This window comes from Lathyrus oleraceus, chromosome 5 (genome assembly GCF_024323335.1).
Source record: "Lathyrus oleraceus cultivar Zhongwan6 chromosome 5, CAAS_Psat_ZW6_1.0, whole genome shotgun sequence".
Taxonomy (NCBI): Eukaryota; Viridiplantae; Streptophyta; class Magnoliopsida; order Fabales; family Fabaceae; genus Lathyrus; species Lathyrus oleraceus.
The window spans coordinates 98,506,358-98,578,446 of record NC_066583.1 but is presented as its reverse complement, the minus strand read 5'-3'; the positions used below and the strand labels follow the sequence as shown (position 1 = coordinate 98,578,446).

At 35.7% G+C, this 72,089-nt stretch overlaps 1 protein-coding gene and 1 long non-coding RNA gene across 3 annotated transcripts; one reads left to right on the top strand and one right to left on the bottom strand.

The window, feature by feature from the left end:
• The first annotated feature begins 39,861 nt into the window (after positions 1–39,861).
• LOC127087908 (uncharacterized) lies at positions 39,862–47,647 on the top strand. 2 transcript variants are annotated; one of them, XM_051028825.1, is made up of 12 exons: positions 39,863–40,101; positions 41,592–41,766; positions 41,929–42,012; positions 42,257–42,498; positions 42,623–42,866; positions 43,583–43,662; positions 43,922–44,006; positions 44,240–44,371; positions 44,760–44,873; positions 45,611–45,658; positions 46,832–46,919; positions 47,161–47,647. In XM_051028825.1, exons 1-12 carry the CDS (start codon positions 39,959–39,961, stop codon positions 47,250–47,252), a joined length of 1,527 nt encoding a protein of 508 aa, XP_050884782.1. In that variant the 5' UTR covers positions 39,863–39,958; the 3' UTR covers positions 47,253–47,647. The 2 variants fall into 2 exon arrangements, with proteins under 2 accessions (XP_050884783.1, XP_050884782.1); XM_051028826.1 differs by lacking the exon at positions 44,760–44,873 and having other exon boundaries at positions 39,862–40,101.
• A 20,588-nt stretch (positions 47,648–68,235) lies between these two features.
• LOC127087907 (uncharacterized) lies at positions 68,236–69,520 on the bottom strand. Its single transcript, XR_007790076.1, has 2 exons — positions 69,020–69,520; positions 68,236–68,494 (listed from the first exon to the last, which is right to left on the bottom strand). It is a non-coding gene; the product is annotated as an uncharacterized LOC127087907 (long non-coding RNA).
• Between the last annotated feature and the right edge of the window lie 2,569 nt (positions 69,521–72,089).

The window sequence follows — 72,089 nt, the reverse complement described above, 5'->3', positions numbered from 1 at the left end:
TAGCACCTGAGCAAGGGAGTAGCCGTATACCAGACTACCATTCAGGAATGTACCTGTCCGAAGGTAGCACCTGAGCAAGGGAGTAGCCGTATACCAGACTACCATTCAGGAATGTACCTGTCCGAAGGTAGCACCTGAGCAAGGGAGTAGCCGTATACCAGACTACCATTCAGGAATGTACCTGTCCGAAGGTAGCACCTGAGCAAGGGAGTAGCCGTATACCAGACTACCATTCAGGAATGTACCTGTCCGAAGGTAGCACCTGAGCAAGGGAGTAGCCGTATACCAGACTACCATTCAGGAATGTACCTGTCCGAAGGTAGCACCTGAGCAAGGGAGTAGCCGTATACCAGACTACCATTCAGGAATGTACCTGTCCGAAGGTAGCACCTGAGCAAGGGAGTAGCCGTATACCAGACTACCATTCAGGAATGTACCTGCCCGAAGGTAGCACCTGAGCAAGGGAGTAGCCGTATACCAGACTACCATTCAGGAATGTACCTGTCCGAAGGTAGCACCTGAGCAAGGGAGTAGCCGTATACCAGACTACCATTCAGGAATGTACCTGTCCGAAGGTAGCACCTGAGCAAGGGAGTAGCCGTATACCAGACTACCATTCAGGAATGTACCTGTCCGAAGGTAGCACCTGAGCAAGGGAGTAGCCGTATACCAGACTACCATTCAGGAATGTACCTGTCCGAAGGTAGCACCTGAGCAAGGGAGTAGTCGTATACCAGACTACCATTCAGGAATGTACCTGTCCGAAGGTAGCACCTGAGCAAGGGAGTAGCCGTATACCAGACTACCATTCAGGAATGTACCTGTCCGAAGGTAGCACCTGAGCAAGGGAGTAGCCGTATACCAGACTACCATTCAGGAATGTACCTGTCCGAAGGTAGCACCTGAGCAAGGGAGTAGCCGTATACCAGACTACCATTCAGGAATGTACCTGTCCGAAGGTAGCACCTGAGCAAGGGAGTAGTCGTATACTAGACTACCATTCAGAAATGTACCTGTCCGAAGGTAGCATCTGAGGAAATGAAGGTCTAACTTGGTCGTACATTAGACTGTATCTGAGGAGAATGAGGACTTAACGGTCTAACTTGGTCGTACATTAGACTGTCACTGAGCAGAATCTGGTCTAACTTGGTCGTACATTAGACTGTATTTGAGCCGCATCTGGTCTAACTTGGTCGTACATTAGACTGTATCTGAGCAGCATCTGGTCTAACTTGGTCGTACATTAGACTGTATTTGAGCCGCATCTGGTCTAACTTGGTCGTACATTAGACTGTATTTGAGTGGTTGAAGGTCAGAATGGATCGTACGCTAGATCGTATCTGAGTTGTTGAAGGTCAGACTGGATCGTACGTTAGATCGTATCTGAGTTGAAAGAGTCATATGTTGAGCTGAATCTTGTCTATGATTGATAAAGGCGTCTGCCTGGATGAGCCTTTTTACTTTGACTATATCAGGAGGATAATTAACCTGCAAAGAAAGGTTAGCTTTATGCCATGTCATGATGCATGAGATGTTTTATGCTTTCGAAAATAAATGCGAATGTTGTATGCATGCGTATGTTGTGAAACGATGTAATGAATGAGTTATGCGTATGAGAAGTTCTGCTTGGGGACTCTACTGGGGAAAATAAATCCCCATCTACTGATTGGAGATATTCGTGTTGAGGACCCTCTCTCGGCTGGGGGTTCTGATTTCTGTCTGATGGTAGAGATATTCAACAGAGCCTGGCTAGGGATGGATGAGATGATCAATCTGTCTGATGATGCCGACCTCTGTTGGGGAATAGCTGACTGTGCCGGGGAATACTGCCAACTTCTTCTGGGGAAAAACAGGCTTGCTGGGGGAAGAGAATTGGTAGTGGATTCATTGGAAGCATGATTAGACCTTATCCTCGATCCCGAAGTCTTGTAGTAATTGCTATTGCTATTCTATGCATGTATTTTGGTAAACATTGGTCATATTCAAATGCATATATTAATTCAAATTAAATCAATGGGCGTTTACGCAAACAAAACAGAAAAAGTAAAAACAAAAGTATCTTTTTTTTTTTTGAAAGAAGGTTGTATTGATTTTGAAAGGAGGCCTATAAACAGGCAAATTGTGTACAAGGAGACAAAAATCCTAGTAAGAGGAAATTGTCAAAAACAAAGAGACAGCTATGCAGAAAAAGTCCTATTGATTTTAAGTCTACTACTGCCATTATGTCTTCAAGCATCTCATCCCCTGCTGTCGGATAGAAGTGATTGGCTTGGTCAGTCCCTTGAACTTGGATGAAAGTTGACTGAGAACGGGACATAGTCATACGCTTTAATCCCTAACTTTTGCATGGACCGCCTTTTCAGGTTTTCAGTCCACCAGGATACCCTTTTTTGCCCAAGCCACCTTTTCAGGTTTTCGACTTGCCGGGTGTACATTTTTTTTTTTATGTATGTCCCTAATTTTTGCCCGAACCTTTTGGTTCGCCGGGATGCCCTTACTTTTGCCTAGGTACGTCGACCTAGCGGGTCTCTTTTATGCGTAGTATTTTTTTACTATGTCCGCGTTCACGGGATGCGGGAAGTCTTCGCCATCCATTGTAGCAAGTATCATGGCCCCACCAGAGAATACCTTCTTAACTACAAATGGCCCTTCGTATGTGGGAGTCCATTTGCCTCTGGGATCACCTTGGGGTAGAGTGATACGCTTGATCACCAAGTCGCCTATCTGATACACCTGTCTCTTGACTCTTTTGTTAAATGCTTGGGTCATGCGCTTCTGATATATCTGCCCGTGACAAACAGCCGCGAGTCTCTTCTCATCAATCAAATTTATCTGATCGAGTCGAGTCTGAATCCATTCATCTTCATCTAAGCCCGCCTCTTTCATGATTCTTAGAGAGGGAATCTGGACTTCCACTGGTAAAACAGCTTCCGTTCCATAGACTAAAGAGAAAGGAGTTGCCCCTGTCGAAGTGCGTACTGAAGTGCGATAACCGTGAAGGGCAAACGGTAACATCTCATGCCAGTCTTTGTACGTTAGTGTCATCTTTTGTATGATCGTCTTGATGTTCTTATTAGCAGCCTCTACGGCGCCATTCATCTTTGGTCGGTATGGAGAAGAGTTGTGATGCTTAATTTTGAACTGCGTGCAGAGTTCAGTAATCATCTTGTTGTTCAAATTAGTACCATTGTCGGTGATAACTCTTTCAGGAGACAGCAGGTTTCTCAAATAGATATTTGATAGAATCCATCTTAGAAGTCAATAAAGTGGTATGATTCAACATAGACTGTCTTAGTCGGCGAGCAGCCCAAGCCAAAGCGCAGCAAGCTTTCTCGAGCTGTGAGTATCTTGTTTCACAGTCGGTACCTTTTGCTAAGGCAGTGTATGACATGCTCTTTTCGACCAGACTCGTCATGTTGCCCCAGCACACCCTATTGAATTTTCTAACACGGTCAAATACATAGTTAGAGGTCTTCCCTCAACTGGTGGTATCAGAATTAGAGGTTCTTGGAGATACTTCTTGATTTTGTCGTTCATCATTCCGTACCATCTCTTGATTTTTTTCTCAGTAATTTGAAGATGGGTTTGCAAGTTGCAGTCAAATGCGGGATGAATCGAGCAATGTAATCCGAGTGCCCCAAGAAACCTCTGACTTCTTTCTTGTCTATTTCAGTACCCATTGCAATTTCAATTGATTCCTCCTGCGGCTGTATGGTCTTTTCTTCTTGTAGTAATAGTCTGACAAGTTCACCAGGGACTTCACAATCTTCCTCGCTTCCATCCTCGGCTTGGTAGATCGGATTTTCAAAGTCATAATGAACAGTAGCAGAACTATTATCAACAGGATCCAGAGTGGATATGGATCGGAAAACTGTTACGTGCGTGTGTGCAAGAAAACATAGCTTGTTTTGAAAAAAATGACAGGAAAGATAAAGAGCGCAATATTTGAATGCGAAAAGGTCCATTGATTTATTGAATATGAATATGCTTATGAAAATGACAAACCCTTAAAATTAGCTATTATGCCCCGGGTATAGACATAATGCTTTGAAGCACTAAAATAGCAATAACAATTACTCTTGACTAAAGGAAATCGGGATAGTGTCTTCAGCCTTCCAATTATTGGGTCCGTCACCAATTGTTGGGAAAATCCAGCTATCCAAGTCATAATCGTTGTCAGTATCTTCCACAGCATTGACAGTCTCGTCATGATTAGGCAGAGGGGCAGTGATGCCATTAGGAGTCTCCGGAGGCTCGAACTCAATTTCCCCCGCGTCGATCATGTCTTGAATTTTATTCTTTAACAACCAACAATCGTTTGTATCATGTCCGGGGCTATCAGAGTGATATGCACACCTGGCATTGGGATTATAACGAGGCGAAGCAGTGTTGACATTTGCAGGAGGACCTCTGAGAGTGATTAAATTTACCTTCAGCATGCTTTGCAGTGCTTGTGCTAAAGCCATATTGAGCTTGGTAAACTGCCTTCTTGGTCTGTCTTGTCTTTGCTGGAAGTTTTGAGCTGGCGGGGCTGCGATCGTTACTGCTCCAACGGCGTGGTCACCATTTTTCTTATTATGATTCTTCTGACCATACACAGCATTCGATTCATTCTTCCCATGATAGGACTTCTTACTGCTTGTAGAAGTAGCTGCCTGTAACTTTCCACTTCGAATGCCGCTCTCTACCCGTTCACCTGTCAGTATAAGTTCAGTGAAGCCTGATGAAGAACTCCCCAGTAGGTGGCTGTAGAATGGGCCAGTCAGGGTACCCATGAACAGGTCTACTAATTCTCGGTCAGTCATAGGGGGTTTGACTCTGCCAGCCAAATCTCTCCATTTCTGAGCATACTCCTTGAAGCTTTCTTTAGATCCCATGGCCATATTCTGCAACTGTAGCCGGGTAGGTGCTAATTCAGAATTGTACTGGTACTGCTTATAGAAAGCCGTTGCTAAATCAGTCCAGGTGCGGATGTCAGAGCTCTCGAGCTGATAATACCATTCCAACTGGGTGCCAGACAGACTTTCTTGGAAGAAATGGATCCACAGTTTCTTATCAGTGGTATGCGGCTGAATCTTTCTCACATAAGCCCTTAGATGCATCTGAGGACAAGACGCACCATCGTACTTAGTGAAAGTGGGGATTTTGAATTTGCGGGGAATGGTCACATCGGAGACCAGACCCAAGCTTTCGAAATCCAGACCAGGTGTCTTCTGACCCTCCATGGCTAGCATGCGTTCCTCCAGCAATTTATACTTATCATCTTTCGGAGAGTACTGTTCATTTTCATACTCTTCATCGTCATCCTCAGGGTTAGAGAAATCAGCATTCTCCTCCTCTGAATCATTCTCCGCCCCCTCTTCTGGACCATTCGGGATTCCAAATTTGATTCCCGTAGCCTGTCCTTTACGCCTTCTTCCCGGGTTAATGAAACTCACAGCTTTCTTGTCCTTCTTCTTTTCGGCCAAAAGAGCCTTCAGTTCCTCCTGCCCCTTGGATAAGCTTAGCATCATCTCCTTGAATTGAGCATTCTGAGTCTGGAGATCTTTGACAGTTTGTTCGAGATCCATTTTTCTGTTTAAGAGGCAGACCGTGAGAATATGGTCCTTTGGAATACCTGTTATGCAATGTTATGTTATGCGATGCAATGCATGAAATGTTTTCAAGGACTTTTGGGAATTTAACTTTGCGTAAGTTGCCAACAAGAGAGAAATGTTTATTGCTAACTTTTTTAATCAATGTTCATTACAAAAGGAATAATAGTAAAATATAATGAGAGCTCAAGTCTCCCAGGGGCGACTTCTTTTTGGGCGAAGATATGCATTGAGTCTTCGTTCCTCATTAAGCTGACTGGTGAGCTCTAATACTTTCTTCCTTTCTGCATTGAACTGAACTTCGAAAGTATCTCTCTCCTCTCTCAACTGGGTCCAGGATCTTTTCAATTCCTCAGCATCAGTAGGCATATCTGGGTAAGAAATGATCTGGGAAGTACCTCCTTCGACCTCTGATTCAACAATCAATGGTCCGACTGCAAGATATGGCATGACAAGTTCGCGAGCTCTGGTGCGTACCCATCTGAGATAAGGCTCCATAGGAATAGAATTTTCTTGCTTAAATTGCTTCTTTTCACCATGCCCCAAGCTCGTACAAACCTTTGGCGGAGACCTTGAGAGTCATCGTCATAGTCAAACACTATACCTTGAATAATCATTTCATGTGGACCATCTCTTCGAGCATGCCCAAACTGACGTAGGGCTAAGGCAGGATTATAAGTAATACCTCCTCTTATCCCCATGAGGGGTACATTAGGGAATTCTCCACAACGGTCGATGATGATAACATTTTCTCTGAGGTTGGAACACCAACGGATGTCTGAATGGGAGAGTGCCATTATCCTTTGAGACCACTTCAGACTTTGATCATTCTTTAAAACTGATTGAGGAAGGTGCGAAATAAACCACCTAGACAATAAAGGTACGCAGCACATGAGAGTCCCTTGCCTCTTCATAGTACGAGTGTGAAGGGAATGCAAGACATCTCCAAGCAAGGTAGGCACAGGGTTATGAGTGAGGAATATCTTAATAGCATTCACATCTATGAATTGGTCCGGATTAGAGAATAGCACCAAACCATAGATTATCAATGCTAAAACGTCTTCAAAAGCATGGACATTCATAACTTTTAGGAATTCTCGGGCCTTACTTATCAGAAATTTGGCAAGTAAACCTTTAATTCCACTTCTTGTTACCCAATTAGTTTCAATGTCGGACTTTGTCATGTGTAAAGCTGCGGCAACTTCTTCGGCCTTTGGCATCTTTTCTAAACCACTGAAAGGTATTTGATCAAGGATAGGTATCCCAAGCAGCTGGGAGAATTCTTCTAATGTGGGTACCAACTGATAATCTGGAAAAGTGAAGCAATGATGCTTAGGATCGAAGAACTGGAATAGGACTCTCATCATATCTTCTTTGAAACCAGTGGTAACTAAGTTGAGAAGATGACCATGTTTCTTGTTGAACTGAGCATGATCTGGGAGTTCTGACACCAAATCCTTGAATTGAGGAGAGATCGTTACAAGATTGATCCGGATAGTCTTCCTGGAAGCCATAATCTGTTCAAAGAGCAAAGCTAAATTCCTAAGTCCTTGAAATGGTTAGTATGATGATGCTATGATGTTATGATGTTATGATGTTATGATGTTATGCAAGCACAAGCAAGTCACACAACAATCATCCCTAGGTTTTAAGGCTTGCATGAGTTCCATAGGTAAGTACCCTCCCCACTGAAGTTTGGTTGGTTCAACCTGTCCTAGAATAGTAACCGGGTTCTAGAAGGATCTCAGATCATCGACCTTTCTTTAGGTCCACTTCAGTGCAACACCAAGTGGTTGACCGAAGCTTTCCTAAAGTCCAATCTCAAAGAGTGTAGTATCGAGTATCAACCAACCTCAGTCGGAACCGAAGTCAGTTATCTCACTACTTTCTAATGGCTAGGATGAGTCAATTAGGGTTCTAAAGGTCTGGTTAATGCTTTGATGGCACCACGCGGAAGCCAAATTTTTCCTCAAGTAACATGAGGACCATCAGGACAACCAAAGTGTCACATTAACCGTAGCCATCATTTTAACCATTCCAGTATACGCCGGATAGTCGCGATGATCTATTGCTACTTACCTAAGGTACACTAGATCCGGGTGTAGGATCTTTCACTCAGACCATCCCTTAAAACGAAAGAACAAATTAAAACATAAATGATTTTTTTTTTTTTAAGATGGACCTCTCTTATTGTCCCCAGCAGAGTCGCCAGTTCTGTCATACGGTGAACTGACTTTATTGGATTTGTAATCGCAATGTCGCGGTTAGCAAGAGTCGCCACCGACTTTTCTTTTATCCCTTAAGGAAAGGTGGAAAAGAACAGGAAAGACCTTAATGTTAAATTCTTAGGTTCGGGAGGTACTTTATACAAAGGGAAGGTATTAGCACCCTTTGTATCCATGGTTATCCATGGGCTCTTAATTGCTCAATCATTTATGTTTTCTAGTTTGAAAAAGGTGGTTGAGAACTGTGTGAAAAATGTTTGAAAAATGAGAATTTAACTTTGTAATGATTCTTGCATGAATGTATACAAAGTGGTTATCTCGTTTGGTTTCTCGAAAGTAGTTTAGAAAAATATAACTCGGCAATGATCCTAGTATGGATGTATGCTAAGTGGTGATTTTCCAAAAGATATTTGAAAGGTGTGGGGTGTGAAAAGCATTTTTCTATTATGAATGAGCAATTAAGGTTATACCTGTCCGAGGTCTTTCTGGGCATTTCCCATCCTTATGAGGGTAAAACTGTCCTTACTATTGAGAAGTAAGTAGTTTTATCCTGGGGATGTAGAAGGGTCATCGTAGGGTCATCGATAGGTCATTGAAGGCAACAGTTATGAGGATACCTTAGCATTCGAAGGGACTGTCATCATTTAACCGTAGGCTACACCGAAGGGTCATCGAGGGACAAAATCATATTTTAGAAGGCAACATCCGAGGGACTATGATGATTTAACCGGAGGGTCATTGCCAAGTGTATCCCCACATTCGCGGGACATGACCATAATATTGTAATTGTGGGGTAATGAAGAGAGGTCCAATATCATTTATTTAAAGTCCCTATTTTAAGTTCATTAGGTAATTATGGTGAATTTCCACATTAAAACCAACACATTAAGATCAATCAATACATTAAAAATCGACACATTAAAATTAATTAGTAATCAATATGAATCTTCACATTAAAGTGAAGTAATTTGGAATCCATCTCCACGAAAGTCTCTCACACGTAAGGGTACCTAGCCGGCCACTTCATTGGGGATATGGAAGCTTTTACATCATTCAACGCACGGGTTAGAGCATAAGGATAAAATATGATTTGATTAATACCATAAAATGCCATAAAATGCATATAACAGTTACGAGTTCAGGCCAAATGATGCAACAATAATGAAAGACACATAAAATGGAACAGCAAAGGGACAAAGCAGCCACTGTCCCGTTCGCTTCTGCCTCGCCTAGCGCAGGCTCAGCGAAGGCTCGCTGCAGGCTCGCCTAGCGATGAGCTAGCGAGCGACCACGGGTTTGGAATTTCAGAACAGTATGACTCCAGCATGTTACATATCTTATCACATTCAATTACAGAAATAACATGGCCCAATATTTATGATGTTCAGGCACATTCAAGCTCGCATGCAAAGTATGATCCCATATCCAAAAATTCAATATATCATGATGTATTATGCATTTAGAGATTATGAAATGGAAACATCAAACGGTAATGATACACAAACCTGTTTGCAACCTAGTGATAATGCTGAATTGACGGATCCCGGTTGGTGTCGGATTGATTTGGGCGGCGGTAACTCCGGTGCGGATACGTGGCCGTCAAGGTTCCCGTGCTAGGGCTTCCGTCCGTATTCCTCTGCTTTTTCGTGTTGTTTCTCCGTTTTCCTCTGTCTGTCCTTTTCGTTACTGAAGAGCTGGTACTTATAGTAGTAGTGGTGGTGACCTAATGGGCTTAAAATGAGGTCCAAAAATCTCAAACTTCGTAAGCTTCGCTAGGCGAAGGAATTGCTCGCCTAGCGAGCAAACTAGGTCTGGGCCTTTTTCTGGATCTGACGCTTCGCTGGGCGAGTGTCATGACGAAGCATTCGCTAGGCGAAGGGATTGCTCGCCTAGCGAGCAAGCTATTTTGGGCCCCTTTTGGGTTGGGCCTGTTGTGAGCTGGGCTTTTGTTCACTTGATGTCGGTGCCTTGCAGAATAAGTCGAAGGGTCTTGAGAAATGCTTTGTAATACCAACGGGCAAATTTTGGGGTATGACAGATTCCTTCAATCTCAGTGCTAGTTGTTACGAATAAAGGCTTTGAATGAGAGAGAGAGAGAGAGATGAAATTACAACTGCACAAATGCTTCTTCACAAAGGTTCCATTTATAGAACCTCTTGTGTGGGCTGCAAGCTAAAAAGCCCATTTAAGTGTATGTGGCTCATATCTTATGATATGCCAAAATCACTTAAGCGCGTGGTACCTTACCATATTTCGTATTCTACTTAAGTACACTGTACCTTACGATATTAGGCCCGTAGACATCTATCCTGTTACGCGGGATAGGAAAATTCCATCTAGGTCACTCATGTCCCTTAACATGCTTCGTGGAGTACCCATCAACTGTCTTTATGGTCATCCAGTTACAGATAATGTTTGATCAGCAATAAAACACTTAACTCTACATCTAGGGTACATAGTGGTTTCATGTCAAAGGGTGGTATAAACCATTATCACCATGAGAATAACTTATGACACTTAGCATAACATTCTATATAGTATTATCATAGCGGGTCAATCCAGTATAAATATTACTCTCAATATTCATACTTATGTTTAAGACTTGATAACTCCTTATCCATGATCCATGAGATGTGATCATTAGTCTATATACATAATAGTCTTAATGTTTTAATGTTATCCCACTTCACAACAAAGCTCGACTACGGATACTTTAAGAATAATGTCCTTATGTTTAATGGGATCTCATGATTAAGTCACACTTGATACATTAAACAGACTAACTATTCTAGGGACTTTATTAAACAAAAAACATAAAGAATAAGGCTTTTATTATTAATAAATAATTTGATACAAGTACCAGAAGTATTGGACTCTAAGGCTTACACCAACATACACTTCTTTAGAAATGTAACCATTCAGAAACACACTTTTGACGTCCATTTGATATAATTTAATAGAATAATTAACAGCAAAGGATACAAGGAGATGAATAGATTCTAACCTCGCGACTGGAGAAAAGGTTTCATTTTAGTCAATTCCTTCTTGTTGACTATAACCTTGTGCCTCCAGCCGTTCTTTGTTTTCGATAACTTCACCTTTTTCATTTAGCTTGTTTCTGTAAACCCATTTAGTTCCAATCACATGGGTTCCCTTGGGTCTTGTTACAAGATCCCAAATATCATTTCTATAAAATTGATTAAGTTCTTCTTTCATTAGCATAATCCATTCTTTATCTTGAAGAGCTTCTTCACAGGATGTTGGCTCTATCAGAGATACTAGTCCCATAAGTGTTTCTTCAGAAACTTTTAATTTAGATCTTGTTCTAACAGGTTCATCCTTGTTTCCCATAATTAGTTCTTCAGAAACATTCTGCCTATTTCTCTGTCTTTTTTTATTGAATGTGTGTTCAGGTGCTTCTGAAGTTCCTCTTTCTTCTTCTTCAGAACCATTTGTCTTCTCGTCAGAGCCTGTAAGTGTGATCTCCAGATCTGCAAATTTCTCAACTAACTTTGACCTTTTAAAGTCAAGCTTGTCATCAGATCTGATATGAATTGATTCCTCCATAATTTGTGTTTTTGTATTATATACTCGATATCCTTTAGAACGTTCTAAGTATCCCAACATAATACACTTTTGTGCCTTATAGTAAAACTTGTTCAATTGTCTTTAGTGTTTAAAATAAAACATGAGCATCCAAAAGGATGAAAATAAGCAATGTTGGGTTTTCTTCCCTTGCACAGTTCATAATGAGTCTTCTCCATAATAGGTCTGATAGAGATTCTATTTTGAATGTAACATGTTGTATTCACAGCTTCTGCCCAAAAGTACTTAGCCATATTAGTCTCATTGATCATGGTTCTGGCCATTTCTTGGAGAGTCATATTCTTCCTTTCTACAACTCCATTTTGTTGTGGATTCCTAGGACATGAGAAATCATAGGATATTCCATTAGAGTCAAAAAGTTTGTTTTCAAATTCGCCACCATGATCACTTCTGACTATGATAATCTTAGAGTCATATTCATTTTTCACTTTTGAATAGAAACTGGTGAACACAAAATGTGACTCATTCTTGTGCCTTAATAATTTCACCCATATCCAACGATTGTAGTCATTAACAATGACAAGTCCATACTTTTTACCATTTACTGACATTGTCTTAACAAGTCCAAAAAGATCAATGTGTATAAGTTCTAGAGGTCTGAAGGTGGAAACAACATTTTTGGTTTTGAAAGTGGTTTTAGAAAATTTCCCTTTATGACATGCTTCACAAAAAGCATCTGAAGAAAACTTTAGCTTAGGTATGCCTCTGACTAACTCATGTTTATTTAGCTGATAAATACTCCTCAAGATAATGTGACCCAAGTGTCTATGCCACACCCATTTCTCTTCATTTACAAACATTAAGCATTTCACGTTTGGTTTTTCAAATCTGAAAGTTTTATTTTATAAATGTTGTTTTTCCTCTTTCTAGTGAAAATGATTGTACCATTTTTCTGATTGACAGTCTTGCACGTTTTTTGATTAAAAATAATATCATAATCGTTATCACTTAATTAACTTATGGATAATAAATCATGCATTAGTCCCTCAACATAAAGAACATCAGAAATAGAGGGAAGAGATTCGTTACCAACTATTCTAGATCCTCTGATTCTTCCTTTCTGATTTCCTCCAAAGCCTATGAAACCAGCATCTTTAAGTTCCAGGTCTTGGAACATATGCTTTCTTCCCGTTATGTGTTACAAGCATCCAGAGTCCAGGTACCATGACTGGTGTTTTAATTTTGCTGCATAGGATATCTGCAACGTACATTATTTCATGTTTTGGTACCCATAATCTTTTGGGTCCTTTAGGATTAGTTTTCCCAGAGTTTCTGAGAACTTTGGACTTTCTGGCGTTACTGATGTTTTGTGTCTATGTCGGTGTATAATGGTAAGAAAAAGGAGATTTTGGTTTGTTTTCTATAAAAGGTTTCTGATCATCTTCATTAGGGTCATAACCAATTCCTCTTTTTCTATTATGATTTACATCATAGATCATAGAAGCCACTTTTCTTCTATCTAGGTTGTTGTTCAAATTTTTTTGAAAGGCTTTATCATATTTGTATATGATAGTGTCAGAAGTAAGTGAAGCTTTAGAAATAGTTTCCTCAAGTTTTGAACATTTCTTAGATGAAAAATCTTTTTCTCTTTCAAGAATAAAATTATTTTCTTTGAGTTCTGAAACTTCTTTCTCAAGCTTATCACACTCTTCAACAGTCTCTTCATGAACCTTTTTCAGGTTCTTGAATTTCTGTCAAAGCTTCTGATACAAGCTCAGAGATTTTGACAAACATAATTCAAGATCAGAACGAGAAAAGTAAGAGAATACCTCTTCAGATTTAGACTTTGTTTCAGATGAACTTCCAGAGGTAGTGGCCATGAATGCTACGTTTGCTTGCTCCTCTTCAGAATCAGATTCTGGAGCTTCAGATTCAGAGTTGTCCCATGTTGCCATAAGTCCTTTCTTATTTGTTTTGAATGAGTTCTTCTTAAATCTTTCTTTTCTGGAGATATCATTCTTTAGCTTTGGACAGTCATTTCTTTAATGTCCAGGCTCTTTGCATTCATAACACGTTACTTCCTTGTTGGGTCTGCCTCTGAAGGTTGAATCTGGATGGTCTCCCTTCTATCTGGGCCTTTTGAAGTTATTTTGTCTCTTTCTCCATAGCTATTTTATTCTTCTATAAAGAAGAGATAATTCTTCTTTATCATCATAATCTTCATTCTCAGAGTCATCAATTTCTTCCTCTTCAGCTTGAAAGACTTTGTTCCTTTATGGCTTTCTTCTTTCTGGTCTTGACTTTAGAGCAACAAATTTGCTTTTCTTCTGAGGTTCATCTTCCTCTAGCTCTATTTCAAGACTTCTTAGATATCTAATAAGTTCTTTAATACTTATGTTGTTCAGATCCTTGGACAACTTCAGAGCGGTAACCATGGGTCTCCACTTCTTGGGAAGACTTATGATTATCTTCTTGACATGATCTGTTGTAGTATATCCTTTGTCCAGAACCTTGAGTCTTGTAACCAAGGTTTGGAACCTTGAGAACATCACTTCAATAGCTTCATCATCTTCCATTCTGAAAGCGTCATACTTACAGATTAAGGCCAGAGCCTTAGTCTCTTTAACTTGGTTGTTGCCTTCGTGCTCATTTTCAAGGAGTCAAAAATATCTTTGGTTGTTTCCATGTTAGTTATCTTCTCGTACTCATTGTAGGAAATAACGTTTAACATAATTTTTCTAGCTTTGTGGTGATTCTTGAAATCATGCTTCTGATTGTCACTCATTCTGCTTCTTGGAATAAGAATACCAATTGCAGAGATGGGAAGCTCATAACCATTTGTAACCATATCCCAGAGATCATCATCGTAGCCTAGGAAGAAACTCTCAAATCTGTCATTCCAATAATCAAATTTTTCTCCATCAAGAACTGGAGATTTTGCATTGTAGCTATATCTTTCATTTCTATTAGCCATGAAGTTTTTCTCACATTGGGTCTCTCTACACGGTTAAGTGTTTGATTCAAAAATCAATAAAAAAGACTAAGGCTCTGATACCAATTGAAGGTAGAGAAAAATAAGAAAGGGGGTTTGAATTGTTTTAATAGGAATTAAAATATTTTTGCAACAACACACACAGAATAAATAATAACAACACAAACGATTTATCCTGGTTCACTTGAAATTCAAAGTTACTCCAGTCCACCTAGCCAAGGTGATTTCGCCTTCAAAAGGACTTAATCCATTAATCTCAACAGATTATAAAGTTTGTCTAAGAGTTCAACAACCTCTTAGCTCTCTCAAGTCTATAGACCTAAACAAGTCACTTGAGGAATCACAAAAAATTACAAGAATTATAAAGTGTTTAGCTAGATGTTTCTAGATAAGCAGTAAAGACACAATTTAAGAATAGTGAAATATAACCATACAATATTGAGAAGCAACTCTTGTATGGAAATTACTTCTTATAATAATAGTGGTGAATGAATAATTAGAGTATAATAATGTTGTTGTATCAAGGTTATGTATTTCAGTAAGTTGTGAATAGGCCCTTATATAGCACTTGAGATGATATAGTTGGGGGAAATCAGTAAAGATTTTGTGCCACTTGTGGGAGTTAAATGTAGCAAATTCCTTATCCTTTCCATAACAGACTAGGAGCATAATCAAATGTTTCCTCAAAAGGATTATACTACAATTTGAATTGCTTCCAACTTAAGTTTCTGACCTGGCGACATCTAATGGCGTGTTTTTGAGCATGTGTCAGAGTGAGGAGAACATGATCTGAGTCTTCAGCGTTAGAGTCTTCAGATATCTCTTTGCAGAGTCTTCAGATAGAGTTCTCATAATCAGATCATCAGAGCTTGAACTTCAGAGTCATATTCTTTAGGTGATTGCTCCTCGGATGCATTATATTCAGAGTCAGATGTGATTTCTCTTTGTGTTAGGTTAACATCTTTGGACTAAATCAGATGTCAGATATTCGTTTCTTAATAATCAGAAGGTGACTTATCATAGTCATTTTAACCTCGAATCATGCACACTTAAGAAAACTGTCAGGGTACCAAATTGTTTCATTCTTTGTTATCATTAAAACTTAGAGATATATTGAAGAATCAAAATCTTGTTCTAACATATACAACTCAACTAACTTCTACAAAGTATAATTGATCCTGATTGGTATGTAATGAGCTGATTTAGTCAATATCAACAATCACCCAAATAGAATCACATCCATTCGTTGTCTTCGAAAAACTTATTACGAAATCCATGGAAATGCTATCCCACTTCCACTCAGGAATACTCAACGGTTGCATCAGATCCAACGACTTCTAATGTTCAATCTTCGACTTCTGACAAGTCAAACAAGCATAGACAAACTCAACTACTTCCTTTTTCATTCCTAGCTACCAAAGCAACTTATTTAAGTTTTGATACATCTTAGTGGTACCAGGATGACTACTCAACCTACTTTTGTGACCCTCTTCAAGTATACTCTTCTTAATCTCGGGTACATCCGGTACGTAAACCTTGTCTCCGAACCTCATCATGCCATTCTCATAAATTCAGAAGTCACCACCCTTATTTTGATTGATTAACTTAAGCCAATCAACCAATCCCACATCGGTCTTCTAACTCTCTCTGATCTCTTCAAGAATACCACTTGTCAATTTTAACATATCCAACTTCACACTACTAAGAGTCTCTTCATATACCAAACTCATGTCTCTGAATTGCTCGATCAACTCTAACTCTCGAACTATCAATATTGACATATGCAAATATTTCATGCTCAATGCATCAGCTACAACATTAGCCTTACCTGGATGGCAACTCAAGCCAATATCATAATCTCTTAGAAACTCTAGCCATCTCCTCTGCCTCATATGCAATTCCTTATGATTAAATAACAATTTCAAACTCTTGTGATCACTCAACACCTCATAGTTGGAGCTAAATAGGTAGTGCCTCAGAATCTTCAACATGAATACCACTGTTTCTAAGTCAAGATCATGCGTAGGATAATTCGTCTCATGAACTCCCAACTGTCTAGAAGTGTAACCTACCACCTGACCATTTTGCATCAACACACCTTCCAGACCCATCTTCTAAGCATCACAATATACAATAAAGGACTCACTTGGATTCAGAAAAATCAAAACTGGAGCAAAAGTCAACTTCTTCTTGAGTTCTTGGAAACTCTCTTCACAATGCACATCCCAAACATATGCTTGAACCTTTTGAGTCAACTGATTCAAACACAATGCTTACTCTGATAAATCTTAAATGAACTTCCTATAGTAACCAACCAATCCAAGAAAACTCCTAATCTCAGTGACAGACTTCGAAGTCTCCCATTGTAACACAACATCTATCTTCGATGGATCCACATGTATATCACCATTGGAAATCATATGACCAAGGAAATTCACTTCTATTGATCAGAACTTGCACTTGGACAAATTTGCATACAACTGGTTCTCTTTCAATGTTTGCAATATAATTCTCAGATGTTCGACTTTGCTCTTCATCAAATTTGAGTATATCGGGATGTCATCTATAAACACAACCACAAATTGCCTAAATACGTATGAAAGATTTTATTCATGTATTCTATGAACACTACAAGCGCATTAGACACACTAAACAACATTACCGAATACTCGTAATGACCACACCTCATTCTAAAATCAGTCTTCGGAATATCTTCAGGCTTCACACGAATATGATGATAACCCGAATGCAAGCCTATATTGCTAAACACACAAGTACCTGCCAACTGATCCATCAAATCATCAATCCTCGGAAATGGATACTTGTTCTTGATAGTCACCTTATTCAGTTGTCGGTAGTCAACACATAGCCTCATACTACCATCATTCTTCTTTACTAATAACACTAGCGCACCCCGCGGTGAAACACTCGGATGAACGAACTTCTTTTCAAGTAGATCTTCCAGTTGCTTCTTGAATTCACACAACTCTGAAGCAAACATCCTATAAGGAGCCATCGATACAGGACTAGTACCAGGTACTAAGTCTATAGCAAACTCAACTTTGCTTTTCGGTGGCAAATCACTGATATTGTTTGAAAATACTTCTGGAAAATTAGACACCACAGGTAACTCGCTAATCACAGCTTTGCTTTCTGCCTTCATAGAAGCTAATATCATAAACATTGTAGCATCATCCTTCACAAACTCATCCACTTGCTCGCCATACACTAACAACTCATCACTTGCATCAAACTCTAGAATCGATACCATCTTGTCGTAATCGTTGATATGAACTTTGAATCTTCCTCTTCAACAAACTCAAGAAACAACACAGACTTATCCAACAATTTGCATTTTTGCAAACATCGACACGAAGAACCAAATCTTCACACTTGAAACATCTCAGAGAAGTAGAAGCTTCTCCCCCACTTGTTTCAACCATGCTCCTGCCAACAAGGGGTTAAAACAACAAACAAGCACTAACAGTGTTTCACACACATGTCGTGTAATAGGGAACAAATAATATTACAAAAACCTGGCCGGACGGACCTACCTGCTCTGATACTACTACGTAACACCCTGAACCCCGAAACTTATATATTAAGCATTACTCGATAATCTAAGGTGTCACCAACGACCATCTTTTAATAAATAAAATAATTGACAAACATGCAGCGGAAAAATCAACGTCATACAACACCTATCATTGCACACTCACCATCACTTAGGGTATCATTACACGGTATCGGTTTATTTCAAATTATAAAACATTGCAACTTAGACTTTTAGTTTCAATATTTAAATCATAATAAGTTCTTTTCAAAATAGTGAGTTATCATATTCTACTTTTGAACAACTTCAGCATAAATCGAATAAACAATTAAACTCTAGCAAAAAAAGTAAGCAGACAAACATTCTCATCCCCGATGTTACATGATCAGAGAAAGACTTCTAAAACAACAATAAAACTAAACGAAGTAACTCTAGGAGCTAACTTCCACATACAACAACAAACTCTACTCTTCAGTTTCTGTAAGATATCCATGGTAGACAACATGAAAGCAAAGGGGGAGAGAAACAACAAACCAATATAAATAGTGTAAAGAATGCTAAGGTATAAAATACAAATCAAACACACATTCATCACACATCCATCAACAACATGTTCTTAGACCCAAATCATGACAAAATTTACATATTCACATCCAATCAATAACATGTTCTCACACCCAAATCATGACAACATTTGCATATTCATATCCAATAAGAAACATCATGAACAATCAACTACATATACAATCATGTATGCAAGTTTACTACTGACTCATTATGCATGCGGTACCATTCATGAACACTCAGGTTCATCTCGCTCCTGATCCCCATCATAGAGCCAGAGTACACTAAATCATTACTATCATCAAAGGTAACGCTTCATCGACTCCCACTTGAAACCGGTTACTCACTATTGATCCCCACCATAGGACTAGAGCACACTAAAGTTCGTTACCATCACCATAAGTAACGCTTCACCGATTCCCACCTGAAACTAGTTACTCACTCCTGATCCATACCACTGGGCCAGAGCACACCAAAACTGGACCGAATCCCATACACTATGATGCATGACTCTCAACAACATGCATTTTCATCAAAAGGTTCACCAAAAGAATCATCATACACATCTCACCATTTATGCACAACACCATTCATCATACACATCTCACCATTTATGCACAACATCATTCATCATACACAACAATCAATGTTACAACATCAATAAATAACAACATCAACTAAACAAATATAACTTTATAAGCATTCGTTCATGTTACTTCACTAAAACAACAACATATCATCGTATAAACATAACGATTCGCTAATCGATCATACAACTCATCACAAATATACCTACAGTAGGTAAATGACTACAACTCAAACATTTCACCAAGCATGACCATGAGGTAGCTTTGCACGTTAGCTCTAACGCTTCAAACTCTATCTAAAATGGACCTACGGAATGAAAGATACGACCAAAATTATTGGACAATGCAACAAAAACAAAAGCATAATTTTTCACCATTTGGCCTATGATAATCGATTTTCATCTGGTGCAATCGATTTTCAGCAAAACCTGTTTTTCTACTGACTTCGAAAAAATCACTTTTCTGGGATATGTGATCCGCTGTCGTGCACGGGTCAAAACGAGTAATTAGAAAACTATAGTTTAGCGGAAGCGACAACTCGAGTATCGTATCGTAAGGATTATTATTTTATTGTTAACCTAATGAAATCGATTTAAGGGGGGGGGAGGTTATGTTTTAGTGATCGATTTAGAAAACAAAGCAAAAAAATGATTAAAATAAGCGATTATAAAATAAGACAATCTACTATTTCCGGTTTCCGGCTAATCACTGGTTTTTACCTACCAATTTCCTAAGCGGCTTTGATCTCTATTCGATTCAATTTCGATTAAAAAGCGCAATAGATATATGACAGATTTATATTCCTATATTCCTAATTAAGCAAACGAATTAATACAATCGTGAATTAAGCAAACACGATTTACAAACGCAATTTAACGACAAAGCGGCGAAAATGGAGATTAACAGTTAGGAATGCAATCATACGAATTTAATCAAAACCATTCCATAAAATACAGATTAAGCAAATGAAATTTCATAGAATAGAATTGAAAGAGAATGAAATTAAATTGATAGGATAGAAACCTCAAAGCCTTGGAAATTCGGTTACAGCAGATTGACTCTATAAGATTAGTTATTCTTCATGATTACACAAAGTAAAAAGTTATCATGAATAATGTGTGTTTGCTACAGTACCGTGGCTGCCCTTTTAAACAGAATAAGGGTTTCACTTATAATTCAAACTGGGCCGGAAAACCTAAATTCGGCCCAACAAATGGCCCAAAATAAATTATTTCCTAAAATATGAAACTTCAACGAATCATTTGAGAATTATGAACTCCGAATCAGCTTTAGGCTTCAACACAAAAGTTGTAGCTCTTTCTCTTATCTTTCCAACTCATGTCAGAACGCGCAAAACAGCATTCCGTAGCTCAAGTTATGATCCAAACAGTGGATAGGTATCAATTAACCGCTAAAACTGAAAATAGCAAACGAAAATAGATTAAAGGAAAACATGAACTTGAATTTAAAAATATAATAAAATAGTAAAATGATCAAAATAAAGTAGATAAATGTCTAAGTACAATTATAGGAGAATGTGCATCAAAATATACTGATCAAATTTTTCCACACTTGAACTTTTGTTCTCCGAGCAAAATTACAATTTCAAAACAAAAGGAAAGAAAACAGAAAAACAAGAACAAACAAAACATGCAATTCCAAAGGTTATCAAGATACAAGGTGCAAGCAAAGTTCTAAGTCTAAGCTTCAAGAATATGGTCTTAGTAAGCAACTCTTTGTGACATTCAAAGCAGATAGAAAAACAGGTTATCAAAGAGTACATCAACAGTAGTAAGATCCTCCCAGGATATTATTTTCACTCAACTCTCAAGTGTTTAGATTATACGTTTACACTCAAAGCATAATATGAAAGTTAGTACTACCATAAGTTTGAAAATACTCTAACATCCACAATTAAGATACATGCACACAAAGATCAAAAGGACTTTTATTTGGTTGTAACGTGGCCAAGGTAAGGGTGAGATAAATCCTAAGGGACTATGCTAAAATTCAAAGAGATAAAAGAGACTTGAAAGAAATTGCGGGAGTTGAATTTATAAAATATTTCATTCACTTGAACAACTCTATAGCAATTGTTTTCTCTTCTTCTTTCTCTTTTTATTCATTTTTTTAGAAGGAGTGTGTATTGACATGTATTGACATCCTTCTATTTTTTTCATTCATTTTTTTCTTTTTTATTTTCTTTTTCTATTTTCTTTTTCTATTTTTCTTTTCTTTTTCTGCCAACTTCTGAAATATTAAAAACATGATTATTCAACCCCACACAACTCCAAACAAGACTCTTTCAACCCTTTGAATATGGTGATAACATTGTTTTTCACTTCTCAGCTTGTAATGAGTTTTAAACAAAAAAAGGATAATAGGCTCAAGGGGGTTTCAAACAAGGGATGAAATTATCAGGGTTGGCTTTTTGGCTAACTGGCTAAAAAAATAAAAAAATAAATTGTCTTTATCATATCAGTGTGCATAACTAAACAACATCATCAACAAGAGTCAATTCAAGTTCTAGAGACTAACAGAAATGAGCGAATCATACAAGAAAGAAAGAGATGGACTTTTGTATGTTATCCATATAAGATTCAAAGCTCACAGGGTTAATGATCTACTGCTAAAGATATATAATTTAGAGTTTAGTTCTACCTATCATACTAAAAATGCACATCAAATTTTCCACATCACACCACAAGACTTTAGTCAAGAGAACTAAGAAAAATACTCATAATTGTAACTCAAAAACCAAAGGAAAAAGCATGCAATTTTTTATTTATTTTAAATTTTAACCAAAAACAGAGAAAAACTGAAAACAAAACAAAGAAAACAAAACAAATAAATGGTTCCCTCCCCCACACTTAAAATATGCATTATCCTTAATGAAAGAGCATAAATATAAAATAAGAGTGAGAGAAAGGAAAGAACATATCTGAGGAGTCAAGGCAGATAAATGATTGCATAAGTAGCCTTTTCTAGAGAGAGCTCTTCTACAGTCTCTTCTTCCAAAGTCGGGTTCTCATGGAGTAGCTTTGGGTAGTGTCCATTGACCTTGAAATTTTGATTAGTGCATTTTCCTTGTATTCCAGGATCAAAGAAGAATCTTCGATAACTAAAAGTGTTGAATAGGCACGTGAAAGTGATCTCCTTTTTCAAAATATAAAGAATCAAAGGATTACGGGGCTTCCTCACTACTTTTGTTTCATCTTTAAGTGAAATCCTATGCATACATATGGATGAGCTAATATCACGAGTGTCAACTAAGGTCCATCTAATTCCCTTCTTATGTTTCTGCTTAAGTTGAAGCTTTGATGAATAATATGAATCCTCAGGAAGTGGTTTATGCTCTAAAGAATGTGGTTGTTCAATGAATGGTATGTTTGGGGAAGCCGAAATGGCAAGAGCTTCAACTACATAAACAACTTCATTTACACTGTCACCCTGCAAGACAACATCAATCTCAGCACAAACAACACAAAGATTAGTGTTAGTATAATCATCACATGAGTAAATATCATCAAAACCAGATAAAGTTGGAAAATGAGTTGAAAATAAATCAGAATAAACTTCATCAACAACTTCAAAAAGCAACTCTATTTGAAAAACAGAATGCTCTTCCTCGTCAATCTTCTTATTTTTCAATACTCTTTGTGGGAAAGGGATTGGTGATACATACTTTTTTTAACCTCAACAATAATAGAAGGTTCAGGTTTATTTTCAGGTGTTACACTAACAATTTTTATTTTTATTTTGGGGCTGGTTTTGTAACTTTTTTGGATCTCAAGGAAATTGCACTCACATTAGAGCCTTTTGGATTAACTATTGTTTGGGCATGTAGTTGGTTTGATTCTTGAGCTTGTTGCATGACATTTATTGAAGTGGAAAGTTGTCCAATTTGTGTTTGCAAAGTCTGAATACTATAATCTATTCGCTGCTGAAATTGGAGACTGTTTACAATCATTTGCTTGACAAGTTCCTCTAGTGAAGGTTCAGAAGGTGAATAGGTGGTTACTTGTGGAGGGTTATATGGTGGTGGTGGTGGAAGGGGTAACATCAATTGTTTCACTAAAGAGGTAAGTTCATCAATTCTAGTTTCTAGAGCCTTGTTTGAAGAAGAAACTTGAATCTCATTCACACCTCTTGCTTGAACCATAAAATTATCCCTTGTTGTGAACAGTTGAAAGTTAAGTGACATGTTCCTAATCAAGGGTTTGGCAGCAACATGATATTCAATATACAAAGCATTATAATCAACACCAGGGGCAACAAGTTCTCTTAGATTTCTTTGGTCAGCCATGTTAAACTCAATAGAAAAGAAAAATAAAATAAAAAAACAATGAGAAAACACATAATTAATTCAGCAATGCAGCAACAAATAGAAAAACACCGACAATGTCCCTATTAAGTAAAAACAAGTGTAATATGGAAAAAACGATTAAGATAAAACAAAAAAAATACAAAAATACGAAAATTAATCTAATAAAGTCAATTAAGAATTTTGGGAATTTTTTCAGAATTTTATGAAACTACCAAAATAGAAAATAAATCATAAAAAATAGAAAAATAAGGAATTTCGGTTTTTATGATCCTTGATTTTTTTTCTAATGAATCGACAAAGAATCAGAATAATCTGAGACGATTTTTTAAAAAACAGATTTTTTAATCCTAAAACGCGAAAAGTTCAGACGCAAGAAAGTTAGGGCAAAAAATGCTAAAACACAACAGCTATGACTATAATAATGGTTAGACTATAATAATGGTTAGAATCTACAAGAGTCCCCGGCAACGACGTCAATTTGATTCGCTGTCGCGCACGGGTCAAAACGAGTAATTAGAAAACTGTAGTTTAGCGGAAGCGAGAACTCGAGTATCGTATCGCAAGGATTCTTGTATTATTGTTAACCTAATGAAATCGATTTAAGGGGGGGTTATGTTTTAGTGATCGATTTAAAAAACAAAGCAAAAAAAAATGATTAAAATAAGCGATTATAAAATAAGTCAATCTACTATTTTCGGTTTCCGGCTAATCACTTGTTTTTACCTACCAATTTCCTAAGCGGCTTCGATCTCTATTCAATTCAATTTTATTCAATTCAATTTCAATTGACAAGCGCAATAGATATATGACATATTTATATTCCTATATTCCTAATTAAGCAAACAGATGAATACAATCGTGAATTAAGCAAACACGATTTACAAACGCAATTTAATGACAAAGCGACAAAAACGGTGATTAACAGTTAGAAATGCGATCATACAAATTTAATCAAAACCATTTCATAAAATACAGATTAAGCAAATGAAATTTCATAGAATAGAATTGAAAGAGAACGAAATTAAATTGATAGGATAAAAACCTCAAAGCCTTAGAAATTCGGTTACAACAGATTGACTCTAAAAGATTAGTTCCTTTTCATGATCGCACAAATCAAAAAGTTATCGTGAATAATGTGTGTTTCCTACAGTACCGCGGCTGCCCTTTTAAACAGAATAAGGGTTTCACTTATAATTCAAATTGGACTGGAAAACATAAATTTGGCCTAACGAATGGCCCAAAATAAATTATTTCCTAAAGTACGAAACTTCAACGAATTATTTGAGACTTATGAACTCCCAATCAGCTTTCGGCTTCAACACAAAAGTTGTAGCTCTTTCTCTTATCTTTTCAACGCATATCATAACGCGCAAAACACCATCCCGTAGCTCAAGTTATGATCCAAACAGTGAACAAATATCAATTAACCGCTAAAACTGAAAATAACAAACGAAAATAGATTAAAGGCAAACATGAACTTGAATATAAAAACATAATAAAATAGTAAAATAAGCAAAACTAAGTAGATAAATGACTAAGTACAATTATAGAAAAATGTGCATCAAAATGCACTGATCAATATGCAATCAATTGTCATTTGGTGCAATCGATTAAACTGTTATTTCTTTTCAAAATTTCAACTAGTGCAATTGATTGTCATCTGGTGCAATCGATTGTCAGTGTAGTTTTTTTTCCAAACATTCCAGTTTTCATCATACAATCTCCACCCATCTTACCTCTAAACTTTCATACATGTCTCAAACTAATTTTTCCCAAAATCCATTAATTCAAAAACGAATTTGACAGTGATTCATGTTAGCATAATCATTAACATAAACAATACTTATTTCACTACAATCTATATCAATTTCATCAATAATGGTAACATAAAATTCATCATCAATCAAGAATAAAACTCAAGCTTTCACCTCCTCATCAATGATATAACCCCGTACATACATATTCATAATCATACAAACATGGATTCAATCATAATAACACATATAAACACAAGATTAACCAATCAAATTTCAGAATTTCATCATATAGCACATCATCAAAAGAAAACCTAGAATACTAATGAGATTAAGAACTTATTATCTATACTCCATCATGCAATACACCTAGATTGGTAGCCCTTTCTCCCCCCTTACCTTGATTTTCCAGCAAAAATTCCTTAAAGCTCTTCAATGGAGTTCTTCTTAAGCCCTAGCCTTTACCTCCTTCTATTCTCACAAAATTCTGATTTCACGTAAAAACTCTCCAACCCCCTTACTAACTTTTTTTATCATTAATCTAATCTTCCTCAATTAGAGACTTCCACCATTGCCCCCACTTATCCTCTTATTTACCACCATGCCCATATTGATTATAGTTTTATTTTAATAAAAATAATACTAATAATATTCTCATTTTCTCCTTACTATTTCTACTCTTCTATTTTAATCCAACCAATTAAATAAAATAACTATAGCCTAATTATTAAAATTCTCATTATTCTGATTAAATAAATAAAATAACTAAATTCCATTATTTAATTAAAATGCCCATATTCTAATTATTTTCTGATCATCCTACAAAGCATTTATTTCTCATAACACCCTATCAATACCATCACACCTCCAACAATATATAATCATATAATTTATTTTAATTCAGACTAACATCAATATAATAAAATAAAATAAATCTAAATAATTTAATCAAATTTGGTGTGTTACATTACTCGCCCCTAGGGCTGAAAATGAACCAAACCAACTCGAAAATAGTTTGAGACTCGATTCGATAATTAATTCGTTGGACTTGGTTCATGAACCAAATGAGTCGAACTTGAGCTCAAAACTAAGTTCGTAAAATAAATGAGCTGAACTTGAGCTATGTATAGTTCGACTCGTTAGGTTCATGAGTCGACTCGATTATATATATATATATATATATATATATATATATATATATATATATATATATATATAATATTTTTAAATCATATATCTCAATAGTATCATTTAAAAAAATAATGTATAGATTTTAACCTTTTAACTTATCAAATTAAATATTTTAAAAAATACTTGTGATCTTGTACTATTTTATTATATTTGTAATAGTTTTTGAGACAAACTTAAACTCAAAAAGAATAGTTTTTGAATTAGACTTTTAAATTTATCTCTTGAAAGCTTTATTTTGTTTTAATATTTTCCTTTTAAAAAGAATAATTTAAAATGTCAAATATAATTAAAAAAATTAAACTTTAAAAAATGACTTTTTAGTCTGTGAAGTAAACAAACTGAACCTAACGAACTGAACCTAACGAGTTGAACCGATTTGTTCAAGAACTTAAAACGAGTCGAGTTCGAGCTTAAAGAAAAGTTCGTGTCGAACTCGAGTCGAGTTTCGAGCTAAACCAATTCTTATCGAGTCGAGTCGAGCTGACGACGAGTTCGACTCGACTCGACTCATTTCCAGCCCTACTCGCCCCCACCAACGAGAACAACTTCACATTCCCCTACGCAGCAAAGTAAGTTTATCTCACTATTTCCACTTGCTTACTTTATACAACTAACTATAAATAATTTATTTTCACTCTTTTGGGTTTAAGTGGTCTAATATAGGGATGAACTACAACAAATGTCTCAAACACACTATAACGATCTATCGAAATCTTATAGATCACCTCGGACCAAACGATGTATTACAACTAAACAACTCACCATCTCGTTAATTTAGTTTTAATATTACCAATTTACAAATCTTCTAATAATGTATTTTTCTCTACAGTTTATCTGGAGACCGTATATGGGTATCGACCATGAGATTAAACCTAAGGATGCTGCAGTTTGGACTATAAAAACAATCATCAGGTTCACTACAATGAAGATGCACCAGAGGGACCGTGCTAAACTGCAGTTCGACATGTAACAACAAATCGCAGACCCCCGACGTGTTTGAGATAATGACATTAATAAAGAGCCGATGGCCAATGGAATTATTTTGATTGGAGAGAGTTCGTTAGGGATGCGAGTTATCAATGGAAGCACCGACATCAATGAATCATAAATGAACCTATCATGCACGGTGCTAGACCAACTCGAAATTATATGAATTGGTATATGTCGATTACAACGACATAGTTTGTGTCTGACCCGAGGTATTTGATCGACCTACGCCAATAAACTTCGTCATCATACGCCCAACAATCAACCCCCCCCCCCCCCCCAACAACCAACCCCATAGCAATACTAAACCCAAAAACATCATCAACCCACCCAAATTGAACAACCAAACCCATAATATCACCATACTAGATAGACCCAACAACCAATCGAACATGATTACAAACCCACATACACCCAATCCCACAACTAATTCATGTCACACGCCTAAACATAAAACCAAGAGCATGACCCATACCACCAACAATCATATGTCGCCACCATATCTTACAATAGACCCGATGAGGCATATGATTCCACCCCATCCTACCATAACACCCAACCAATATACACCCAAACATCACACCACTATCCCAAGCGTCACATCGCCAAAACACCCAACCAACGCATACCTTTCAAACACCCCAAGAACCATTGCTTCGTTTCTAAAATGATTCAATGCCCTAATTCAATCCCCCCCCCCATGTAACCCAACCAACACGATCCAACTATGATAACATGGGCACCAAAGTCAATTACGACAGTGCCGACTACTGGGGAGATATGATCGAAGATTTGTTAGATAACACTAATATCCCAAGAACCTCGCACCGACCACCTTTGACTCACGTGAATACTAGGAGACCTCAAATACCTTAGAGAAGACTTGGGAGACCTTGGAGGCAAACAAATGCATCGGGATGTGAAACATGTGGAAATTACGATCGAACGAGTCATTAAACTTCTCTTTAGTCATTGTGTAATTATATTTGATGGAATAATATTGTAATTTATTTTTTATTAAACATTTTATTTATAATTATTTTATTGTTAAAATAATTTAAAAAAACAAAACAAAACAACACAATAACCATTGATAATGGCGCATGCTCCTAAAGGATGCATGCATGCGCCACAAATAGTGACACATGTCATGATACCTCATGCCAAAAAATGAGTGCATGTGCCACAAACAGTAACAGATCCTTTTGGACCATTTTTTTTTAGCATTTGATTATTTTTTTGAAAAAAAATAATTATTTAGGGATTATTTTTGAAAAACATGATTACTTTTAAAAATAAATTCTCAATTTTGTACAATTAAAGAAATGTGATTGATTTTGTTTGAAAAATATATAAAATAATTTATATAAATATTCTTTATTAATGAAGTTTGAAAAGATAAATTAAAAAGTAAATAAATAAATAAATAATAAAGAGCAAAATAAACATTGAATTTAATTGGATTTGTCAAATAATTTATAATTTTTAGTTTGCAATTATAATTAATGAATACTTCCTCTAATTTTGTTATAAGAAATATTTAGGTAAAAAATGATGTATTTAGTTTAAAATATAGATAAAATACATCCATTTTTTTAACCTATATTTATCTTATAAAAAATCAAATAAAGTATATTTTAATAAATAAATCTGATTCCATTAAATTTTTTTGTTTTATTTTATTATTAAAATAAAATAAATTTAATTGTTTTCTAATAATATTTTTTTTTTTCAATTAAATAATGAATAAAATGAATAATTTACTTAACTAATAGGTTTTTAAAAATATTTAAACTTTTTTATTAAAAAAAACTGGTGTTTCTTAAATCTGTGTATGGAAGACCGTAGATATCTATTACGTAATATGATATATTCTCACCTCTTATCGTGAGACCTCATTTAAAATTAAAATGAATGAAAATATTTCACATTTCGAAATATTTATGTGTCTTATTATTTTTTATTTTATTAATTATTTTTTATCGATAATATATTTTATTCATTACTATCTTCATTTTAAATTATATAATATTATGTCAATTTCATACAATTTAAAAAAGATGTAATTAATTATTTTTAAAGAATTATGAAATAACTTATATTTTCTATTAATGAAGTTTGAAAAAATAAATTAAAATAAAATAAAATAAATAATAAAGAGCAAGATGAAAAAATAAACATTAAATTTTATTGGATTCTTATACGGATTTTTTTTTTAAAATTCAAAAATAACATATATTTTAAAAAAATCAAAATAACCACTTTTAGAAGAAGATGCGTCATATGAACTGTCGCATCCCCTAAGCTAGCAAAGAAGGCGTCCAAGGCATTAACGTATGCATTGGGCTCCTCATGAGGAGGCGCCAATAGCATTGGCGCATGCATTGACCCTCATGAGGAGGCGCCAATGCCCCTGACGCTTGAGTGGTGGATGTGGTGTATGCCTCAATTCATCTGGCGCATACACCCATTGTATTATTATTATTATTATTATTTTTTAATTTTTAATTTTGTTTATTTATTAAATGAAAAAGAATAATGTAAAAAAAATTATTCATGTGGTAATAATTGGTTACATTGGACTGACAATAAATTAATGACCGATCCGATCAAAGCGTCCTCATGTTCCACATTCAGGTGCGTTAGTTTGTCTCTGAGGTCTCCCACGATTTTCTTGAGGTGTTTGAAGTCTTTGTGTGATGACCTGATCGAACGATGACTGATGGAAAGGTCCGGCGGAAGTTCTAGTGGTATTTGACAGATGTGTCATCATTTGTTCCCAATATCCGGAGGGGCTCTGGCCAACGATGCTTTCGTAATGGAGTTCGGTATCCATGCCATCGTAGTTAGGTCGTTGGGGTTGGGTGGATTGGGGACGATATAGTTGCCCAAATTGGGCCATTGAATCGTCTTGGAAACGAAGCAATGGTTCCTGGGGTGTACTATAGTTAAACAATGGGTGTGTGTTTTGGTGATGAGATGTTTGAGTGGTCATTGGTGGGGGGCTACGATGAAGTGACCCATATGAATCATCTGGACTATAAACGGTTGTGGTTGCAGTGTTTGATTCTTGGTTTTGTGGTTGGGTGGGTGGTATGAATGGATTGCGACGTTGGATGGTTGGTTGTTGGGTGGATGACATGAACGAGTTGCGAGGTTGGGTGTTTGGTTGTTGTGCGCATGTGGTAGGTTGATGTTGTGAGGTTGGTTGTTGGGTTTGGGTGGTTTGACATTGGTGTTGGGTGGGGAATTATTGTGGGGCGTACGATGACGAAGCTAGTTGGCGTGGATCCATCAAATATCGCGGCTCATATACAAATTGTTGAGTTGTTACCGACCTAAACCATGCCATATATTGTTGAGTTGGTCTTGCACCATGGATGACTTGTTCATTTAAGATGTGTTATCGTCAATTCCTCCATTGACGACACATATCTTTTGCAAAGTCTCATCAGTCAAAATAATCCCATTGTGCATCAACCCTTTTTTGATGCCAATTCTCCAAACACGTGGGAGGTTCTGGAATCTGTTGTTGATTGCCGAACTACAGTTTGACCCGGTCACTATGGTGCATTTCCACCGTAGTGAATCGGATAATCGGTGTCTTCGCTGTCCAAACTGCAGCATCGTCATGGTTCACATCATGATCAATACCCAGATATGGCCTCAAGATAAACTGTAAAACAATATGAAACGATTAGATGAAAAATACTTTGATAAGTATTTTTAAATTAAAATATAGTTGTGTAGGAGTATTACATCGTCATGTTCAATGTGGTACAATAGATTACGATAGACTATAATAGCGTGTTTCAGACACTTATTGTAGTTCATCCCCCTTACTGACCACCTTAGATAAAAAAAACAGAAAAATATTATTTACTATTAATTGTAATATAAAATATAATTAACTAAATGGTAAAGTATTAGACTTACTTAGTTGCAAACGAGAACATGAATGGGTTCTCGTTTATCGGGGCGAAGGACGACATTCTTGACTAACCCCAAGCTTGTAGCAAATACACACATGAAAAAAAGTACAAATATTATTTTTTGCAGTTTTACACATTGCACTATAAAGATGGATCAACACAGCTGAACCCCAACTATATGTGCTTACCTTATTAATGTTGCGTAACAAAGGTAAATACATATTATTTACTGAATTACATGTACTTTCTGGAAATAAAAAACTACCAAATAAAATCATAATATAACGCATTGAATGTGTAAAAGCCATTAAGAAATTACACATGCAACTATCAGCTGACTTCGGAGTTGACAGAACTAACACATTGAGGTATAAAATTTATTGTTCGAATGAGTATTGCCTTTTTAGGTTGTCAGCTTCGTACCAAAAGAGGAGCGAGTCTTGGGAGATTGGATCAATGGGTCCAGATCACACATGCATGCTGACAAACCCAATGCAGGATCATCAGAAATTAAGCTCTCAGCTAATATGCGATGAAATATTGTCTGTCATTGGCGACAATCCGTCGTTAAAGGTGAGTACAATAATCTCGCATATTAAGGCAGGGTATGAGTACACTCCATCATATAGAAATGAGTGGATAGCTAGGACAAAGATTGTTGAAAAATGTTTGGCAATTAGGAGGAGTCTTACAAACAACTTCCAAAATACCTGTTAGCTCTAAAATAATATGCTCTAGAGACTATTGTCAAGTTGGAAACGTTGCCCGCGTATACACCAGACGGGACGTGTGCTGTTGGAAATGAAATATTCGACCGTCTCTTCTGGGCGTATCAACCATGCATCATAGGTTTTTCTTTCTGTAAACCAATTATACAAATTGATGGTACATGGTAGTACGAGAAATACAAAGGAACATTACTGATGGTAGTGGCACAAGATGGTAACAACAGCATTTTTCCAATCGTCTTTGCCCTAGTTGAAGGGGAGACTGCTAAGGGATGGAGTTTTTTCCTAAGAAATCTCTGATTGCACGTTGCACCTCAGCCTAACTTATGTTTGATCTTCGACAGACACCCTTCAATCATCAATGCATATAATAACATTGATAATGGTTGGCAAAATCCTCCTTCGACGCATGTCTTATGTATTAGACATATTGCTCAGAATTTCATGTGGGAAATCAAAGATAAGACGTTGCGGAAGAAGATTGTCAATGCAGGTTATGCATTATCAGAACCTTCTTTCAAACACTACCGAGAAGAAATAAGATTGTCAGACGAAGATGCAACACGGTGGATCGATAGTATTTCATTGGAGAAGTCGATTACGGCATACGACAACAATCAACGTTGGGGCCACATGTCGCGTCACGCGAAAAACCGGCGGGAAACGAAGAACAACAGAGCCGCCACCGTGCGTTATTTATCCCAAAAGAGGGAAAGGAAACGCTCAGAGTAAACCTGGAAAAGACGTGGTCTCGCGACCAGAGAGGATGGGTTCGGGAGTCGGTTATGCGAAGGGAAGGTATTAGCACCCCTACGCATCCGTCGTACTCGACGGGATCCACGCACAATAGGAAGGAAAATGGTTGCTAAAACACTGCTCACACACACACACTGGCCGAAAGAGACACAAGAAAACAAACAAGACTGAAACTGACTCGGCAGGATACTGCATCCTGGGCCTACTTAGTCTATCAGGCATAGACATCAGAGTCGAAGTAGTTCGGACTGGGGAAACGACACATGCTCGCTAGGATACCGCATCCTATGCATACGTATCTTCTCGGACGAGAGAAGAATCAGAGCATTCGTAGCTCGGCTGACACACACACAAACAAACACAGGCAAAGGCAAACGTGGAGCCTGAATGCCAATCACTGGACTTACATCAGCATCCGAACCAACAAACCCACAAGAAGGCAAACATAGAGCCCAAATGCCAATCACTGGACTTACATCAGCATCCGAACCAAACACACGCACACTGGAACCTAACTGCCACTCGATGGACTTACATCAGCTTCCAAGCACACAACAACACAAAACAAAGACACAGGCGCCCGGAGAGATCTGCTCATCTCCTGCCTACGTACCTCATCTGGTATGAGGATCAGGGCGACGTAGTTCCCCTACGGAGGGATAAAGGACTAGCCTAACCAGATAACAGAGGGAGACACAACTAGGGAGACTACGACTCGAGCCTAGATGTTATCATGCAAAATCAACCCTAAGTTAAGGTTTCTAGCTAACTGGCACAGGGAGCCAGCCTATCCTAACCATGACTTGCACAGGAAGCAAGCCACACACACACTTAACTTGCACAGGAAGCAAGCCAAGCAAAACCTAACTTGCACAGGAAGCAAGTCTAAACTAACCCTAACTTGCACAGGAAGCAAGTCAAACAAACATACAAGCACAGATAGCACACACTATACACAAGCAAGTGGCTCAAACAAGGGTTGGGTTTTAGTCGAGGGGTCATATCAACCTCAACAAACAAACCTCTGGAACTGGGTGAATGTGCTCTTAACCTTGCCATTGAGGGGCTAAGGTGAAGCAGATGAAAGGTGAGTGAAGATAAGACTTCACAGCTCTTATCCCTGGCCTGGGAGAGCTTAAGACAAGAATGTGTGGGTTCAGAAAGTGGGAACCCTTCTACACATTTGATACTGACTCAACTGTGCAATTGCACAAGATCTTGGGTTTTTATCTGTAATGCATCAACACAGTGGTGTGAGCAAAACAGAAGACACACTGAATGGCAGGGGATAGGTTGCTTATCCCTTGGGTTCTGCCAATTGCCTCTTCACTTAGGAGGTCTTTGACTCTATGCAAGGACAAAAGTAAACAGTCACAAACATTGCCTCTTAAGGAGGACTTCAGACAGTTGCCTGGCCAAGTAACAGGCCAGGTCTTCCAGACTACATGAAGATTAGAAGTATACCTCAATGCAAATTGCTTATTCAAGCAAAGCAAAAGTTCACAAGGAACTAAGCAACTAAAAGCACCTGAAATAGTCAAGCAGATGTTAGTATGCAACTCAAATCAAAGCAAAAGGAAACAGAAGTCAACAGTCAGTCAGAAGCAAATGGATGTGCAAGGCACAAGGCTTAAGGCATGTGAGCCAAGCCACCTACAAAACAAACAAGTTAGTCAATGATATTTAAGCAAGCTCAATCAAAAAGAATTGGCCTCATTGGTCATTTGTTGGCCAACCTGAAAACATGAACTCAAAGGTGAGTAACAGGACCACTAGGGCAAGCCTAGGGTCAAAAGAGAATGAAAAAGTCAAAATAGCAAAGGGCAAGTATCCAAAATCATGCTCAAACAATCAAGAAACAAAACCAATTGGGTTCACATTCATATCAATCACTATCATCGTTTCATGAACAATTTAGGTCAAAGTGTATGCAAACAGAAGCTCATAGAAGTCAACAGCAAGACTTAACTCAAAAGCAATCTTAAACATTTCCAAAAATCACCAAATAAATCATGACCAATCACAACCCAAAGCAAGGTAAGCATGTCAAATTTCATCTCATTTGGACAAGAGGAAGGCAGTCAATGAAAATCAGAAAGTCAAAGCAATTTTGAACATGCTCAAAGAAGTCAACCAAACATGTATCAACTTAGAAAAATCATAAATCAGGAATGGTGTATGATAAATGAATGGGACTAAAACCATGGCAAAGATGAGGATGTCTAGTTATCTCATGTAAAATTTCATGTCCATCTAATAAAGTATGAGAATTTCACCAATGAAATGGGAACATGTGTCACAAAAGGTCAACATTTGACTAAGCAGGGGAGAAAATCTCAAACAATTAGGAAATGCCACAAATAATTCCAAGAAAATTCACATGTAAACTAGACATACAATAGTAGGTTCATGCAAAAAATCAGATCAATTGGAGGTCAAGAAGCATGGTAAAGAAAATCATCAAGTTGGACATCAATGGTGTGACACAAATTGTCACACCCTAATTCAAAAAATCATATCTCACAAACCAGCAATGATAAATTCACAAACTCTACACCAAAATCACCATGAGTGTGTCTAGTTTAAGCACAAAAAATTTGGGAGCCATTGGATAAAGTATCACCATTTCACAAATGTTTTGGCAAAGTGTACAAAATTTGCATACATGTCACAAACCCTAATACCAGTTAAAATCCACTCATCAAAAAAATCTGGAAAAAATATGATAAAAAACTAGAGATTGTGATGAACATGATGCAAAAAATCCCATGAAATTTGGAATTAAAATGAACAAGTTATGATTTTTGCAAGTTGGATGATCAAATGAAATTAAAATGGAAAAGAAATAACTTAATTCAATGTGTCACATGCCACGAATGGCATTTTTGTAAATAAGCCATCCACTAATCCAAACGACCGCGTTTTGGCAAAGAAAATGAAATAACGTGATTGGTCGGTTTCAAATGGAAAAGAGGCGCGGCCCAGGCGAAACCCTAACACATGAAATCCGCAGGAAAATCCGCGGCTGGCTATGAAGGTCGCAGGAAAATCCGCAGGAAAAACGCAGCAACCAAAAACAGCAAGGTGTTCTTCATCACCTTCAACATGATTTTTCCAGAAAACCCAAAAGGTCCTAAAAATACCAATTGAACACACACAAATGATCATCAAGCAACACCCATCAACATTCCAAACTCCATTTTCATCAAATCAAGTTAAACAAGAAGAAATAAGCAAAAACAAGTTTGGATGTGAAACTTCAACTCAACATAACTTGCAAAATACCAAACCATTTTCAACCATTCAAAGCTCAGTGTGATCAGGATAAAGAGATCTACGCATTACATACCATGATTTTGGAAAAAAGAGAATTCGAAATCTTACTTATTTTTGAATCCAATGGAGAAACAGTGTTGTTTTGGTGTTGTAAGCACGAAACAGCTCCCCTATGGACCTCCAAATGATGGTTGGTGAAGGTTCTTTGGCTTGCAATAGCTTGGAATGGCTTCAAACAACTTCTGCCATGGATGATGTGTGAAGAAAACAGTCGTGCAAGAACTCCTTCCAGTTGGAGAAAGATGGTTGCAATGTCTTCACAATGTGGCTTGGATGTTGTTTTAGGCAAGGCAAGGCTTAATCTCTTTGGAGTTTTTGACAGATTTTGAGAAATGGCCAGGAATGAATTTTTTAGGGAGTGAATGATTTTTTTGTTATGGCTGCTGCTCCTAGGGTTTGTTTTACAGAAAATATGTTATATCTCTGCTGTTTGATGAGTACAAATCAAAGCTTCATGAAAATGTGGGATAGAGTGGTTGAAAGATGTACTTTTTTTCCAATTTTCAAGCAACTAGGTGATGGCTATGTGTACTGCATAAGAATGGGCTTCCAACAAGTCTCAAATGCATTTTCAGATCATATTTGAATGGTAGAATTGATTAGAAATGATTATTTTGAAAAGTCAAAATTCCACTCACTTGAAATTAATTAAGGCAAGTTCAAAAATGCCATTTTGCATGGTGATGTTTTGGTACATGAAAGTTACATTTTTGGAAAGAGGGGATCAAATGTGACTTGTAGGAAAAAACCCCACCCAATTTGGCCAAATGGTTTGAGAGATATGGCCTTTTGAAGTTCAAGAATTTTTGAAAATGAATTGATCATAACTTGCCAACCACACATGGGAATTGAGTGTTCTTGGACTTTTTGGAAATGGGAGAACAAGATCTTCAACTTTCATGTTGGGCAAAAATTCATTTGAAGCTTGTATCATGATGTAAGTTTGAGGATCAAGACTTTCCATTTTTGGTAAGTTTCAGTTACAGGTCCAGTTTCCATTTTTGGAAATTTCTGATCTGGCTTCAAATTCTTCCATGATGGTGTTTGACATGATATATGAGGACTATATGGACATGAATGAGACCTCTCAAACCAATTTCCATCATCAAATCACTGATTAAATGGACAGTTGACCAACAGTTGACTTTTAGGGTTTCTGACTGACTGTGCATTGACTGATGACTTCTGAACATCCAATCCTTGACCAAAACACTTCAAATGGATCCTCAAGTCATGTGAACATGATTGACAAACCCTAAGGCCTTGGCTCCTTGAGAAACACACTTGCTTGCTTGGTTGACTGATCTCCTGATCAGTTTGACCTAATTTCTTGATTGGCTTGCACTTGGGGCAAAGGACAATGCAATGCTATGCAGTGGACCATGATATGCTATGTCCTAATATGAAAATGTATGTACAATGATGGGTGCAAATTTGAGGTGCTACACCACATGACAACAAATCTTGTGGAATCAATGAACTTTGTCTTCAAAGGCATCAATAACCTACCTATAACCGCTTTGATGCAGACAACATATTTCAGGCTAGGGGCGCTATTTGGGAGTCGACGTTCCAAATGGAGTTCAGTGTTGCAATCTGGGCAGTTGTTCAGTGATGCTTCAATGAAATTCATTAGACATGAATCGGCCAAAGCAAACACACATGTAGTCACGGTGTTTGACCGCACTAAAGGTTGATATAATATTGTTGAGTCCATGGATCACAATGAGGGCATGCAGACAGGACAATACAGAGTTGAACTAGATAGAGGTTGGTGCGACTGCGGAAAGTTCCGAGCCTTTTGTACGCCCTGCTCCCATGTCATTGCAGCATGCTCAAAGGTTCGAAGGGATCCATCCTACTTGCTATCTGAAGTTTACAAAGTCACCATCATATCAAATGTTTATAAAATTAGTTTTTCCGTAGTGACAAAAGAGGATTACTGGCCATAATATCAAGGGGACATCGTCTGGCACAACGAAGTTATGCGAAGGAAGAAAAAGGGTCACCTAAACAGTACCCGGATTCGAACCGAAATGGATACGGCGAACAAAATGGTTAAATTATGTAGTTCATGCCGTCAGTCAGGTCACAATCGTAATAACTATCCTAGTGTTGGAACGAGCACAACTAGATAAATTCACATGTACCTCTATTGCAATATATGAAAAACTAAATTTATTTCATATTAGATGCCTGTGACGAAAGTACCATTACATAAACAATAACACAAAAAATTAAAACAACTAGAATACAAGAACTATGCGATTACAACCATCAAAACAATTTTACGAGCGTCTTGGTCGGTCTTAATATCCACTAATTCGCGCACTTCTCCATTTTGGTTGAACGTGGACACAAGTCATTATATTCTTCTAATCCTTTCACCCTCTCCAATTTCTCCCTCTAACCAACCGTACAACGTCCGATTAAGATGTTCAAACGTATCTGTGTTCCAGAGCCGAATCTGTACCGGAGCCGCAACGACGAAAAATATTACATCGGCACTTCGCTTCTGAATGTATGTAGACATGGTTAAAAGACAGAAACTTGAAGGTAAGTGGGGTTGAATTAAAGAAAATATGGTAATAGGGGATGATTTTGTGTGAAAAATATTGCATCCAAGATGTGATATTTATAAAGAGTGGACATAAAATGCATGCGCCAAGAGGGTTGACGCCCAAGATGACACAACATGTAGGCGCCTGCACTTAAGACACCACTCAGGCGTCGTGGCATTGACGCCTCTTCTTGAGGGTCAATGCATGCGTCAATACTATTGGTGTCTCCTCATGAGAGCCCAATGCATGCGTCAATGCCTTGGGCGCCTCCTTTGCTAGTTTAGGGGATGCGCCAGTTCATCTAGCGCATCCTTTTCTAAAAATGGTTATTTTGGTATTTTTTTTAAAAATATTTATTATTTTCGATTTTTTTTTAAAAATAATTATTTTTAAAAAAATTCTCTTATACATGAGAGATATTTGGATAAAAAATTAATGTATTTAATTTAAAATATAGAAAAAATCCATCCGTTTTTTTCTCTTTATTTCTTTTATAAAAAAGACTAGATAAAGTAAATTTCTATAAATAAATATTAGTCTATTAAAAAACAATAAAAAATCCTTATTTTATCATTAAAATAAAATAAATTTACTGTTTCCTAACAATAATATCTTTTCCTCAATTAAAAATGAATAATAATAGTGGGACAGCTCAGATCCAGAGATAAAAAAACATGTATACGGCGATTAACGTACTAAACCCAAACACAAAGCATTGGAGCTGAATACAACGCCAACGGACTCGGAGACAACCAATTAATGTACAGTGCATTTGATACCCTCAACAAAGCGCGTGACCATCACGCACCAATAAAATCCATAAAACTGTGGGCCATCCCTCGTTGTTTTCATATACTTCTAAAAATGCGTAAATATTCATTAATGAATCTGACAGCGATGCTTTCTCCTACCACAACGCAATGTGTTTCTCACTCGCATTTCAAGCGCGTTACCCTAAACCCCGCAATTACAATTACCAATGAAAACGTTCTCCTACACCACCCACCGCGCTATACTTCCGTGTTCCGCAGCACCGGATTCCTTAACTCAAAGATTGTGCCACGTGGCTTTCGATTATGGATGATGGAATGTGATCCTGGTTGTTGCAATAAATAAAGTGCTCCAGGGTGTTTTTTAGAGAGAGAAAGTTAGAGAGAGAAAAAGCATGAGAAGAATCAGACAGGTTAGATTTATAAAGATATTTATTTATATATAGATATATATATAGATACACAGTACACTCTGAGTTGGAGTTACTCATTATTCTCTCTCTTTATCTCTCTCTATCAGTCACTCACACTCAACAACAACACTCACAGAGAGAGATGGAGGATCTCGAGGAGGGAGAGAATGGAGAAGAAGAGGTGCTTGGTTCAAGCTTGACTATGGAGAAAGTAGCAGCTGCTAAGAAGTTCATCGAGGATCATTATAAGGCACAGATGAAGAATATCCAAGATCGGAAAGAAAGGTATTGATTATTTTTTTTTGATTTGTTTTATTTTCCCTTTTCATCTTTTATTTGCTTAGGAGTTTTTGAATTCTCATTTTATTGAGCATAATGCGAACTCAGAAGTAGATCTCGCTGTTTAATTGCAGTAAAATCTTGCTAAATCGTTGTAATTGGGGTTTTATAGTGATAACTGACACGATTTCTGGATTTAACTAAACCTAGATTGAATCTGTAATTTTAATTAATGATTTTCACTTTCTCTATTTGGAAGATTTGATTATGTAGTTGAAGTAAATATATGAGGTATTCAATTGTAGTTGTACTTGATTGACTTGGTCTTTACAGTACAGAGCTTGTAATTTGTAGTTTAGCAGTAAATGCCATCCAGAACTTAATTACTTCAATTTTGTCTTAAAAAGTTGCAGAATGTATATATAACATGCTTCATATTAGTACACCTGATAAATTTTTTGTGGAACCGTAAATCTGTAAGTAAATTTATTATCTTGATAGGTGCATTTGGGGGTGGGGTTGCTATGTACAAAAATTATGGACCAGGATAGATTACGTTAGTTAAAAGGATAAACTATAATTAATGCATATACTTTTACAACCTGTTTATTTTGGTTTCCATACTTCATCTCTAGTGCATATACTTAAAGTCTTAATGAGTTTTTATTGTTATTTAGGAATGTCATGAATTATGAACAACTTCTATCACGTTTTAGAATTTGTATGTAGAATACATTATATAAACTGTAAAAAAATTTAGAATAGCAGTCATCTCAACTATGCGCTAACCCACTATTCTGTTTTTTGGGGATGGCTGCTTCGTCCGCTTCTCTATCCGAGTTTGGTTTCGTAACACTATTCATTTCTATCATGAGTGTCTTTCCATCATGTCATTGGCAAATATAACAAACAGCTGCACAAGCACCGTATTTGTTAATTTGATGGCAAGAACTAAATGAACGAGGACTAAAATTGAATGACAACGTTGATGCAGTTAATAGACATGTGTTATAAATAGGGACTAATACGCCTAAGCTTACTTCCATAGATTGTACATTCCTTTCTCTTTCTCTGTTAATAATTTTTAAAGTTACTTCAGAATTACCTGTATGTGATGAATGAAAAAAAGTAGCCATCTCTTTCATTTCTTGCATTGGATGGTATCTCAGAGACTCAGTGTAACTTGATGCTTTTGTAATAACTGAAGGGTGAAATCATAATATTTATTTACTTGATCATAAGAGGTACTCCCTCCTGTCTTAAATATAAGCAAATCATAATGCCATGATCCGGATTGGACCAAATACATTTTTATTTTGGCTTATATTTAAGACCGGGGGAAGTATCTACCTACCGCCTTGTTTCAATAGACATTATGGCTTGGTCTAATTTGGTCAGGGTAAAACAAACCAACACATGTTCTTCATTTTGTCTGATGCAGATGTTTTGATCACCTTGGGTTTTTGAGCTATTGATCTTCACATTTTATTTTGTAGGCGTTGGATTTTGGAAAGAAAATTAGCTTCTTCAGATGTGCCAACTGAAGAACGGCTAAACCTCATCAAAGATTTAGAGAGGAAGGAAACTGAATATATGCGATTGAAAAGGCACAAAATTTGTGTGAATGATTTTGATCTCTTGACCATCATTGGAAGAGGGGCTTTTGGGGAGGTCAGAACAGATTCTCGCCTACTTATTTTGTGCATGAAATAATTCATGTTGGACATGCATTGAATAATTATTTTGTGTTGTTTGGAAATAGAAAATCTCTGCATGCCTTACCATGTAAAGGTTATTTCTGATATTATTATTTACCAACTCATTCAATTACAGGTTAGGCTGTGTCGGGAGAAGAAATCTGGAAAAATCTATGCAATGAAAAAGCTGAAGAAATCTGAAATGCTTAAGAGAGGCCAGGTGATATATATATATAAACACGCTGAATAGAACAAAATTTAGAAGTTACTAGTGGATGCAAATTGTAGGCCCAAAATTTAGCACTATAGTACTTTCAAGTTTAACGTTAGGGCTGAAATCAATCTATTCTAGACACATTAACAGCTATACTGTCTCCATCTAGGATGGACCATCTTTTCATTGGACGTCTTGAAGAATGCTTAGTTGATCTTTTGCTTACAAGAGCTCATTTTTGTTCCTACAGGTGGAACATGTTAGAGCTGAGAGGAACTTATTGGCTGAAGTCGCCAGTCATTGCATTGTGAAACTTTACTACTCATTTCAGGATACTGAATACTTGTATTTAATAATGGAGTACCTGCCTGGGGGTGACATTATGACTCTGCTGATGAGGGAAGATACCTTAAGTGAAAATGTGGCTAGATTTTACATGGCACAAAGTGTTCTTGCCATAGAGTCTATTCACAAACACAATTACATTCACAGGTTCAGTTTGGCTGTGCCTACGAAGCTGTTGGCTTAATTTGTTTAATCATTGATGTTGATTTATTGGATGGTTATATGGGCCATTTTAACGTGCTAAACAGTTACATGATTTTTCATCTTTCAGAGATATTAAGCCCGATAACCTACTTCTGGATAAAAATGGTCACATGAAGCTCTCTGATTTTGGCCTCTGTAAGCCTATCGATTGCATTACCTTGCCTACACTGCATGAGAATCAAACCATGGATGATGAAACTTTGGCTGAGCCAATGGATATCGATAGCTGTGTTCCTGATGCGAACAATCGGAAAAGCTGGAGAAGCCCGCGTGAGCAGCTTCAGCACTGGCAGATGAACAGGAGGAAGTTGGTATGATAGCATTTACTGATACATTATTGTTGAGATTGAAAAAAAAATGTTGTCAATCATGTTTCTAAACATAATTAAGCTTATACTTAAAATGTCGTATTTCATCAGTCCATGAAAATGTCAATTTGCTTCAGTACCCAAATGCTTTCTTCCAGCTCTCTTTTCTGAATGCAAGCTACTTTAAATTGCTAATTAACCCAAAAATAAATGTTCATAAAGATGGTCTAAGCTTTCATTAACATGTATCTGTCTGGTTTCTTGATCTGGATTTGCATTCTGCTACATAAATCAAACCTAAATTGATAGGGCTATACAATTCCTTACAGAGGTAGATTAAAACCTTCCTTTTGAGGAGGGAGAGATTACAAAATGATTAAGAGTACTTTAAGGAAAATAGTCTTTCTTTGAAGGGTTCAAACATTTATATTATGAGTGTAGGAAATTTGAAAGAAATTAAATGTTATTCTATTCATATATGCACTCTTGTAATAGCGCACGGTATAGAACATGATAGTGTAACTTGGGGTACGACACTACAGATCTATTTTGTATAAACCATAGTCCTAAATCATTGCTTCTTTGGTATCCACTGCACGCAAGTAATGCTTCTCAGTGGCATCATCACACAATTAATGCTTCACTTGTTTATATGCTAGTATGGCTGTTAAGATAAGAAGGCCTTTCACTTCACTTAGTTCCTTGTTTCTTGTTGCAAGGCATTTTCAACCGTGGGGACGCCAGATTACATTGCTCCTGAAGTACTTTTGAAAAAAGGATATGGGATGGAATGTGATTGGTTAGTTCTTACCTTATGCTTTAGGCGTTCTGATCTATCAGTCACAAAGGTTCAATTCATTGAAGTTTATTTAATTTAATCTGCCAGCTGCTGTTTTGCTTAGTCTGGAGTAATACTTTTGACTGATCATTTAAAATTGATTTTTTTTTTTGTGAAAAAGAACTGTTCAACTCTTAGTTTGCTTGTAAGTTTTATAAAAAATCTATTGTCTCCCTTTTTGTATTATTGCATTTGACACGTAAATATATCATATGGACAGGTGGTCACTGGGAGCGATAATGTACGAAATGCTGGTTGGTTACCCTCCATTTTACTCTGATGACCCAATAACCACATGCAGAAAGGTAGCATCTTTAATTGGATTAATGATTCCTCATTAAAATGATCAAGAAATATTCTTGCATCTCTTTTTTATTTGAAGGTAGCATCTTTAAGCCGTTGGTGACTTATAACTACTGTCATAATATCATAGCCTTTGTTATCCATAACCATATTATTTGAAGCCCTTCAAGTTATGTTTCCTAGAGTCAGTGTTCAGACTTTTTTTTTGTTGACACTAAATTCACCATGCTGTCAGATTGTTCATTGGAGAAACCATTTAAGATTTCCAGAAGATCCCCATTTGACACTTGAGGCCAAGGATCTAATCTACAGATTGATGTGCGATGTTGATCATAGGTTAGGTACTCAAGGGGCAAATGAAATCAAGGTAAGATGTTCATCTTATTATTACATTCTGATGTAATGCTGCGTCAACTTTCAATTTTGAAAGAACAAAGAGTGGAATTTTCTTATTCTTTGATGAATAATACCATGAATTACAACAATATAATATAGAAGCAGAATTAGTTCTAAACAAGGGAACCAACCTGCAGACGTAAAAGAAAATTGACCCTGGAATCTTATCAAATATCAGAAATGATATTGAGACAGATTTTATGTCACCCTTATTGATTACAAAGGATAAAAAGGAAAGAAGTAAATAGCAGATATAGGGAAAGAAATAGGAAAGGGAATTGGATATTTGGAGATTCAAATCAGCGCCATTTCATGACTTTTTTTTGGTCATCGACTGATATACACTCTATATACTCCAGGCTCATCCATGGTTCAAGGGTGTAGATTGGGATAGACTTTATGAAATGGATGCAGCATTTAAACCACAAGTTAATGGGGAACTGGATACCCAAAACTTCATGAAGTTTGATGAGGTATAAACATGAAATCACCATCTTTTTTCCACCCCAATTGTTTTCCCTTTTATATATTCTTTTGCTACAAGAGTTTTCTTGATATTATGGTTTTCCCTTGTTAATTTTAGATAGTGTTCAACATGTTTTTAGTCCCTATACAATACCTATTTTTTAATTTAAGTCCCTATATTTTTTTCAGTTTTTAGTCCCTACCTTTTATAAAAATGGGTGTTTTTAGTCCCACCTTTGGTAAAAATGGTTGTTTTTTGTCTCTCTCTATAGGGACTTGAATCACATTATTTTGTAAAAGGCAGGGACTAAAAATGATCAAAAAATTTATTTGGACTAAACTTGAAAGATCCGTAATTTCATAGGGACTAAAAACATATTTAACCCTTCTAGATATTTTTGGGCTATATTTTTGTAATTTTTATTACTTTTTGTGTCCCATTTGGTGTTTTCAATATAATAAATGGAGATTTCACCGAACCTTTTTCCTTTGATAATTGCTATAAGCTATGCTTTGATGATATATTGTAGTCTGTGAGATTCTTTGTACCAACGGTATCATGCATTAGCAATCCTGTAGGCAGTTAGAATCTTGAATATTTTTTCCTGTTTTATCTTTCTACTTCTTTAATGGTATTTATTGATGTGTTCTTTATTTAGTATGAAGTCCCTTGATTATGTTGTGTGATAAGCTGTTAAACCTAGGCCATAAAACTCATTCATTGCTTTCTTTTGTAAATTTGTAGGTAGAACCACCAGATGCAACAAGAGCCGGGTCCGGATCTTCAAGAAAGGTACACTTGTACTGGTTTGCATATCATCATCAGTGTTTTCATTTAAATCTCTAAGTATGAAATGCTACACAAATGTTTTAAAGTTATCTCAAATTATAGTGTTTGTTCGTAAGACGTAATGGTGTTTTTTATTCCTATAACCAACATCCATACTTAGATAGTGTTGTAAGACATTTTGGTGTGTTTTTATCATGGCCAATTCAGTTATAGCGTGATATGTGATACTCCAAAACATAGATTTGATAAGTGATAACAAGTTCTAAAGATTGTGCTGTTAGATTCATGTACCTGATCCGATATAATGGGAGAGGGCTTTGATTGTTATTATTGTTATATGTTTATGTTGTATATTAAAACTATAAAATGACAACTGTTGTTTCAAATCTTGATATATATTTACTTTCCGTTGGTTAAAATGGCTAAATAGTTATTTTTTTAGCCTTTTCAAAATTAGATGGGTTGTTTTCAATTTACTTTGTTTACTTATATGGTGTCAAAGATGATCATGAAAGAATTTATATTTATATGCGGACAAAATTATTCAGGTGCCTGTACTAAAGGTGTATGTATGTTGTGCCAGCCTATGAATTGCTTATTTATACTTTTCCTAAAGCTGGGAAAATACGGCAATTTATTTTAAATTGCTGTCCTTTTTACTATTATGAAGACAAATGCATGGTTGTTAAGCCTTCTTGATATTTTTTAATAATTTTCCTTCATTTTCACTATTGGTCTTAAATTGAGAAATGATTCTACCCAATTGTTTTGTTTTTCCATCTTTGGTTCATTGATGTTGGTTACATGACAGGAGGTTAGTTCCCTCTCTGGTGTAGATAGAATTTGATCCCAGGTTCATATAGTCACTACAAAATACTTTGCTAGTTGATTCAGTTGAACCTTCTCAGTTTGTTTTGCCCTTGAGCTATGCTGTTTGATTGGTAAACCTAAATATCAAGAGTCAGAAGTCTTATAAATTTATTTAATTATTTTAGTTGAGAACGAGGAGTATTTTTTTATCTTTACATCCCTTTCTTATCATATAATATCCGTTTTACATATACCTCAGTGAAATTTACTCGTCTTTTTGGTTTCAACGTATCTATCGTACAGTTTTTTGTTATAGTTAGCAAAGTGGTGTGTTTTAGTTTTCTAACTTACATCTGATTCCTGCAGATGCTTCTAACTCCCAAAGATCTAAACTTTGTTGGTTATACTTACAAAAACTTCGATGCTGTAAAAGAAGGCCTTCGCCAGTCTTTGAGTAAGTAATGTGACAACTTTGTTGGTTATACTCTCAATAAGCTTGCTGAGTCAATGTAGTTATAGTGTTCCTGAATAATACAATGGCATATGGATCAGAATAAGATTGCAGAACAAAATTTTAGTTTGGAAACATTAAACTGGGGACTGATATGAAATAAATTGGATGGAAATTAAATAGGAGCTAGACAAACTCAACAGATATCAATGTTGAACAAAGTGATCATGTAACCATTTTGCAGGTGAGTCCATGCAAGATTATGCTTCCAAACGGACAGCTGATGAAACAGGCTTGCAAATGCTCGCGTCGTCTGGAGACCCTATGTTACCATGACATAAAGTTCCGTGCAAACTGAAACCCGCCGTGTAGAGTTTGAGTGCTAGTTTTGGCTTTATATATTTGGCCGAAAACATCTGTTAGAGTACTTCAATTCCCATGCATTTGCAAGAACAATGTGTACAGCAAGTAGTTGAACAGTATGTCCAAGCTTATAGGGCAACAGTGTGTGTGTATTTGAATTTTCAAATTAGGAACTGAATCTTGTGCAACTGAGTGATCCTGTGCTGGCTGCCCAGGTTGGCTGTGGAAGACTTGCCTTCTCTAGTGGCAGTTGCTGGTTAAATGTTAGTTATGGACAAAGCTCCCCGGTAACATTATGTGATGTGTACATTTATTGGAACATTGCAAAAAATTTAACTATAATAGAAAGACTGTTTGAGGATGGATTATGATTATTGTGCATATATTTGAGTGTAATTGGTGATGTGACCATCCTAATTGGGTTCACTGGTTAATGCTCAAATGATTCATTTTATCTTATTAATTTACCCTGATTGTGTTCACTAGTTAATGCTTGAATGAATCCTTATAAGTTAGGCCTCGAGTTCAAGCCTTGAGCCGGTTTAGAGAAAAACCATGCTAAAGGTGGTTAGTCAACACCAATGGCATGGTTAAAAATAAACTATCTACATGTAACTCCCATAAGGATTTGAGCTTGAAAGGATTAGCCACCCAGTTTCTTGGTATGTTTTTGACAGGAGTGCTTGTTTAGGATTTTTGTCATGGAAAGTCAAATGGTCCACATGAAACATTTTTTGAAAGAAATGTAGCTTTAGGTGTTTCAAGGATTGAAACTATATTTTCGAGAACGTGATAGAAATGTATCATGTTTGTTTCAAGTTTTTTAAAATTATTCCCAAGTATTTTTTATTTTCAAGAATGTTTTTTACACATGATTTTTCTTATTGTTATTCTCATGTAGGACTTCAACATTTTTTTTAAAGAATAAATTCAACTATCTATAACTGCCAACTAATACTTACATTTATTATTATTTTTATTTTCTTTTATAAATTTTCAATTAAATAAATTTTGTAAATATTCCTTGAAATATTTAATTTTTATCCAAACATGTGGAATTTTTTATCCAAATATCCTTGTTTTTCAAAAAAAAAATCAATCTATCCCACTTTTAAGAGGAGACGTCAGATTAATTGGCGTATCCTCTTAAACTTAGAGAGGAGACGCCAATTGGATTGATTAGGGCTTCTTGTGTTGTTAATCCAATCGGCGCCCATGTGTTAAGCTTTAAGGGAAGCGCCAATTGGATTGACACCTCTGTGTGTTTTGTAATTTTTTTTGAAAAAAAATCCATATGATAGATAAAGTCGAAATCAGACCAATTCATATTAATATTAATTCTCGTTTAAATAAAAAAGACTAATGTTGATAATCGGGATCACCTAACCGATCTCTGGACCCACACCCCCTAGCTACCCGAACCCGTGGCTCTAACCCACGTTGATGATTCACCTCAGGTGTTTGAGTATCTGAGGGCTCAGGAACATCACTACCAACTGCAGGAGATTGCCTGAGATAGTCAAACAAATCAGCATAGTCTTATGTATGCGTCGGAGGTGTACCGTCATAGCTGAGTTCATAACCCATGTCAGAGCAGTTGGGTTGTGTTTGAGTTGTTGGGGGGGCGACCGGAACGATTGAAGGGAGACATTAGTGTGAATGATGCGTCGAGAAAAGGTTGAAATGATTGTTGTGGTGTTTGGTAGACATATGGTTGTTGAAGATTTTGGTTTTGAGATGTTTGGGCTTCTTGGCTATGGTAGGAGGAGGCACGGTTGGTGTTAAATGATCGTTGAGTGTTTTGGCTAAGGCAACTTTGGTAGGGTGATGTGTTGGGTGCGAAGCGATGTTGGGTCTCTGGATGATGATCTAGTTGCTGGTGGTGGTATGGGGTATGCTCTTGGTATTGTGGTTGGGTGTATGACATGTTAGGGTTGTATGTTTGTGTGTTTGTAGAACGGAAAGTTTGACGGATAGGGGGTTGTGAGTAGCCGATCTGACAATGTTGTTAGGGGTTAGATGTTAAGCCTTCTGGTGTGTAAGTTGTCTGGCGTGGGTCGTATAGGTACATATCCTCGGCGATGAACTCAAAATCAACCGATCTGTACCAAGCCATATAATTACGACTTGGTTTTTCTTCAGTTGGCATCACAATGTCAGTTAAGACATGGTCGTGGCGGTGCTTCCATTTGCGACACTCAGATCTAGCGAAGCTTTGCCATGGGTTAAAGTTCCATTGGTCGTTCACTTTGCGTAGATGTCATTCTCCTAGGTTTGCTGGGGGATCTAGGATGTGTTGAAGCATACCGAACTACAATTTAACACGATCACTATTGTGCATCTCCACAGTGGTGAATCTTATGATCGGTGTGCATGCAGTCCAAACGGCTGCGTCTTGTTCGTTGATTTCATGGTCATGATCCAAATTTAGATATGGACGTCAAATGAACTGAAATGTGAACATATGTTAGATTATAAATTTGGTAGAAGAAATTAACAAATTATTACGAAATAGTTAGGTTAATGGTCATACATCTGTCGATCGAAGGTGATTCAAAAGATTGCGATACTGGGTAATACAGTGTCTAGGACATTTGTTATATCTCATATTGTCACAAGATATAATTATACTCCATCTTACAAGAAATCGTGGATTGCGAGGACAAATATTGTTGAACAGGTATTCGGCAATTGGGAGGATTCATACAAAGAATTGGCACGGTTCTTATGGGCCCTAAAAATATACGTACCAGAAACTGTTGCAATTATGGAGACATTGTCAGTAGTTACGCCAGACGGAACCTGTCTTGCTGGAAATAAAATCTTTCACCGCCTCTTTTGGGCGTTTGAACCGTGCATCAAAAGTTTTTGCATTCTGCAGACCTATTATTCAAATTGATGGAACATGGTTATACGAAAAATACAAGGGTACTTTGCTTATGGTTGTTGCACAAGACGACAACAACAATGTCTTTCCCATTACCTTTGCTCTGGTTGAAGGTGAAACCGTTGCTGGTTGGGGTTTCTTTCTTCGACATCTCAGAACACATGTCATTCCACAAGCCCGTCTCTGTTTGATTTCAGATAGACGTGCTGCCATTGAGAGTGCTTACAATCAATAACCATGATAACGAATGACATGATCCTCCTTCTACCTATGTCTATTGCATTAGACATATCGCACAAAATTTCATGCGTGCAATCAAAGATAAGAATCTTCGCGAAAAGTGGTGAATGTTGGATATGCCCTAACTCAGCCGTCATTAGGCATGGCAATGGGGCGGGTCGGAAACGGTTTTTACCTCCCCAAATCCAAACCCGAATCCCCAAACAATCCCCGTTCCCTGCCCCAAATCCAAACGGGGATGGAGAATCAAAACCCAAACTCATCCCAAACGGGTTCGGGTTGGGTTCGGGTATCCCCGCCCCGTCACCATTCATTTAGTGAAATCAACTTTTTTAATAGAAAAATTTATTCTTTCCAAAATAAAACTACATTACAAATAATAAAATAAAACAATCTAAAAAAATTTCATACATACATTTCAAATATTTTAAATAATAAATTCAAATTAAAATATCAAAACATTAAACACATATTTAATATTCTAAATTAACAAAAAAAAATAATGTACATAATAAAAAAAATGGGGCGGGTTCGGGGGCTGGTTCGGGGTGGGTACTAGTGTCCCCATTATCCGACCCATCCTCATATTTTATAGTCGGGGAAAACCCAAACCCGAACCCAAACCCAGTCAAAGCGGGTTTCCCCGTCAACTTCGGGGCGGGTTCGGGTGGATATCCACGGGTACAAGTTTTGTTGTCATGCCTAACCGTCATTTCAATATTACCGTGATGAAACTAGATTGTCTAATGCAGATGCAGGAAGATGGGTGGATAACATACCGGTAGAGCAGTGGACAAGGGCATTTGACGAAGGCTGTCGATGGGGCCACATGACAACAAACCTTGTGGAATGCATGAACGACGTATTCAAAGGCATTAGAAATCTACCAATAACAACTTTGGTTAGAACAACCTATTATAGGTTGGCTTCTACCTTCGCAACCAGAGGTGAAAGATGGAGTGCAGTGTTAATGTCGGTTCAAATATTCAGTGAATATTGTATGAAAGTGATGAAAGAGGAGAGTATCAAAGCTAGCACACACGCGGTTACAATCTTTGACCGTCATAGGCAAAATTTCAGCATACAGGAAACAATGGACCACAATGAGGGGAGGCCAAATTTATCATATGCTGTCAAACTAAACAGAAGTTGGTGTGATTGTGGAAAGTTTCAGGCCTTCCGTATTCCTTGTTCACATGTCATTGTGGCATGCGCACATACTCGCCAGGACGCTTACAACCATCTATATGATGTTTACAAGGCCATTACCGTCATGAATGTGTATAACAAAAGCTTCTCAGTGCTACCAATGGAGGAATACTGGTCTCCATATGAATGTGACATAGTTTGGCACAACAACGAGATGCAAAGAAAGAAAATAACGGCCAAACAGCACGCGTATTAGAACAGAAATGAATACGACTGATAAATTGATAAGACTATGTAGTATATATCGTCAACCATGACACAATAAGAACAACTCTCCCAATCAAGGAGCAACATCTGCATCATAAGATAGTATCTCCTTTTATATATCATTATCTTTTTGTTACAACAAGGTTCACAACAAACATCACTACAACATAAGCAAACTTAAAACATGACATTTCTAACTGATTGCAACAATCAAACTGATGTCATCTCGTCCAAATATCATTTCCCTAACATCCTTATCAGTTTTGACTCGCACTCAACCAACCAAATATACTATTGATTCTCTCAATACTTTCTAATTCCCCCCCCCCCCCCCCCCCTTTATGGTATTTTTTCCATCTAACCAACGAACCAACACCCTCTTCAGTTGATTGAAACTACTGATGTTTCAGAAGAGCATTAACATCAGAGGTTCGTCTCTCGAATAAACCACATTTCCATAGCGGTGACGAACACCAAACATGTTTGCAAAATGATGAAATGAGATGTGAAAAAATGATTCACACAACTCTTCTATTTATAACACAAAAAATTGCACTTTATACTGAGGCGTCGGATCAATTGGCGCCTCCTCTTCAAACTAACACATGGGCACCAATTGGATTGACAGCACCATGTGCTGTAGCCAATCCAATTGGTGTCTCCTCTCTAACTTTAGGAGCTGATGCCAATTGGTCTGACGCCCCCTCTTAAAAGTGGGGTAGATTGAGAATTTTTTTGAAATCAAGATTATTTTAGAATTTTTTTTGAAAAGTATGAGTATTTAGATAAAAAAATTCAAACATGTGAGTAGGAATATTATTTCTAGAAATAATAATTCCAAAAATATATTTCCAAATGTTATTTTATAATTTAAAACAAAGACACCCTTAGTAAAATCTCAAACAATAAAATACATAACCAGCTCAACGATACTTTGACACCTCAACATTGAGTCTGAAAAAATTCTACTGTATTATTTTTTGATGTCCAGATTGTCTAAACTATTGAATGGCTAATTAAGGTAGACCTTTTTCTCTTTGCCATTTATCTTAAAAGAATTTTTGTAAATATAAATATGGTGGATAAATCACGTGTAATAACTATCACCACTCCTATCCATTTTCACGTAAGTAGAAAAAGAGAATTCGAGATTTAACTTTCCATCCCAAATTATACCCTGCACTCCTTATGCTTTCAAAATATTAAAATTGTCTTTGATTGAAAAATGTTTAAAATTTTTAGTAGACTAAAACGAAAATTTTGGTATTAATAAAATTTATGTAGTTTATCGTAAATTTTCGATATACCGAAAATTTTAAAAGTTTTAGTATATCGAAAATTTCAAAAATTCTAATATATCGAAAATTTCAAAAGTTCCATTAAGTTCTAATTAATTTCGGAAAATTTGAAATTTATCATTTGATATCGAAAATTTCAACCAAAGTGAAATTTTTGGTAGTGTTATTTGTTTGAAATTTTAAACGCTCAGGATTTTGCCGATAATTTTGGATGATTGTGATTGCACCGACAATTTTGTGTGGTCCAGAGCAAATATAAAGTTGTATAAATAGGGGGTCACCCGTTGTTTGATAAAAACATCTCAAAAAATGTCTTTTCCTTAATTTTTGATTAAGACAGAAGTGTACTTCAACAGAGTTTCACCTCCCGTAGAGTTTCGGCTTTCGGATGACACCACATCTCTCGCCTGATACTAAAAACAAGAAGATGAGAAAGATCGAATTTCGTGAAGATTTGATTGATACTGACGGAAGAGTGAAATACAACTTTATTGAGTTAAAGACCGGTGAAGATGTGAAGGATACACTGAGATCATTTCGCCGTAGATTAACAAATGGGCCGATCAAGTTAGATGCTAAGATCTCAAGGTCTGTCGACGACATAATGAAATGATGAAACATCCAAAATTTTCTTATTTATCATCGTTTTTTTAAAGTTATATTTAAGCTATGTAATCCATTATCGAATGTTAGTTTATGTTTATGTTGCATGAATGGAAGATCAAAAAAATTATCTAATAAAAATGTTTATGATGATGATATCTGAGTAATATACAAATAATGTATAATATATAAAAGATGTCTAAATAGGCTCCCGTGGGCTATGTGTGTAGGCCGAGATAATCCAGTATAAACTTCGTCATATGAGTTTACCAAATCCATGAGGTTATCCATAATAACTACAATCATCTGGAGGCGTTGTTGGTCATTGACATCAATTGTAGGAGCTGACGACGACACTTCGTTTGTATGTACCCCAGCATAAGAAGGCCTAACGTCATTTGTATGCTCGACAGATGGGATACCATTGGGGAATGTTGCACTCTCCTATCACAAATAATGGGGAAATGCTTGTATATCAAGCATTGATACCAAAACACAGACACAACAAATAATAAATAAGAAATATTATTCGTAACAATTAAATAAGAAATCAACAACAAATAGTAATTTCAAATATACCTGTAAAAAACTCAAATAACCAACAAGTTGTCTAGTCTCAAATATTGTCGTCACTCCAAATGCAGTATACATAATGGTCAACACATCACACCACTAACCCCAACTGGTAACCTCGAGGCTACTGAACAGACACATGTATCGAACGTCGATATAAACACCTGACTTGTCTGCAAAGAGAGTACATGTTATTAGATGTAAAATGTACACCATATCGGCAACCTCATAACTCCCAGCCGCAACAAGCTCATCGTACATCTTCTGAAGCCAAGACATATGAAGGTGAACACCCCTGTTAAAGGAAAACTTATTTTTTATGGCCTCCTCAGAAACTCCCAAATCTCGTGCAGCAGTCATACAAGCAAGCGGCAGGCTAAGAACAAGAGCCGTCCAGAATCTGTCACTAATGAGGAGATGGAACAATGATGAGACATCACCCAGAGTGATAGTCATCTCCCTAAACGGAAGATGAAATGAAGATGTCTCCTTGTGCCATCTCTCAACAAATGTAGTAAGTAGTGGAACGTCGAGCATGGTGAGAGAGCAATGTGCAAAATCAAGGAACTCGAAATACCGTACAATCCGTCTGACCTGATCAGTCATCGGAATCTTTGGAGAGTCCTTCAGCTTTAACCTGTGCGATATCACTTTCTGTGGGATACGGTCATGTAACAACCAAATTAAAAAAAATTATCAATTGGCTTTCATGATACAATAATAAACAAATTAAAGTTAAACATAAAAGATATATCCATCTCCCTTCCATAGTCGTAACGCCACATGGTTAGCATACTCAGTAAGCACCGACCGGTCAATGGGTCCTCCGAAGAATCCTCCATCAGTGTGTACAGAGGACTCGGTCGAAGGAGTTGTAACCTCTGTGTGAGAAGTAACAGATGAGACCATATCAGCAACAACAACAACTGGTTGGACCACCGTAGCAACCACCTCATCAGCTACCACCTCATCAACAACAACCTCCTCAGCAACCTCCCCAACAACAACCTCATATGCAACAACAATAACATTTGGCACTCCCGCCTCATCTGCCACCTCATCTTTGGGTTGCTCAACTGATCGTACTTGTCGGTATCGAGTGCTACGAGGTGTGCAAAACTGACCTTACTCAACCAACCGTTTTCGGTGTGAGTCGGTTGGAACCACTCGTCCAACTTATATCTGGGAAGACTCAACCTCAGCAGCCCTAGCCTGGTATGCCGCTCTATCAATAGCTTTTCCTACAATAATGTTGTCTTTCCCTTTGTATTTCACTACAAAAGAAGGAAAAATTAAAAAAAAAAATATTAACTACCGGAAATTTCATAATTTACGGTAAAAAGCAAAGTCTTATTACTACAGGAAATTCTGAAATTTCTGATAAAAAATAAAAATTTTATAACTATTGAGAATTTCAGAATTTCTGATAAAAAACAGTTTTTTTTAACTATCGGAAATTCTGAATTTTTCAGGAATTTTCATGGGATTTTGTACCAGAAATTTAGAATTTTTTTTATTAAAATGTTAGAATTAATACTGGAAATTATGAAATTTACGATACAAAATGTCAGAAATTATGACATTTGCAATAATAAACGTATTATTTTTGAAATTTCCGGTAGTGTTTTTAAAATTTCTGTATCACCCCAGACTTTTGAGATTCGCGTGTGGATCCTATGAATTTCGAAAATGAATGATAATTTTGCAAGAGCAGTATTTTTTTTCATACGCAATGGAGGATGCCAGATTCAAATAAGGATGACAAGTTAAATACTCTGAATCTTGAGAACAAATGTAATTTTGGTTCTTAGCTACCATAACGTAAAACACAACTAGTAGCATTTGAATTAATAATGACATATCTTCTGAAGAATTTAACTTTGTTGAAAGTTTTCTCAAAAACAATTGCCAACAAAAGTTGTATACTTTAGAGGGAGGAAGACTATTCGAATGTTCATGTAAAATCCAAATTGGGGTCAAAAAATGAAACAAATCAGATGATATAAACATATTTAACAAAAACTATACTTCTAGTTTGATCTCTCTAGCACCACTAATCTATCACACGATAAATAATTGTAGGTCCGGACAAGCGCATCAAACATGTCAACTTTTCAAACTAAAAGAACTCTTTAAGAAAGTTCTCATCTCCACTCACTCCTTCCAAATCCACATGTCAAAAACTGGGGAAGTAAATTTATAGCCAAAATTATTAGCAGACTCTTATACTCATCCAAAATCTTAAGGTGATGGGTGTATGAATTCTCAAATTTATAAATGCTCAAGTCTTCACATTTCTAACAAATGTGAGACTTACCTACACTACTCACACTTGTTATTCTCAACAGTCCCCCTCAAGTCTGACTCTATCCACAATGTTTCCTCTCAAGTGGAAGCTCTTTCATCCGCATACACATGTACCCTCGTTGATACTTTTCAAAGGGACACGCTATTCACGACCATGTGGGGATACTTTCGATACAAGTGAATTGATCCTTTAACTTGAATCAAAGACTCATGATAACACTATTGGGGCTATTCGGAGGGTCAATACGAGGGAACATTATTAACATTGGGGTCTTTCTTTATGAGCAACACACCACATACTCACCCAAAATCTTAAGGTGATAGGTGTGTGGATTCTCCCACTTATAAATGCTCTAGTTTCCACATTTCTAACTAATACGAAACTATTTCACATCATTCACACTTGTTATTCTCAACAAAATAGTCGTTTGACCAAAGTCAACTACATTGACTTGGATCAAAATAATGTATAATTTGAATCAAGTAATTCTGTTTAACAAGATTCAGATCATGCAGTAATCTAATTCAAATCATAAAAAAACATTTTTCTTAAAAATTGAAATTATGAAACATGACTTGAATTACAATTTTGTTTTATTCGAATCATGAAAGTAATTTTGTTTTTTTTCTTGTTTTGAGAAAAATGATTTGAATCATGTATATGTGTGATTCACATCATACATGTTTTTTTGCAAATGAATTCGTTTCCACAAACATGGTTCAAATCATGTTTCTATTTGTTTCGAATCACATGATTTGAGTCATGATTCAAATCGTAGCACAAAATTTTAGTTATTTTTATTTACATTATTTAATTCATTTTTTCACTTGATTTGAATTAGGGCCAGTTTGTTTTAGCTTTAAAAAAATGGATTTTTTCTTTGTATTTTTGAAAATGGATTTTACAAAAATGTTTTTCAAAATATTACAAGTTTTTCTAAATTTATTTTTTATATATTAAAAAATTGAATTGTTCATTGTATAACATAAATATACATTATTGAAGATCAAAACATAGTCAAAATCACAATTTTTAAAAAAATTGTATCTTAAAAATGATTTTTAGAAAAAGTTATTTGAAATAACTTCAAAATTAAGTGATTTTTTGAAATTTTGATATCCAAAAAAAGTTTCGATAAAATGATAAAGTAATTAAAATAACATTTTAAGAATAACTATTCAAACAAAATTTTTATTTGAAACTTTTTTGAAAAATTTCTTTGTAAATTTTTTTTACATTAAAATATATAACACTATAAAAATCATTTAAAAAAAAGCCAAAACAAACGGGCCCTTAATCTTATGGTTTTGACTTGAATCATAACTCATTTTTACACACTATTTTTGTGCATTGTCTCTAGCACATATAAAAACATTTTATCTTCATTATTTTAAGAACACATAAATTTTCTAGAAAAACCATTTTCTTCCTCAAACACCAAAACTTCATCTTGTACAAGAATGTTACTCAACTCGAAGACTTTTTAAGTTTATTGGGAGGAATTCATTGAGTGCTAATGTTTAATTGAATATTTCTAGCAAAGAAGTATGTTGTGGAATTCTAGTAGTGAATTTCCAAAGAAGAAAAGGAAGGTCCTTCTCCAAAGATTTTGGAGTTTCTTGTGTTCATATTCGTTCAAGATTTCTGTGTCAAGTGATTCCGAGTAGAATTTGGAGGATTTCCATTGAAAGGGAACTTGAAGATCTTTAAGAAATAAATGTGTTTTCACTTTAAGATCAAGTGAATCTTTACATCAAAGTTTTGTAAGTTGTATACAAGTTTAAGAATATCAAGAAATAAGAATAATTTGCTTAAATTTTAGGTTTCTTAAACATTTATGTGATATCAAACTATACTAAACAACATTATAACCAATTGAATTAGAAGAAGACAACACAAGTTTGATGAACATTTATCAGAGATTGGATTATGTGTCACGCGAGAATGAAAGACATTGAATCAGGACAAATCATGGTGTACCTCTCTTTTATCTCTCTTTTTACTTTCCACTTTAGATTTTTGTATGTTATAGTTTTACCTATTTGTTAGATTTGCATGATTTAGTATTTTGATTTATATTTATAGAGATTTTCTTGTAAAACTTAGGGTTGGATATAATTAGTCTTCACATTATATGTTTATTGATTGCACTCTGGCATTATGTAATTTTATGAGCAAAAATTGGACAAATAGATGGAATTATGAGCAAAAGAAAATTCAAAGTGTGGAAGAATTGAACAAAGTTTCAAAAGAGTGAGGAATATGAACTTAGTGAAAAAATTGAAGAAAAGAAGAAGAAAAAATTGATTTTGCTTCTGAATTTTTCGCAGTCGCGATGCTGACATCGTGGGGGCGGTGACGTAATTTTCTGACACATTTTTTGCTGCTTTAAAAGGATAATTTTAGGTACTTTTTAGAGGTTCCAAATTTTTATAGAAAGTGACGGCTATGAGCTTTTGGAGGATGATTCTAGGGAGCATTATAGTCATTGAAGAGCTTATTTTCTGTAGATTTTGATGGAGACTCCTTATCAACTCATGGTAATCCTTATCACCTTTCATTGTCGAACTTTCTCTGATTATTTTTGCGTTCTTGTTTTGAAACAAAAAACCATCGAAAAACCCCCAAATTATTTCTTTTTAAATCACACTACTTTACCTTGTTAGATTTTCAATCCTTGTGTAGACAAATTTAATTTATTACTTTGACACTACTGGTACACTTACTAGTTAAGTTCATCAAGTTGTTGGGGTTGTTGTCGGGAATTGTTGAAAATTTCAACAAGGCAATATTGTGTGATATTTAAGTTTAATTTTTGTTATGTTTTATTTTGTCAGTTTATAATTTTTTGTTCAAAGTTTTAATTTTTATTCTACTTTTATTATGTTGGTTTGGTGCAGTGTTGCTAAGGTATTATTTGTTTTGTTTATGCAAGGTTCAAATACGACGTTGATACTGATAAACCCGGAAATCGAAAGGACAACGCACACAATTCATCGAGCTAAACGAGAAACACTGTAATTCACGAAAGAACCAAAATAAGAAAGAGAAGAGATGGCAGATCTTGTACAACAGACTTTGGGGGACTATTGCAGGAGGACTATTGTAGGACATATTTTGTTAGGATTTCAACCAACCAACTATGTAACCGTTGACATTAAGAATTATGTACTTTTAGGTTTGAAGGTTAACCTGTTTGACAGGCAAGCAATCATAGATCCTTGGGAGCATCTCACTAAATTTTATGAGACGTGTTCAATGTGCAAGCCAAGTGGTGATATCACTGACGATCAGGTAAAATTACATTTGTTTGGTTTTTTCTTTATAGATCACGCGAAGGATTGACTATAGTGCATCCTAAATGACACTATTCATGCCTAGAAAGAATTGGAGGACAATTTTTTGAGAGATATTATTCAAATGCTCAGTTTGTGGAGAGAAAAGTTGCAATTTCCAACTTTGATCAAGAAGAGGCAGAGTCATTATATGATGCATGAGAAAGGTTCAAGTTGTTACTCAGTAAGTGTCCAAATCATAATATAACTACTATGGAATAGATGGCACACTTTATCAACGGGTTGAGAACACAAACGAGAATGATCCTCGATGTCTTAATTGGAGATACATTTAAAGCAAGGATTGATGACGAGTTAAAGACATTGATTGAGAATATGTGCTAGAATGAGTATCACTCAAGTGAACGAGCAATGAAACAAAAAGGTATTCATGCAGTTGTTTCGAAAACAACACTAGTTTCTCTAATAGACATATTTTTTAAACAATTAGTTGCACCCCAACTAGCCCAAGCTAATGTTAGCAAAGTTCAAATGCTCAGTTGTGATTTTTATGGATAAGGGAATGCAAATGGTAATTGTACAATGAAAATGGAGAGTATAGAAGTTCAATATGCTAATTCTCAAAAGAACAATCCTTATTCTAACACCTACAATCTTAGTTGGAAAGACCATTCAAATTTCAAGTGGAGCAATAATATGACCTTGAATGCTAATCAAGGATGTCAACACGTCCCCCAAGCACCTCAAAGCAAACCATCATTTTTAGAGGAAACTTTGACAAACTTCATGAAAACAACTCAGTCAAGTTTTGATCGGATTAGCGAGACCCATGAAGACATGTTTAAGACTAATAAAGAAATGGCACAAAATCAGAGCAACATGAATAAGAACACCAAAGCTTCAATAAATAATTTAGAGATGCAAATCGGTCAATTGGCAGCCAAAGCTAGTTCGAGTGAAAGAAAAAGTGAAACTTGCAAGGTCCTTGAGTTGAGGAACAAAGTGATCCCTTCAAAAATTAAAATAAGTGATGAAAAAAAGACATAACTGAGGGAAATAAAAAATGAGAATGAGGTGATAGTCGAAAAGGAGGTTGAGGAAAAATCAGAGGGAGAAAAGAGAGGAGTTGGTCAAAGATGAAATTAAAGGATACACCCTCGATCAATTCATAGACAAAAATTCATAATGGAGGTGGACCAAGAAAATTTTTTTGAATGACCCTAATTTGAAGCTAGTGGAGTATATTAAACCACCTTACATGATTTTGAAAAACAAATAGAAGAAAGAGATGGAGATGGGTTAGTTTAAATAGTTCATGGATAAGTTGACAAAAATATAGGTCACTATTCCATTATATGAAACTCTCGAACAAATGTTTGTTTATGCGAAATTAGTCAAAACTCTCTTATCGGGAAAGTGTAAGTTTAAGAATGATGAAAACATTGCTTTGGCGAAAGAGTGTAGCGCTATTATTTAGAAGAAGCTTCCACCCAAACTCGTTGATCCATGTCGGTTTACTATTCCTTGTTAAATTGGTTCACTAACTATTGGTCATGCTTTGTGTGATTTAGGAGATAGCATAGACTTGATGCCACTTTCCATGACGAGGAAGTTGAATTATTGTGAGCTGAAACAAACTCGAATGACTATAACATTGGTTGATCGGCTAATCACTTACCCATATGGAGTTCTTAAAGATATCTTTGTTAAAGTCGATGGCTTATTGTTTCCTGTATATTTTATAATCGTGTACATGCCTGAATATGCCGAAAGACCGCTCATTCTAGGAAGGTCATTCTTGGAAACAAGTGGAGCTCTCATTGATGTAGAATTGGGGTAGCTAATATTGAGATGCAACAAAGAAAAATTTGTCTTCAACATGTTTGAAGTTATGCGATATCACAAAGAAAATCCTTAATGTTATCAAATTGATATGGTGGAAGAAAGTGTTCAAAAGGTCTTAGAAACCGAAACATTGCCACTGTGTATGGATCAAGTTATGGTTAGTTCAGTTGAAAAAATAGAAGATGAATCTAATATGAAGTAGGTCAGTGTTTACTTCAACTTCAAGCAACACAGGTTGAGGATGCGACAAGAAAAATTGAGGAATTAGGCAAGACTGAGCAACAAAGTCATCCAGTTGCCCCAAAAGGATCCTGAGTTGAAGGAACTTCCAAACAATTTGAAATATGTATTTTTAGCTGAGAACCCATTACAACTGGAAATCATATGCAACTCCTTGTCAAAGCTGGAAGAAAAAAAGTTGTCGAGAGTGTTAAGAAATAACAAGAAAGCACTTGGTTGGACTGTGAGTAATCTAAAAGGTATTAGCCCAACTTATTGCATGCACAATATAAAATTAGAAGAAGATTTCAAGCCTGTAGTTCAACCACAAAGAAGATTGAATCCTAATATGAAAGAAGGAGTAAGAAAGTAAGTATTAAAATTACTTGAAGCATGCATGACCTATCCTATTTTTGATAGTTCGTGGGTGAGTCCAGTGCATGTAGTCCCTAAGAAGGGAGGTATGGCCATCATTCAAAATGAAAAGAACAAGTTAATTCTGACTCGATCTGCTACTGGATAGAGGATGTGTATTGATTATAGAAGGTTTAACCAAGCAGCTAGAAAAGATCATTTTCAATTACCTTTTATGGATCAGATGTTAGAGTGATTAGAAGGTCAAGCTTATTAATGTTTCTTATATGGATATTCAGGATACAATTAAATTATTGTAGATCTCGCACACCTGGAAAAGTTTGCCTTCAAATTTCCTCTTAGAGTATTTTCTTACCAAATAATTTCATTACGTTTATACAACACTATTGCTACTTTCCGAAGGTGCATTCTATTTATCTTTCCATATATGATTGAATCCTCAACTGAGGTGTTTAGGGATGACTTTTATGTTTTTGGTAATGATTTTAATACTTATCTTGCACACCTTAATGTTTTTCTTGAAAGGTGTACCGAAACAAACTTTGTTTTAAATTGATAAAATGCCATTTTATGGTTACTATAGATATCGTTTTGGGACATAAAATCTCATCAAAGGTGGACCAAGCCAAAATTTAGGTGATTGAAAATTACCCCCTCCAATGAATGTAAAAGGAATGAGTAGTTTGCTTGGACATGCCGGTTTTTATCGAAGGTTTATCAAGGACTTCTCCAAGATTGCAAAACCTCTTTGCAATTTTCTAGTAAAGGAAAATGATTTTGTTTTTTATGATGAATGCTTTAAATCATTCCTTTTTATTAAAGAAAAGCTTGTAACTGCACCATTGATCTTTGCACCCAATTGGAAACTCCCTTTTGAAATGACGTGTGATGCAAGCGATTACGCGGTATGCGCAATTCTTGTAAATGCCATGAGAAGTTTTTCCAAGCCATTTACAACGCTAGTAAAGTTTTGGACAAAAATCAAGTGAATTACACCACCACTGAAAAATAATTACTAGTGGTAGTGTTCGCCTTGCAAAAATTGCGGGCATATCTAATTAGGTCAACAGTGGTTGTTTTTACAGATCTTACAGCTTTAAAATACCTGTTGAACAAAGTAGATTCTAAACCAGGGCTACTCTGATGGATATTGTTGTTACAAGAGTTTGATTTAGAAATTAAATATAAAAAAAAGGTGTTAGAAATGTGATAATTGGTCATTTGCCCCAGTTGGAGAATAATGGAATAACTAAGAAGGAAAAGAACATCAATGAAGATTTTCCTGATGAACACTTAAAAGTGGTTAGTGAATGACATTGGTTTGTTGATATGGTCAGTTATAAATCTACAAAAAGTGTTCCAGAAGGCTACACTCGGCAGCAAAAAAACATTTCTATAAAGAGGATAATCACTATTTTTGGGATGAGCCTTATCTATTTAAGATTAGTGTTAACGATTTAATCCATAGGTGTGTTGTATGTAAAGAAGAAAAGGACATTATGTGGCAATGTCATAACTCAGCTTATGGAGGCCACCATATTGGTGAAACAACAACAAAAAAAGTACTTCAAAGTGACTTATAGTGGTTAACATTATTCAAATATTGTAATTCACACGTGCAAGAATGTTTTAAGTGCCAGAAAATAGGTCATATTTCAAAGCAAGATGATGTCGCTTAAAGGTATAATAGAGGTTGAACCTTTTGACTGTTGGGGAATCGACTTTATGGGTCCTTTTCCGCCATCTAATTATAATGTTTATATTCTAGTTTGTGTTACTTATGTAACAAAATGGGTTAAAGTCATAGCTTATGCTACTAATGATGCTCAAATCGTCTCTAATTTTTTGAAAACTAATGTTTTTGCTAGGTTTAGAGTCCCTAGACTTCTGATCAGTGATGGAGGGACACACTTTTACAAAAAAATACTTGGAAAGTATGTTGGCCAAATACATTATGAAGCATAAAATATCTATATTGTATCATCCCCAAACTTATGGGCAAGTCGAAGTGCCAAACATGCAGTTGAAATAAATTTTAGAAAAGACGATTGCTACATCCAGGAAATTTTTGTCAAAGAAGCTAGATGATGCTCTATGGGCATATAGAAAAAAATTTAAGGCTCATCTAGAATTGTCACCATATATGTTAGTCTATGGGAAGGCTTGTCATCTACCGGTCGAGCTCGAACATAAAGCATATTGGGCAATCAAATTCTTGAATTTTGATGAAAAAGTGGTTGGTCAAAAGAGATTGTTGAAGTTGGAAGAGTTAGAAAATATGAGACTGAAGGCATATAAGAATACGATGATCTATAAAGAAAGAACCAAATAGTATCATGATAAGATCTTAATGAGAAGAGAATTTCAGGTATGACATAAAGTTTTGTTGTACAACTCTTGATTGCGCTTGTTTCTTGGGAAGTTGAAATAGAGATGGTCGAGACCTTTTATTGTGAATAAAGTGATTGCAAATGGTATTGTGGAAGTAAAATATTATGGAGATTTTCACATTTCTGATGTCAATGGACAAAGTTTAAAGATTTATTCAGGAGGTGAAACAACATCGAAGAAGGTGTCTATGATACTCACAGAACCTTAGACGTAAGAGTCAAGCTAATGACCTTAAAGAAATGCTTATTGGGAGGTAACCCATCAAAGTTTAAATTCTCAGTTTCAAGTTTTTGTTTATTTCCCTTTTGTACTATGATTCAAGGAAGAGTAATAACTACCTCTCAAAAATGCTTTTCCTCTCTTGTACTTATCTTTGTTTTAAATTAATGAACTTGTTCGTTACTGTTATTTTCTTTCACTTTTAACTTGCTACCTTACCAGTGTTATTGTTATTTTCTTTCACTTTCTCATGAATGAACAAAAGTGATCAACAATGAAGTTCCCCTGCAGATTGAAAGTTGATGAAGAAAAGGGAAGAAAACTACTTGTACTCAATCTTTAGATACCTCAGCTGGTAAGGTTTGAGTCAAATATTTCCATTGTTCAATTTAATTTCTTCTAAGAGTATCCATGCATTGGTATTTTATAGAATTCGCATTATTTCTACTTGGTCTATTGGTATGATAAATACACACTGAGACAATTTTTGTGTGAAAACTGTAAGCTTTTTAAGCCACCCTGTTTTAATATGATTATATCATTTGCTAACCACTTTGAGTCTTAGACTTTATTTCAGTGACATAACCTGTTATATAGCCATTTGACTTTAAAATGTTGGATGGAAATATGGAAGTATAAAAATGGTCTAAAGGGGGTGAATAGACCTTTATTAAAAAATTCTACTGACTTTCAAAAGTGTGCGCGGAAGGTTTGAAATGAAAACATGAAGATTATACTTTTCTTGGAACTTGATCACATTAACGCTTAATCAATCTACAAATACCAGTTCATGGTTATATGATTATACATAAAGGTATTCAATTGCTTAAGTTGTATATCCCACAAGGTTCATTTATACAACGATTAAATATCAATGAATTCTAACCTCAATTATTTCTCATAATTCAATCACCAATTCAGCTTGATTAGGGACCAATTCTAACAAAACCTAACATTCGTAATAAATATTTACCAAATAAATAAATAATAAACTATGCTAGAATTGAAATACCTAAGCATACAAAATCCTATGAAAATTAAATGCAAGAGTAAGGGAGAAAGAGTACATCGGGATTTATAGTGCTTTGGTGTTTGTCCTTGCTTTACATACGTGAACTCTTCAATGGTTTTATATTGTAACCAACATTGTTCCTTTTTATTATGACAAATATTACAAGAGTTCATACAATCACTAATCTGTAATAATTCTGAGAAAAATAAATCTCCTGTATGGATCTTGACTTATATAGAGCGTAATGCCAAACTCTTTTGCATAATATTTACTCGAGTGACGCTTTTTGAGTCTTCCAATATCACCAATCTTCTCATAGCCTTCTTGTGTAGCAATTACCCCTTGATTCTACTGATATCTTAAGTGATGAATTGTCTGAAGATTTGAGAAGAACTTTTCCTTGTCTGTAGCCTTCAACACAATCACTACCAAGACAATCTGGAGAGAAGAACCTCATTTTTTTACTGGAATTTGTCAGTACCAATGACAACAACCTCAATCTTGAAAACTACCTGAAAATCTCAACCAAATATTCAAGAATGATTAGTTTCAAGATGTTGTCTCCCTTAATCAATTACAAATCTCTCATGATTAAGATATGAAATTAAACTTGAGGTTGAAGATGTAAGAACTTCGTTTCAAGAGCTTTGAAATTTCAAAAATAGAGGGTGTTGGTTTCACAGAAAATCAGAATGTTGATTATGAGATTCACACATGAACAATGATGAGAAAAAGATTTTATATGTGTTTGAGATTAAGTACACAAATGAATGGAACAATTTAGTTAGATTCGAATCAAGAGCATTTCATGATTTGAGTCAAATGGGCATGTGAAGTGGAGTAAGAAGGAAAATTGATTTTGACTCATTTCTCATTTGATTCGAAGAAAGTGTATTATGTGATTCGAATCAGAAAGCCCATTATTTGAATCAAGTGAAAAATCTACTTTAAATCAATTCAAATGGAGCCAAATGAGAAATAAGGAAAGGCTTGTCTGATTTGAATCAAGTGTAAAGTCTGATTTGAATCAAGTGAACCAGAGGTGACCTAGATAAGTCTAATTTGAATCAAGTGCAACATGTGATTTGAATCTCAAAGTTGCCTGATTCGAATAAAGTTAAAAGTATGATCTGATTCAGAGAGTTTGAAAAACCATAGATTTGCCTCTATTCAATTTGATTTGAGTACAAAAAATCTATATTTTAATGACTTTCAAGATACTTTGAGATTTTTCTTTCCACCTAACTTGAATCAATAACACACATGCTTCTTATTCCATTCACTCATACAATTGACTAAAAATATCATGATCAAGTTCAAACATAATTGTTGGTTTATGCATGCTAAAACGATTTGTTTCAAAAACTTGATTCGAAGAGGATATGCAATTATGAAGGAGACTTAATAAACAAAAGCATATGAAAACAAAAGTGATAAGATAAGCAACAAAACCATAGTATTAGGGTGTTCCACATGAATGTGTTAGGGACACACAACTAAATTCTCCCTCTTTTTGATGCTTGACAAGCTTTCACTTGGAATTGATTCGAATTTTTGCCAAAAGCAAAAATGATTATGCCCTCACTAAAACATTGCATACAAGCCCTAATATAAAACTCATAAAACAATTATAGACTCATATTTAAGTTTCTCCCCCTTTGACAATATCAAAAAGAGATAGATCAAAATGTGTCTCTAAACCAAATAACTAATCCATAAACAAATAATTCCAGAGCTAAATAGCCAAGAAGAATATACAACAATAAAGATCAGATATAAAACACGAAGATAGACAAGCTACATGCAACAAAATGATATTTGGCATATGTCATACCCTAAATTTTGCTCCACCTAATTCATCTGCATTCACTTATTGACATTCATTCATCTGCATCTCATTATTTGAAATGACTCCTTATAACCATTGCACATGGTCATAAAGGTTTCATTTTTCATGCATAAGTCAAGATTAATATTTACTTTGTTTTGTTTCGACCAGTTCATACGTTCCTCCATACATATGTTACATGTCCATAATTGGCATTTGTTTTGAAACTCACCTAACATTTGTTAATTTATATGCTTAAGGATTTTCTCTTTATGAGTTTTTCTTAGGGTTTTGGTTGATTTTTAATCAATTAGAGTCACCTCCATTCATTCATGCATACATATTGGTTAAATTTTAAACTTTTTTCTTGTGTTAATTGGGAAATAGTTTTGAAGCTTTATCTTTGTGTTACAATTTGCAAGATTAGATGGGATACACAAGTCAAATAATTAAACACCATTATATTAAGAAAACATTTTGCTATCAAGATTAATCTCTCATTTATTTATTTTACATAATACATAAGTGGTATTTACATCAATTTTTAAATTAATTAAAGGGGGAGGGCTTTCTCAAATGGATCCTCTCAACTTTGAGCTCTATATGTTATTGTGGCTTGCTGTCATGAATAGTGGAGCATAAAAAATTCAGCCCACGTAGAAACATAGTACAACACCTCATACACCATTTGAGCACTTGTTTTGTCTTATGCAAGCAGAAAAAAAGCAGCAAGTTAGCATGATTATGGAAAGAAAGTACCAAGCAAAAAGTCAAAATAGAAAAATGCAAAGCAAATCATTTCATTTTTGATACACAACATAAGCTTACACTAAAATGGCAAGACCAATATGACATTTTAGAAAGTATAATAGACCATTACAACTCTCATCTTTTTTCTGCAGCAAACATACATCTCAAACCCTAATCTTCACTGTATAAAAGTAACATTAACATAACATTAAAAGAAGGAGAAAAAAGAAACCCAAGAGGCAGCCATCAAACAACAGATATCCCAGTAAATTTGAACATCATCAAAAAACCTAGCTACATCATAACATATTGAACTGTAAAAAAAACTAGCCACTTTCAAGAAAAGTACGTTAAGATAAACATGAAGATACAATGATAAGTAGGGGTCCTAGTGAACTGATAACAAACGGTAGGAAGAAAAAAACAGTCATACACGCAAGCAAAAAGGAAAAGCAATGGAATTGAAAAAAGCAATATTACCTGGTATTTGCGTCAGAACTGTTAGTCAAATAAGTAGCTCGTTTTTTGCATCCTTTCTCATATACTACTTGCTTTGGGATTGTAACCATTTTCGTTTGTCTTGTGTCGCCTTTGTTTTGTTTCTTTCTTTTATGTACAATTCCTTTTTTTTGTGCATTTTGATGTTGCTATATTTTCCATAACATGTAAAGTGTCGTGTTTGAGAGGACTTAGTTTCTGAGGTTGATTTTGATTTTTTTACCAGGGGATTTTGCTAGCTTGTTTTCTCTAAATCTCAATTACATATAAGAGAGATGAGGGAGAGTTTTGTTTAGGACGAAAATTGTGGTTTATGCAAACTGAATGGGGGATGCACGATTTTAGAAGAGAGAAAGAGAGATCGTGAGAGTTGATCTTTTTCTTGTGGTGAGTTTGACGAGTGTGTTTCGTAAGAAAATGGGAAGCAACTGTTTTAGAACAAATTAGGGTTCTTTTTTTAAAACTTGGCTTCATGATTCAGATCCAGGCCAACAAATCTATAACCCGCCACCTTATGACCTTTCCGTCATAGGCCCAACTACCTTTTCATTTGTTTAGTTTCTTTTAGAAAAAATAAAATAAATATAAAATAGAACCAACCTTTTCATTAAATTTAATTTTGAGTTTTTTTTAATATATCAAAACAAAAATAATAAAAAAATATTTTCTTTATTCAAGTTTTATCTTTGAAATAAAGTAAGATCTCCTAATTTTAGAATATATAATAATAATTAATGTTTTTTTTCAAAATATATATATATAGAAAGAGAGATTAGGTTCCTTAAAAATCGTAGTTTATTTTTATTTTATTTATTTGTTTTTATATGATAGGAACTTAGTTCCTGTTTGCTTTTATATCTATATAAAAATATAAAGAATATAATAATATCCTAATTTAAAAAAAAACTAAACTAAACTAAAATATATAACCTTGTTTTTCCTTTAGAATTAATTTTGTTTTGATTTTATGATTGTCATTATTTGCATGTTTGTTTGTTTAGTTTTTAATTTCTTATATTTATTATTTATTTGCTTTATTGCATCATTATCCCCCGATTTTTAAAATGTACCCCCAACCCTTTATTTGTAATTGTGTATTTATTTCTTTACTACTTTCTATTTTATTTATTTAGGTAGAATAATAATTAAATATATAATATATAAAAAAAAAACTAAATATAAAATCAACACTTTTTTAAAAGAACAAAAAAATATAAAACACTCGATCCAACGTCGAGACACTTTACTTAAGACAAACCATCAATCATTTCCATTCATTTCACTTCATCTCCATAAAAGCACTTCAAACTTTTTCTTAACTGTCAATAAAAAGCTTGATCCAACGTCAAGTTCCTTTTCCAAATAAATTCAAAATAACTAACTCTTAACAACTTTGATCATCTTCATAACAAAATTGGAAGAAAAAGATTACCGAGGTGAAAAGTCCAGTCGCAGTTCCGATTATTAGATTCAAGTTGTAAGAGCTTGCAAGTCATAAATACTCGTCTTTCAAACCCAAAAATTCATCAAACACATTCAAACATTTTTGCCTCTTGGTACAACCGTTAAACCCTTTTCAAAAATGAAAGACATTTTGTCTTAAGATGATGCCAAGCAATGCTTCATCCACCACTGTAGAGAGGAAATATCTTTCTCAAGCTCACTGCGAGTTTCAGAAGCAACTATTTGGACTTGTTTAAGGTCCTTGTATTTACTCTGAATACTCTGGTACTTTTCCAGCATTTCAGAGAGACATGATTCAATATCAGAATGAGTTAAGTTAGAAAATACCTCTTTAGAATCGGAGTCAGATTCTGATTATGATGATACCTTGTCATTTGGTTCTTCAGAACCTTTGGGATCATATGTAGTTGCCATCAATGCAACATTGGCTTTTTCTTTGTCAGAATCTTCTTCTTTGGATTCTGAGTCATCCCATGTGGCCATCAACCCCTTATTGCCTTTGGAAAAATTCTTCTTAGGCCTTCTGTCCTTTTTCAGCTTAGGAAAATCATTTTTGTAATGGCATGGCTCCTTTCACTCGAAGCAGATAACTTCTTTTACAGAACCTTGCTTCTTCTATCCAGATGAAGAATCAAAATGATCAGTAGTCCTTCTGGCTCCTCTGAACTTTCCTTGACCATTTTTCCTATGCTTCTAGAGTCTGTTGACTCTCTTTGAAATTAGAGATAGCTCATTATCATCTTCCGATTCTTCATTAGATCCTTCTTCTTATTCCTCAGCTTGATAGGCTCTTCTCTTTTCAGACTTAGATTTTAAGGCAATAGATTTACCTCTCTTATGAGGTTCATCTTCTTCGAGCTCAATCACGTGGCTTCTTAAAGAACTAACAACTTCTTCAAGACTAATACCGTTGAGATCCTTTGCTAGCTTCAAAGTAGTTACTATAGGTCTCCATTTTTTAGGAAGACTTTTGATAATCTTCTTGACATGGTCAGCTATAAAGTATCCTTTGTCTAGAACTTTCAGTCCTGTAACAAGCATCTGAAACCTTGAGAACATAGTCTCAACTATTTCATCATCTTCCATTTTGAATGCCCCGTATTTCTGGATTAAGGCCAAGGCCTTTGTCTACTTTACTTGAGCATTTCCCTCATGAGTTATCCTCGGAGAGTCAAAAATGGATTTGGCAGAATCTTTGTTTGTTATGTTCTCATACTCAGTATAAGAGATATCATTTAGAAATATATCTATGGTCTTATGATGATTTTTGAAATCTTTCTTTTATTGATCATTCATGTCACTTTTTGCAATAATATTTCCTTCAGAATTAACTGGGAGAACGTATACATCGACTACAAGATCCTAGATATCAACATCGTAACCAAGAAAGAAGCTTTCTATTTTATCTTTCCAATAATCAAATTTCTCACCATTAAAGATTGGTGGTTTTGCACAATAGTGATCTCTTTCATTATTTTTAACAATGTTAGCAACGACCATTGTTTCTCACGCAAATTGGATTGGTACTAAACACGGTAAAATGTTGATAAAGCTTTTATCATAATCAGAACCGGAGTTCTGATGCCAA

Bases quoted from the DNA above. Each gene is read 5' to 3' on its own strand.
- LOC127087908 (XM_051028825.1), top strand. From the start codon at position 39,959: ATGGAGGATCTCGAGGAGGGAGAGAATGGAGAAGAAGAGGTGCTTGGT. The intron at 42,013-42,256 runs GTGATATATATA...TTGTTCCTACAG, and splicing joins AAATGCTTAAGAGAGGCCAG to GTGGAACATGTTAGAGCTGA. The intron at 42,499-42,622 runs GTTCAGTTTGGC...TTCATCTTTCAG, and splicing joins AAACACAATTACATTCACAG to AGATATTAAGCCCGATAACC.